A 60,948-nucleotide genomic window follows, 5' to 3' on the forward strand; every position below is an offset into this window, starting at 1 on the left:
CCTCCCTGCACTCGAAATAGATTTTCTAGAGCTACAGAACTCCAAATGGTGCTCTCTCAATTGCGTTGGAAAGTAGACATCCAGGGCTTTCCAGAAATATATAATAGTCCATACTTTGCCCGAGTTTAGATGACACAAACTGGCGTTCAACGCCAGCTCCCTGCTCTATTCTAGAGTCAAACGCCAGAAACAGGTTGCAAAGTGGAGTTAAACGCCAGAAACAGGTTACAAACTGGTGTTCAACTCCAAGGAAGACCTCTACACATGAAAGCTTCAATGCTCAGCCCAAGCACACACCAAGTGGGCCCCGGAAGTGGATTTCTGCACTATTTACTAATTTCTGTAAACCTAGTAACTAGTCTGATATAAATATAACCTTATACTATTGTATTAGACATCTTATGATCTTATGATCTTTAGTTCATTTTCGGATCCTTTGATCACGTTTAGGAGGGCTGGCCTCTCGGCCATGCCTAGACCTTGTTCTTATGTATTTTCAACGGTAGAGTTTCTACACACCATAGATTAAGGTGTGGAGCTCTGCTGTTCCTCATGAATTAATACAAAGTACTATTGTTTTTCTATTCAATTCAAGCTTATTCCTATTCTAAGATATTCATTCGCACCTCAATATGAATGTGATGATCGTGACACTCATCATCATTCCCTATGAACACGTGCTTAACAACCACTTCCGTTCTACCTTAGATTGAATGAGTATCTATAAGATTCCTTAATCAGAGTCTTCGTGGTATAAGTTAGAACCCATGGACGGCCATTCGTGAGATCCGGAAAGTCTAAACCTTGTCTGTGGTATTCCGAGTAGGATCTGGGAAGGAATGGCTGTGACGAGCTTCAAACTCGCGAGGGCTGGGCGTAGTGACAGACGCAAAAGGATAGTAAATCCTATTCCAGTATGACCGAGAACCGACAGATGATTAGCCATGCAGTGACAGCGCATTGGACCATTTTCACTGAGAGGACAGGATGTAGCCATTGACAACGGTGATGCCTAACATACAGCTTGCCATAGAAATGAGTATGAATGATTGGATGAAGACAACAGGAAAGCAGAGGTTCAGGAGGAACGAAAGCATCTCTATATGCTTATCTGAAATTCTCACCAATGAATTACATAAGTACCTCTATCTTTATTTTACGTTTTATTTATCTTTTAATTATAAAATCTCCATAACCATTTGAATCCGCCTGACTGAGATTTGCAAGGTGACCATAGCTTGCTTCAAGCCGACAATCTCCGTGGGATCGACCCTTACTCACGTAAGGTTTATTACTTGGACGACCCAGTGCACTTGCTGGTTAGTTATGCAAAGTTGTGATAAAGAGTTGAGATTACAATTGTGTGTACCAAGTTGTTGGAGCCATTGATGATCACGATTTCGTGCACCAAGTTTTTGGCGCCGTTGCCGGGGATTGTTCGAGTTTGGACAACTAATGGTTCATCTTGTTGCTCAGATTAGGTAAGTCTATTTTAATTTTAAGTTTTTGTTTTCATTATTTTTTTTATTTTCGAAAAAAAACCAAATTTTTTTTTTATAAAATCATAAAATCAAGAATATTTTTGTGTTTCTTGTTTGAGTCTTGAGTCAAATTTTAAGTTTGGTGTCAATTGCATGTTCATCTCTTTCTTTTATTTTCGAAAATTCATGCATTGAATTCTTCATGATCTTCAAGTTGTTCTTGATGAATTTCTTTGTTTGATCTTTGCATTTTTATGTTTTGTGTCTTTTCTTGTTTCTCATATGCATTCTTGCATTCATAGTGTTTAAAAATTAAAAATTTCTAAGTTTGGTGTCTTGCATGTTTTCTTTTCTTGAAAATTTTTCAAAAATAAGTTCTTGATGTTCATCATGACATTCAAAGTGTTCTTGGTGTTCATCTTGACATTCATAGTGTTCTTGCATGCATCATCTGTTTTGATCCAAAATTCTCATGCATTGAGTCTTTTTGATGTTTTTCTCTCTCATCATTAAAAATTCAAAAATAAAAAAATATCTTTCTCTTATTTCACTCATAAATTTTGAAAACTTGAGTTGACTTTTTCAAAACTTTTCAAAATTTAGTTGTTTCTTATGAGTCAAGTCAAATTTTCAATTTAAAAATCCTATCTTTTTCAAATCTTTTTCAAAAATCAAACTTTTTTTTTCATTTGTCTTTCATATTTTCGAAAATTTCAATTTAATTTTCAAAATCTTTTTTTTATTTTTATTTCATATTTTCGAATTCAATGCTAACAATCAATGTGATTGATTCAAAAATATTAAGTTTGTTACTTGCCTAATAAGAAAGGTTCAATCTTTAAATTTTAAAATCATATCTTTTGTTTCTTGTTAGTCAAGTAATCAACTTTAAATTTCAAAATCAAATCTTTTTAAATTCTTTTTCAAAATAAATTTCAATCACATCTTTTTCAAAATTTGATTTCAAAATCTTTTTCTAATTTCTTATCTTTTCAAATTTAATTTTCAAATATTCTTAATATCTTTTTAATCATATCTTTTCAATCATATCTTTACAATCATATCTTTTTTCAAAAATCAAATCTTTTCAAATTATTTACTAATCATATCTTTTTAATTCATATTTTTTTCAAATCACATCTTTTTAAAATTCTAATTTCAAAATCACTTTCTAACTTCTTACCTTTTAAAATTTATTTCTTATCTTTTTCAAAACCACCTAACCACTTTTTCACTCTTAATTTTCGAAAATTACCTTCCCCTTTTTCAAAATATTTTTAATTAACTAATTGTTTTAAATTTTCAATTTAATTTTATTTTTCTTCTTAGTTTTCGAATTTTAACTAATAAATAAAATAAAAACAAAAATATTTTTCTTTTCTTTTTAATTATTTTTGAATTTTTCTTCTCCTTCGTCTATTCTTCTCTTCTTTTACTCACATAAGGAATCTCTATACTGTGACATAGAGGATTCTATATTTTCTTTTGTATTCTCTTCTTTTTCATATGAGCAGGAACAAGGATAAGAACATTCTTGTTGAAGCCGATCCTGAACTTGAAAGGACTCTGAAGAGGAAGCTAAGGGAAGCTAAAGCTCAACTCTCTGGAGAAAATCTGACAGAAATTTTCGAAAAGGAAGGAGACATGGCCGAAAATAATAACAATGCAAGGAAGATACTTGGTGACTTTACTGCACCAAATTCCAATTTACATGGAAGAAGCATCTCCATCCCTACCATTGGAGCAAATAATTTTGAGCTTAAACCTCAACTAGTTTCTCTGATGCAACAAAACTGCAAGTTTCATGGACTTCCATCTGAAGATCCTTTTCAGTTCTTAACTGAATTCTTGCAGATCTGTGATACTGTTAAGACCAATGGGGTTGATCCCGAGGTCTACAGGCTCATGCTTTTCCCGTTTGCTGTAAGAGACAGAGCTAGAATTTGGTTGAACTCTCAACCTAAAGATAGTCTGAACTCTTGGGATAAGCTGGTCACGGCTTTCTTAGCCAAGTTCTTTCCTCCTCAAAAGCTTAGTAAGCTTAGAGTGGATGTTCAAACCTTCAGACAGAAAGAAGGTGAATCCCTCTATGAAGCTTGGGAGAGATATAAGCAACTAACCAAAAAGTGTCAATCTGACATGCTTTTAGAATGGACCATCCTAGATATATTCTATGATGGTCTGTCTGAGCTATCAAAGATGTCATTGGACCATTCTGCAGGTGGATCCATTCACCTAAAGAAAACGCCTGCAGAAGCTCAAGAACTCATTGACATGGTTGCTAACAACCAGTTTATGTACACTTCTGAAAGGAATCCTGTTGATGACAAGTCATCTTAGCCTAGTTTCACTAGCCTTTTTCTTTTATTTCAATTGATTTTATGCACTTTCTTGAGCCATAAGTAAGCCAATTGGGTAGAATTTCATGTTTCCTTTGATTCAATCAACCATGGATAAATTAATGCATTTTCATGAGATTTTGTGCTATAATTGTCATATATTATGAAAGAGACACAATCTCATGATTTGGAGCATAGCTTTGATGTTTTTGATTGATTGATGATAGGTGAAAAGAGCTTTGAAGAAGGTTGAAGAAAGAAGGAATGGCAAGGAGCAAGAGAGAACAAAAAGCTTGAGCCAAAGCTTGCCTCAAACTTTAGCTCAAACTTGAGGAAGAGCTTAACTTCACCCTGGAGGCATCAAAAGCTTGCGCCAACGTTTGCCTCAAACTTTGAGTCAAACGTTGGCGCCACAACAAGCACACCCAGGGAGCAAAAAGCTTGCGCCAACGTTTGCCTTAAGCTTTGAGTCAAACGTTGGCGCCACAACAAGCACACCCAGGGAGAAAAAGCTTGCGCCAACGTTTGCCTCAAACTTTGAGTCAAACGTTGGCGCCATTTGAGTATGAAGAGGAGTCCCTGATTGAAGGTTAAATGGAGCCACGTTTGCGCCAACGTTTGCCTCAAACGTTGGGCCAAACATTGGCCAAGAAGCATGCAAGGGAGGATCCACGTTTGGCTCAAAGTTTGACCTCAAACTTTGGCTCAAACGTGGATGACAGCAAAGGGAGGCTAGCTGATATGAAAAGTTTGAGTCAAAGTTTGCCTCAAACTTTGACTAAAGCTTTAATGGTTCATGGCCCGGTTCACAAGTGGGTTTCTCTCCAACTCCAAGAGCAATCAATAGAGGCTTTTGTCAACCCAATTCCATCAAGAGCAAAGGCCCAATTCAAGGCTTGAAGATCATTTGAAGAGAGTGTATAAATAGCTTAGAATTTAAGTTTTGAAAAAGGCTTTTCCTTTTAGTTTTGCTGAGTGGTTTTGGGAGAGCTTTTGGGTTAGGAGTTATTTGGAGATTTTGAGTCTTGGGGAAGGAGAATTGAATTCTCTTCCTCTTAGTTTTCTTGTTTTAAATTTCATTTACACTTGTCTTGAATCCTGAGTGCTGGAGAATTGAAGGAATTCTGTTTCAATCCCACCCTGAGATCTCTCTGTTTTATTTACTGCACTTTTTGAGAAATCAATATTTGAATTCCTTTCTTCTACTGCTTGATCTTTACTTTTCTTGCAATTGAATTCTAAATTTGGATCTAGGAAGGCATTGAGATCTAGACTTGGTTATCTAGTCTCTTGGGTCCTGAGATCTGGAGTTTTCATTTTAATTTCTCTGTTGAATGCATCTCTAAGTTCATTTACATTTCCAGTTGAGATCCGTTTCATTTTAATTCCTTTTCTACTTTTTTGTTTATTGCAATTTACTTTTCCTTGTTTAATTTCTGCAAATCCAATTCCCAATTCCCGTTATAATTCAAGCCATTTACATTTCTTGCACTTTAAGATTCTGCAATTTACATTTCTTGCATTCTAAGTTTCTACCATTTAAATTTCTTGTTCTTTAAGATTCAGCACTTCTATTTTCTGTTCTCTTTAATTTCATGCAAATTACCCATTCCCTTAAATTTTCATGCAATTTAGTTTCTGCAAATTACAAACCACTCAACTAATACTTGATTCGCTTGACTAAATCAACCACTAAACTAAAATTGCTCAATCCTTCAATCCCTGTGGGATCGACCTCACTCACGTGAGTTATTATTACTTGATGCGACCCGGTACACTTGCCGGTGAGTTTTGTGTTGGATCGTTTTCCACACATCAAGTTTTTGGCGCCGTTGCCGGGGATTGAAATAGATTGACAATGATTAAGTGAAGTGGAGATCTAGATCAAGCACTTTTTCTTTTCTGTTTCTTTAACTTTTAACTAACCCACTAACTGTTTGAATTTTTGCCTGAGCTAACTGAAACTTCTCTTTAGCAATAGAGTGAAGTTTTCTTGGTATTCTCTGGCTTTGTGTGATTCTCATGCTTGTGCTTATTGAATATACGAGAGAAGCAATTTTCGTCCATTTATCTTTCAAGTTTATCAACTGTTTGACACATTGTGTCAACTAATTCTCCAATCATATTCTGGCATGAATATACTCTATCTTCATCTGGACCGTTTGTGCTTGTGCAGATCATGGAGGGAAACTCAACGAATTCCAGTAAGCGGGGGAGTAATATCCCCACCTTAGATGATAATGCAACCCATACTTTGAAGCACCCACTAGTCACCATGAACGATGTTGCTCAATGATTTGAAGCTTTCCCACAAGGAAACATCATCGGATCGGAAGAATTAATGAGTGAACTCCTAGCCAAGTTGAAACCACCTCAGGGAATTGTTAAACCAGAGGCAGAAGTGCAACCATTCACACAAGAGAAGGAAATTGAAGGTGTCCGTGCAGTCATGAACCAAAACAAGCAGATGCATCAGCAGACTCTACAACACCTAGATATGGTGGTCATAAAAATCAATGAGCTGCAAACTGCTGTAGTACATGCATACAACCTAACTCAAAACTCACACATTTGGAATCAACCTGAACAAGGTTTTGGAGCAATTGACCATGAGCAACAAAGTTATGAGCGATTACACTATCCAAACAATACCGCAAGTATGTTCCAACACAAGTCTCAATGTGATGTGTACAACCCACCCTAGAGAACTCATTTCAACTGGAGAAGAAGTGAGCATCAAAATCAAGGACAAAGGGACTTCAACTACAACAACCCCAATTTTCCAAACCTGCAAAAACATCACCATACCAACAATAATCACTACATACCACCACACCACCCACCCTTTCAACCCCCAACACCCCACAACCAACGAATCTCACAAGACTCTCAGAGGATCACCAATTTGGAGATCTTAATAGAGAGAATGATGAAACACCAAGAGGTGACAATGAAGAACCAGGAAACATCAATCAGAAGAATTGAGAAGCAAATGCAACAACTGGCTAAAAACCTCGCAGAAATGGGTGAGAAGAGGGCAACTACTTTCCCCAAAGGTACTAAGGATGACCCAAAAGACAATGAAAAAGCTGCCGGATGGGAGAAATGGAAAGCAATTTTGAAGGAAAGCGAGAGGGCTAAAGGAAAAGAATCACTCATCCAGAATGAGCACCACAGAGCAAAGCCTAACTTAGGAGGACAATTGGACAAGGAGAAGGAAGTCCAGAATCTGAGCTGAGTAAGCATAGAGAATGTCAAGCTAATGACAATAAAATAGCGCTTGTTGGGAGGCAACTCAACCGGAGGTAACTATCTTTTCATATCTATTTAAATAAAAAGGTTAATTAGTTTTATCTATATTGCAAGAAGCTAAGTTTGATGTTACACACCAAAACAATCTAAGGGAGGATGAAGGATTCTAAGTTTGGTGTTCCACCAAAATTCCATCATACAATATATTCTCACCTTCTGCATAATGCTAGCTTCAAGCATTTAGACAAACTAATTAACTATTCTGCTGTTTTCAATTTTATTGCTTTTGAAAAAAAAAGAGGAAAAAAGAGTTTCACACATGGTTAATCTGATGCATGAGAACCATTGGCAAGGTACTAAGTTTGGTGTTCCCACACCAAAGTAAGTTCAAAGGCCCACAAAATAAATCATGCATGCTAACCATTTTTCAAGTGCTTAGGGAACAAGCAACTTTCAATATCACTGCAGAGTACCATACAAACTTTTGGGAAGATTTAGCATCATCAATCAAAGAGGTGAAAGAGGAATGTGAAGACTAGCAATGATGATGAAGAAGAGGACAACAAGTAAACTCCAAAAGGTTCTATTGTTCATTATCAGATATTGCTGTGATTGAAAGTGATATCATACCCCTATCTATCCTTCTGTCTAGTATAATTTTTCTGCAATTCAATAATCAAGATGCTTGATCATTTACAACACTATACTCTCCAAAACTTGTTTGCACTCAATATTTCAAAAATGCATCACATGAAAGTTCTTTGAAAAGAAGGATTGAGGAATTAAACAATTTTGAGGCAAGCAAAAGATTAGGAGAAGTGGTGGTTCTAGTTGTATGATTATGTATTGAGGTTGCATGCTTATGAAAACTTGCATGGGAGCTCATAGGCGGGACATAGAGTTCAAAGAAGTGTTGTGGAGATTCTCAAACATTTATTGATCCAAGAAGCAGCAAACAAAACAAAAGAAAATAAAGAAAATACAAAAACAAAAAGAACATGGCCCAAGGCTCTGAGCATCAATTACTAGGCAGAAAAGAAGAAAGAAACAAGAACTCAAAGAGTTGTTATCCTAGTAAATGCTTGTGGTCGAATTGTGTCAAAGAGAGAGGCTTGAGTAAGTAAATCCTTAGGGGTGCTTTAACACCTAATACCTTAAAACCAACTGGTTTAGGAGTATTGATTGAAAGCCTATCTAACGAGCCGCTTTGAGACATGACACTTAGAGTCAAGGCCAAAGCACAGCAACTCTAAGCTGCTTCAAGGTGATTACCTATAGAGAGATCTCCATGATATCATTTGGATGAAAGTCCCGGGACCTAAGACTTCCAATATGTAAGAACTAGTAAGCACTGAAGCCCTTGCATGAGTATATAATTTAGAGTTCACCCCACTGTCACTTAATCACTTCACTCACAGGACATTACAAGTTACTCTTCAATCCATCTTAATTGAAAGAACCTTTGAGCATAATTCTTTTCTTGCTTGGGGACAAGCAAGCTTTAAGTTTGGTGTTGTGATGACAAGTCATCCTAGCCTAGTTTCACTAGCCTTTTTCTTTTGTTTTCAATTGATTTTATGCACTTTCTTGAGCCATAAGTAAGCCAATTGGGTAGAATTTCATGTTTCCTTTGATTCAATCAACCATGGATAAATTAATGCATTTTCATGAGATTTTGTGCTATAATTGTCATATATTATGAAAGAGACACAATCTCATGATTTGGAGCATAGCTTTAATGTTTTTGATTGATTGATGATAGGTGAAAAGAGCTTTGAAGAAGGTTGAAGAAAGAAGGAATGGCAAGGAGCAAGAGAGAACAAAAAGCTTGAGCCAAAGCTTGCCTCAAACTTTAGCTCAAACTTGAGGAAGAGCTTAACTTCACCCTGGAGGCATCAAAAGCTTGCGCCAACGTTTGCCTCAAACTTTGAGTCAAACGTTGGCGCCACAACAAGCACACCCAGGGAGCAAAAAGCTTGCGCCAACGTTTGCCTCAAGCTTTGAGTCAAACGTTGGCGCCACAACAAGCACACCCAGGGAGAAAAAGCTTGCGCCAACGTTTGCCTCAAACTTTGAGTCAAACGTTGGCGCCATTTGAGTATGAAGAGGAGTCCCTGATTGAAGGTTAAATGGAGCCACGTTTGCGCCAACGTTTGCCTCAAACGTTGGGCCAAACGTTGGCCAAGAAGCATGCAAGGGAGGATCCACGTTTGGCTCAAAGTTTGACCTCAAACTTTGGCTCAAACGTGGATGACAGCAAAGGGAGGCTAGCTGATATGAAAAGCTTGAGTCAAAGTTTGCCTCAAACTTTGACTCAAGCTTTAAGGGTTCATGGCCCGGTTCACAAGTGGGTTTCTCTCCAACTCCAAGAGCAATCAACAGAGGCTTTTGTCAACCCAATTCCATCAAGAGCAAAGGCCCAATTCAAGGCTTGAAGATAATTTGAAGAGAGTGTATAAATAGCTTAGAATTTAAGTTTTGAAAAAGGCTTTTCCTTTTAGTTTTGCTGAGTGGTTTTGGGAGAGCTTTTGGGTTAGGAGTTATTTGGAGATTCTGAGTCTTGGGGAAGGAGAATTGAATTCTCTTCCTCTTAGTTTTCTTGTTTTAAATTTCATTTACACTTGTCTTGAATCCTGGGTGCTGGAGAATTGAAGGAATTCTGTTTCAATCCCACCCTGAGATCTCTCTGTTTTATTTACTGCACTTTTTGAGAAATCAATATTTGAATTCCTTTCTTCTACTGCTTGATCTTTACTTTTCTTGCAATTGAATTCTAAATTTGGATCTAGGAAGGCATTGAGATCTAGACTTGGTTATCTAGTCTCTTGGGTCCTGAGATCTGGAGTTTTCATTTTAATTTCTCTGTTGAATGCGTCTCCAAGTTCATTTACATTTCCAGTTGAGATCCGTTTCATTTTAATTCCTTTTCTACTTTTCTGTTTATTGCAATTTACTTTTCCTTGTTTAATTTCTGCAAATCCAATTCCCAATTCCCGTTATAATTCAAGCCATTTACATTTCTTGCACTTTAAAATTCTGCAATTTACATTTCTTGTGTTCTAAGTTTCTGCCATTTAAATTTCTTGTTCTTTAAGATTCATCACTTCTATTTTCTGTTCTCTTTAATTTCATGCAAATTACCCATTCCCTTAAATTTTCATGCAATTTAGTTTCTGCAAATTACAAACCACTCAACCAATACTTGATTCGCTTGACTAAATCAACCACTTAAATTTTCATGCAATTTAGTTTCTGAGCAGAATCCATCTAGCTTAGCAAATATAGTCTCTAATCTATCTAAGGCCACTTTAAGTTTCATGAATGAAACAAGGTCCTCCATTAGAAATTTGGAGGCACAAGTAGGCCAACTGAGTAAAAGGGTCACTGAAACTCCTCCTAATACTCTCCCAAACAATACAAAAGAGAATTCAAAGAGAGAGTGCAAGGCCATTGATATAACCAAAATGGCCGAACCCACAAAAGAGGAGGAGGACGTGAATCCTAGTCAGGAAGACCTCCTAGGACGTTCAGTGAACAATAAGGAGTTTTCCTTAGAGGAACTAAAGGAATCTGAGGCTCATCTAGAGACCATAGAGATTCCAATGAACCTCCTTCTGCCCTTCATGAGCTCTGATGAGTATTCTTCTTCTGAAGAGAATGAAGATGTTACTGAAGAGCAAGTTGCCAAGTACCTTGGTGCAATCATGAAGTTGAATGCCAAACTATTTGGTAATGAGACTTGGGAAGATGAACCCCCCTTGCTCACCAATGAACTGAATGTATTGGATAGGCAGAAATTTCCTCAAAAGAAACAGGACCCTGGTAAATTCCTAATTCCCTGTAACATAGGCACCATGACCTTTGAGAAGGCTCTGTGTGACCTGGGGTCAGGAATAAACTTAATGCCACTCTCTGTAATGGAGAAACTAGGAATCCTTGAGGTACAGGCTACCAATTTCTCATTAGAGATGGCAGACAAATCTATGAAAATGGCTTATGGACAAGTAGATGACGTGTTAGTGAAGGTTGAAGGCCTTTACATCCCTGCTGATTTCATAATCCTGGACACTGGGAAAGATGAGATTGAATCCATCATCCTTGGAAGACCCTTCCTAGCCACAGCAAATGCTGTGATTGATATGGACAGAGGAGAGTTGGTCCTTCAACTGAATGAAGACTACCTTGTGTTCAAGACTCAAGGTTCTCCTTCTGTAACCATGGAGAGGAAGCATAAAAAGCTTCTCTCACTGCAGAGTCAACCAAAGCCCCCACAGTCAAACTCTAAGTTTGGTGTTGGGAAGTCTCAACAATGCTCTGAACATCTGTGAGGCTCCATGAGAGCTCACTGTCAAGCTATTGACATTAAAGAAGCGCTTGTTGGGAGGCAACCCAATATATTTAATTATATCTATATTATTTTTATTTTCATGTTTATTTCGTGTTTTATTAGGTTGATGATCATGTGGGGTCACAAAAACTACAAAAAAATAAAAAACAAAATGAAAAAACAGAATGAAAAACTGCACACCCTGGAGGAAAAGCTTACTGGCGTTTAAACGCCAGTAAGGGTAGCAGAATGGGCGTTAAACGCCCAGTCTGGCACCATTCTGGGCGTTTAACACCAGAAACAAGCACCAAACTGGCGTTTAATGCCAGAACAGAGCATGAAACTGGCATTAAACGCCATAAACAATCAGCAGTCTGGCGTTTAAACGCCAGGATTGCACCCAGAGGAAGGCTGGCGTTAAACGCCAGAAACAAGCTACATTTGGGCGTTTAACGCCAGAACCAAGCATGGAAGTGGCGTTAAACGCCAGAATTGCATGCATAGGGCATTTTACACGCTTAAAAGGTGCAGGGATGTTAAATCCTTGATACTTCAGGATCTGTGGACCCCACAGGATCCCCACCTACCTCAACTCACCTTCTCCCTCTTCTTCACACAATCCAATAACCCTCTTCCCCAAACACCCTTTCACCAATCACCTCCACCACACTTTTCCATAAACCCCACTACCTCCAAATTCAAAATCACTTCCCCACCCAAACCCACCCTAAATGACCGAACCCTAACCCCTCTCCCTCCACTATATAAACCCCTCATTCCCTCTTCATTTTCACACAACACTACCCTCTCCTCCATCTTTTCTTTTTCTTCTCCTTCTTTCTCTCTTCTTTTGCTCGAGGACGAGCAACATTCTAAGTTTGGTGTGGTAAAAAGCATAGCTTTTTATTTTTTTCCATAACCATCAATGGCACCTAAGGCCAGAGAATCCTCAAGAAAGAGGAAAGGGAAGTCAATTGCTTCCAGCTCTGAGTCATGGGAGATGGAGAGATTCATCTCAAAATTCCATCAAGACCACTTCTATGAAGTTGTAGCCAAGAAGAAAGTGATCCCCGAGGTTCCTTTCAAACTCAAGAAGAATGAGTATCCGGAGATCCGACTTGAAATCCAAAGAAGAGGTTGGGAAGTCCTTGATAAACCCATATTTCATGAGTTCTTTTGTGCTTAATTTGAGTGATTTATACAATCCTTCACCTGCTTATTCACATTAATTGCATAGTTTTACTTTCCCTTCCTTATTATGTCATATTGTGAAAAACATGTTTCCTAAGCTTTAAAAAATTAATTATTTTAATTACCTTTATTTCCATTCGATGCCGTGATTAGTGTGTTGAGTAGTTTCAGATTTTCTAAGGCAGAATGACTTAAAGGATGGAAAAGGAAACATACAAAATAGGAAGGAGAAAGCAAAACGGAGCTTTAAGGAAACTGGTATCCACGCGATCGCATGGATGACGCGATCGCGTCCCAAGCACGAATCAGCAGCGACGCGGCCGCATGACTGACGCGACCGCGCGCCTTAAGCAGAACGCACATGACGCGGTCGCATGACTGACGCGACCGCGTGGCAAGGAAAAGCTCCGAATGACGCGAACGCGTGACAGAGGCCACGTATCAGAATTTACAGAATGCGCCCCCAGCGATTTCTGAAGCCCTTTTTGGCCCAGATCCAAGTACAGACAGCATAGACCAGAGGTTATAAAGTGTGGGAATGCACCCATTTAAAGAGGGCTCGCATATTTTTACTTTTTAATGATTTAGATTTAGTTGAGAGGGAGATCTTCTCTCTCTCTCTCTCTCTCTCTCTCTCTCTCTTAGGATTTAGGATTTCTTCTTATTTTAAGAGTGACTCTCAATCCAGGTTTTATATTTCTTTGTTTTAAACTTCCCTTTCACTTTATTTATTTATTTCAATATCTGAGTTGGCTATTTACCTTTATAATTGGATCTATGAATTCTTCTATGTTACAGACTATTATTTGAATTAATGATAATTGAGGTATTTTCAGTTTATGATTATTCTCTTTGATTTAAGTTACCATTGCTTCCCATCTAAGGATATTTTTATTATTCTATCAATTTTACTTTTTCCCCTTTTTGGTTCTGGTTAAGAATTCAGTAACTCAACAGTTATTAAACTCAACATAATTGATAATCGTTATCTTGCTAATTGAGCTGAACTTAAGTAATCCCAACCTTTTCTTAGGAAATAAATAGGATTCAAAGGTCAATTTAATTAGTCCCTTGACTCTCCTTTGCTTCAGTAAAGGTTGACCAAGTGGAGTTTAGATTCAACTTTCATTATAGTTGGGAGAGATAACTACGTTGGACCTCCAACTTCTCTTACCTTGCCAAAAGTCTGCTTTACAGTATTTATTTATTTTAATTGCTATTTACTTTACTTATCATTTAAATTACTTGCTTCTCATCTTCTAAACCCCGATTACAATCTTTATAGCCAATAATAAGAACATACTCTCTCGCAGTTCCTTGAGAAGACGACCCGAGGTTTGAATACTCGGTTAACAATTTTTAAAGGGGTTTGTTACTTGTGACAACCAAAACGTTTGTACGAAGGGATTTTTGTTAGTTTAGAGACTATATCTACAACACGACTATTTTTATGACATTCTTTACTGGCAAAAATCCTAACGTCAAAAAGGCGCCGTTGCCGGGGAACTGCTAACGTGTGCCTTATTATTGGTTATTGTAAATATTTTTCTTTTGCTTGTTTATTTATTTTTTGTTTTTTTCCTTTTTAACTTTATTTGCTACTATGAACTCTCACCCCTCCCGCTTTGAGTTTGGTTCTAATATTGTTAAAGGAAATAGAAGTTACAACAGGAATGTGCATCAAGGTCAGACCAATCAAGGATGGATGGAACCAAGAGGATCTAATCAACCCTTTTGGCAGCAACACCCTCCGAGATATCTTGGACAAAGACCATTCTACAGTGCATACCTAGCTGAAAGACATGGTGGACAACCTTGTAACTACCAACAAGCCCCACCCCGTGCATATAAGCCATCCTTTCAACATAATCTCGAACCACCATACTCACAAGCTTCTCTTCACCATTCGCCACCATATGATCCTTCCTTACCCCAATACCAATCCAATCGCCCCCAATCACCACCACTTTCCTTTGTATCATGTCCAAGTCCAGCAACCCAAGAAGCAGAGGATCGCCTAAGGGAAATAGTAATTAAATTTCAAACAACTATTCAACAACTGGGGCAAGCGATGATTCAATGGGCTTCTAGGCGCTCAAATACACAAGGATCAGCCACAGCTCCATGTGGACAGCCCAATGAAGAGCAGAGCATTAAGGAATTGCCAGAAACTTCAGTGGACAAGACAGAGCATGAATTTGTACTAGAACAATTAGAAGAAGCTGTCTTTGTTCAAGAAGAAGAGTTGGTTGAAGATCTAGGAGATGCTGAACCTCCATGGGAATCCAGAATTGAGGAAAACGCCATCGAGGAGACTACAGTTGATGCTAAGGAGGATATTTCTCCAAGGCAAATCGTTTATGAAGAATCAGACGGAATAATCCAAGAAACAAATTACCTTGATGATGATAGTCACAAGTCTAGCTCTCTTAGTGATGAACTTGCATCCGCAAGTGAATTCTCTGAGATCGAAGAATCTTCCCCAAGTGAATATGAAGATGATGCAGAGGTAGATTTCTCTCAACCTTCAATCTATGACTCAAGTGATGAGGAAGACATAGAAGACTTTGACAGGACACAGATACAATTGAAGATCTTTGCAAGGAAGTGGAGGAATTCACAGAAGAGCATAAGGAAACGGAACTTGCAGAACCACCAAAAACACCTATCCCAAGGCCATTACCACCTAATACAAGCTTCAAGTGGGTACAATCCTTAACTTATAATTTTACTTATTCACTTGAATATGGTTTGCTTGAAATAGATGGCTAGCTTAGAGCTCTCTGCGGCTTTAAGTGTAAGAGGGAAATGGCTCGTACTCAGAGCTGGTGCACAAGGCTCAATAAGGTTCCACGCTTCACTTCGAAGTACACGGATTGGTATCATGCTCAATTACATGGATCACGGAAAACATTTGGTCACCAAGGTGAGATTCTACTTTTTAACCCGCCCGAATGGAAACATGCAGATCAAGACGGAGGCGGATTTAAAAGCAAGGCTTGGAATCCTGGACTCTATCCTGACATTCGTAGTTTCGGGAGCCTGAAAATCTGTTTGGAGCTGCTCAGAAGCTTTGCATGCTTAGTTTGGGACCCTGGAGGCCATTGGCATTCCAAGCACTGGTGGAGATTTTTGGACAAATTTAAACATAAACCACCATAACAGGATACTCCTCCAATGTCCAACTTAAGGACTTTAACTAAAAGTGCTAGGTGGGAGACAACCCACCATGGTATGGTCGCTTATTTTTCAATTTATTTCTTGTTAAATGCTTTCATTTTTCCTTTTTCATTTTAATCTATTAAACCTGGAATCATGCATAGCATTCATGTTAATCATTGCATTCTGCATTTTTCATGCATATATACATATATATATATATATATATATATATATACACGACGCGACCGCATGCCCCATGCGATCGCGTCATATTGCGAAAAACACCACCCGCGCGATCGCGTGACCCACGCGGCCGCGTGATATATATATCGGCGTAAGGATCCAATGAACAGAAAGTTAGGCTGGAATCGTGCGGCCCTTGTGCGTTTCGCACAAATTGGCCCACGCGATCGCATGCCCCATGCGATCGCGTCACTTGCACAATACCAATCCCACGCGACCGCGTGAGCGACGCGATCGCGTCGCATGGATTGCACATCACCCCAAAAGGAGACAGAGAGTTGCGCTAAAACGGCGCTGGAGTCGTGCGTTTAGCACGAATTCCGGCGACGCGATCGCGCGACCCACGCGATCGCGTCACCCTTCTTTCCCCCTCTCATGCGATCGCGCGCCCCACGCGATCACGTCACTCCCATTTTCACCCCAACCACGCGACCGCGTGTCCCATGCGGCCGCGTGGATTCGAAAATATAACCCCCCCAGCCACGCGAACCCTATCAGTCGCGAAGCTCCCCCACCCCCAACCCTCTTCTCCCTCTCTGCTTCCTCTCCCTCCAACCACCACCCAACACCACCCAGCCGCCACTGCGCCACCACCCAAACGCCGTCGCCACGTCGGACGCCGCCGTCGCCACGTCGGACGCCGCCGTCGCAACCCCCTCCCCTCCCTTCTTCCTCTCTCCTCCCCTCTCCACCACTGCCTCCGCGACCACTGCCCCCCACCGCCGGCCACCCAGCCGCGCTTCCCCCCTCTCTCCGCCACCCACCCGCAAACCCCCTTCTTCTATCACTAACCCTAAACCCTCTATCCGCCACTGCCCCCCCATCAGCCGCCACTGCGACACCGTGCCCCGCCACCGCGCTGGACGCCGCCGCAGCCGCCTTCTTCCCCGTTCCACCCCTCCCGCCTACCAGGTTCCGCAAAACGCAATCCCCTTTTATCCGTTCGTCATTTTTCTATAATTTTTTCCGTTTCTGTTCATCATTAGGATAGATAGATATGCATGCTGTAGTGGATTTTTAGGTTGTTAGGTAGCTTCGGCTCTGGTTAGTGGATCTAGGTCTGTTTACTTGCACTGTTCCTGTTTATGTTTTATCCTAACTACAATTCTGCTGTTCCTGTGACCTCATTCATATGTTATGATTTCTTGCAATTGCTGCTTGTTACTCCAAATTTTCCTATTTCTATTCATTACTGGTAACTGTAGCAAGTTTTTAATTCATATGAACTGCTATGATTGCTGTTTATTTTCCGGAACAATCCAATTTTAGCCGGAATGCTGCCCAAATTTTTTGTAAATTGTTTTCATTCTTGTTTTGGTTTGGCATTTCTGAACTCTGTTTTACTCTGCTTTACCCAAACCATTTCATGAATGCTATGGCAGACATTCTTATCCTCTTTGATTTCCTGGTTCATAAACTGCATTTGTGATTCACTGATTCCAATTTTTGCTTTCTCTATTTCTATTCGAATCAGCATCACCCTGTTTTCCTTGTTCGATTATGAGTACTTCTATTCTTACCTGTGAATCCTTGTTATATGGAATTTTTCTATGCCACTTACTTTAACCCGCACTTTACTAACTCACTAATTTTAATTTACTAATTTCTTTTTCAAATTCTAACCATACTAACCCTTTTGATCTCTTTTCTGTTTATTTTCACTTTCCCCTAACTTTCTGACCATGGCATATTGTTTATTTTTCCATTTAACATAAATTCAATCACATTTCATTTACTCATTTTCCTTATTCTATTTCTCCCTTGCTGCTTTGAGTTTCCTTTGTTTAATTGCCTAATTGCTTTCCTATTTTTATCCATATCCTGATTTTCTGTTTTTCAAGATGTCTACCTCACAAAGGAAAGGAAAAGGCAAGGCTACTGGCAAGCGCAAGAGAGGAGATTCCTCCCAGTCCATCATTGCTCTAATGCACGATTCTTCATGGCAGGAGAAGAACTTCACACAGCAGGAAAAAGCTGACCAGCTGCTCCCTGCGAATGACCCTATAAAATTTGCAAACCGGTACTGTAAGCTGAAGTACCCGGCTTTTGCAAACTCCAGAAATCTATACCTGGAGCGAACTCTGAAGATTCCAGAAGCACTCCAGCAGTACACCACTGAGCAATTCAAGCAAAGGGGCTGGTTCTTTTTGGAAAGAACACTGACAGAGGTCAATTCATCTTGGGTCCGGGAATTCTACTGCAACTACTATCTCACTACCCTAGATGCAGTGAACCTGAGAGGAAAACAAATTCTGGTCACTGAAGAGGCCTTAGAGGACATTCTCCGGCTCCCAGCCAAGTCCGATCAGCCTGATGGTTATTCATAGGCTGAGGAGGACATGCGTCAGATGCAGTTTGATTGGGATGCCGTGAAGGCACGGATAGCTCTCGACCCGACTGTTCCTTGGGAGATGGGTCAGGACACTACCATGCCTAGAGGGATCAAGAGAGCATACTTAAACGATGAGGCTCGGTTATGGCATCAGATCTTGAGTAATTATGTGATGCCGAGTACTCACGAGACGGAGATCCCGGCTGCTATGATCACCCTCCTTTGGTGTGTGCTGGAAGGTAAGGACCTTTATCTGCCACGTTTCATTCGGCACTATATGGCCAGGGTCCACGTCCGAGGCACCCTCCCCTTTCCATATCTAGTTACACAGCTTGGCCGTCGAGCTGACGTGCCATGGGAGGCTGCCGATGAGAGACCACCAGCGGCGGGTTGCAGGAAGATCATTCCGCACAGCCGGAACTTCTTATCCTTGGGCCACAGACCACCACCATTCACTGCTACTGATGAATCAGCCCCACCGTCAGCTGGACCCTCTTCCTCCACTGCTGCACCACCTACCCCTGCTACCACCACTGCACCTCCACCTGCCACAAAGCCCGTCTATCATCTGGTGCACCGCTTGTTTCGACGACTTGACCAGATAGAGCATCGCAACAAGCGACGCTATGAGCACCTAAAGCTGATGATACGCTCCGGTGACATCCCCTCCGAGCCCGACACACCATCCGAGGCATCTGAGGAGGAGGCGGATGCACCCGAGGCAGAGACCCATCCCCAGGAGACAGCACCAGCCGCACCACAGGCAGCTGTCCCACATCAGATTGAGGCTACGGATCTTGAGATCCCAATCCAGTCAGCACCTCCTCCACAGCAGCCAGACCCTCAGCCCACCACCACCACCGAGACTCCAGCTACCATCCCTCCCAGTGATGACACTCCTTCACACCCGGCTTGATTGAGCATTGAGGATGATGCTTCCTTTTTAAGTGTGGGGAGGTCGCCATCTTTGGCGTTTATTTTAGTGAACCACTACATACTTTTTCTTTTATTTTGGATATTTTTCTGTATTTTTTTTACTGTTATTTTCTGAGTACTTATACATTGCTTTTATGTATTTTTACTCTATTTTCTGTATTTTGCATCTTTAGTTCACATTTTAGCCATTTAGTTTATTTTAGTTATTTAGTTTAGTTTGCAATTCTGATTTATTAGTGGATTAATTAGTATAGCTTACCCTTTTTAGCATAAGATAGTATAGTTTAAATAGAAAAATATAAGAAGGAAGTAAGCTAGGAAATTGAACATAACAGATTTAAATCCACAAACCTTATATATAGCATTACATGATGTAGTTAAGCTGACAACATTTCATCAAGGAGGAACATTAAAACTTTAACAGCTACCCTAAATAATTTTTTTATGAGAATAATGGGAACTTTTAACTAAACCTGCATACAATATATAAATGATATATGATGCTTGAGTTAGAGAACACACAGCCTGTGAGTCTTGAGCTTAAATTATATGGTTGCATTCAAACCATAATTTTATTTCTGTGTGTTTCATTTCTTTTTATTCTGATGTTCTTTACTTTGCTTTAATCTATATGTCCAATTATAGAATAGATACATGCCAAGAGAATGATTGAGGCCATCATTTGATTTTAGCTCACTCACCCCAAATTAGCCTACCTTTTACATCACCCTTGTTAGCCCCCTTGAGCCTTTTAAAACCCCTTTATTCTATTTAGCCAAATTACTAGCCTTAAGCAGAAAAACAAAAGAAAATCCCAAGTGAATCCTTGGTTAGCTTAAGATAGAAAATCATGAATAGAGTTAAATGTGGAAAACCTTTTGGAAACATGGATGATAGAAACAAAAAAGTAGAGAAGTTAAAAGAAATAAAATAAATTTGGAAAGCATGCTCATGAGAAAATCTAAGTAATTTAATTACCATGTGCATTAAAAAAAAAAGAGAAAGTTATTTTTCAGCATCTAAATAAAGGGGGATACAAAAGAAATTCCCCAATGCAAAATAAAAACAATGCACATGGGATAAAAATAAAAAGTGAAACATGAGCATGTAACAATAAGTGGGATAATATGGGAAAATAGGTAAAAAGGTTTTATTTTACTAAATATGTATGTTAGGTGAGATCTTAGTCTAATTAAGGATTCACTTATTAGCTCACTTGACCCTATACATAAATCCTTACCTTTACCTTGACCCCATTACAACCTCAATTAAAGACCTCATGACTTTTTGGTATGATTATATTCTATAATTGTTGATTGGTTAGATGAAAAACAAAGCTATAGAAATTAAGAATAAAAAGAAAAATAGAGTGAATAAACCCAATAAACACTGAGTGACTAGAGAGTAAACACAAAATCCAGTGAGGGTTCAATAACTCATCAACATATATCAATGCTTAAATTTACTAATTGTTTTGCAAGTTTGTACAAATGTTTTCTTTCCCATCTCATTTGCTAAAATGCTTTATTATTTAAGGGTTGGCTATATATATACATGACTCCTTGAGAATGTGAATTAACTTGACTACATGTAAGCTTTATATATGAGTGAATAAATTAGAGTTGCATGATGCATCATTCATTTAGGTAGTTGCATTTAAATTAGGTTGCATTGCATGACATTCCATCACTTTAACCTTAATTATTTACCTTGGATTTAGCATGAGGACATGCTAGTGTTTAAGTGTGGGGAGGTTGATAAACCCATATTTCATGAGTTCTTTTGTGCTTAATTTGAGTGATTTATACAATCCTTCACCTGCTTATTCACATTAATTGCATGGTTTTACTTTCCCTTCCTTATTATGTCATATTGTGAAAAACATGTTTCCTAAGCTTTAAAAAATTAATTATTTTAATTACCTTTATTTCCATTCGATGCCGTGATTAGTGTGTTGAGTAGTTTCAGATTTTCTAAGGCAGAATGACTTAAAGGATGGAAAAGGAAGCATACAAAATAGGAAGGAGAAAGCAAAACGGAGCTTTAAGGAAACTGGTATCCACGTGATCGCATGGATGACGCGATCGCGTCCGAAGGACGAATCAGCAGCGACGCGGCCGCATGACTGACACGACCGCGTGGCAAGGAAAAGCTCCGAATGACGCGACCGCGTGACCCACGCGGACGTGTGACAGAGGCCACGTATCAGAATTTACAGAATGCGCCCCCAGCGATTTCTGAAGCCCTTTTTGGCCCAGATCCAAGTACAGACAGCATATACCAGAGGTTATAAAGTGTGGGAATGCACCCATTCAAAGAGGGCTCACATATTTTTACTTTTCAATGATTTAGATTTAGTTGAGAGGGAGATCTTCTCTCTCTCTCTCTCTTAGGATTTAGGATTTCTTCTTATTTTAAGAGTGACTCTCAATCCAGGTTTTATATTTCTTTGTTTTAAACTTCCCTTTCACTTTATTTATTTATTTCAATATCTGAGTTGGCTATTTACCTTTATAATTGGATCTATGAATTCTTCCATGTTACAGACTGTTATTTGAATTAATGATAATTGAGGTATTTTCAGTTTATGATTGTTCTCTTTGATTTAAGTTACCATTGCTTCCCATCTAAGGATATTTTTATTATTCTATCAATTTTACTTTTTCCCCTTTTTGGTTCTGGTTAAGAATTCAGTAACTCAACAGTTATTAAACTCAACATAATTGATAATCGTTATCTTGCTAATTGAGCTGAACTTAAGTAATCCCAACCTTTTCTTAGGAAATAAATAGGATTCAAAGGTCAATTTAATTAGTCCCTTGACTCTCCTTTGCTTCAGTAAAGGTTGACCAAGTGGAGTTTAGATTCAACTTTCATTATAGTTGGGAGAGATAACTACGTTGGACCTCCAATTTCTCTTACCTTGCCAAAAGTCTGCTTTACAGTATTTATTTATTTTAATTGCCATTTACTTTACTTGTCATTTAAATTACTTGCTTCTCATCTTCTAAACCCCGATTACAATCTTTATAGCCAATAATAAGAACATACTCCCTCGCAGTTCCTTGAGAAGACGACCCGAGGTTTGAATACTCGGTTAACAATTTTTAAAGGGTTTTGTTACTTGTGACAACCAAAACGTTTGTACGAAGGGATTTTTGTTGGTTTAGAGACTATATCTACAACGCGACTGTTTTTACGACATTCTTTACTGGCAAAAATCCTAACGTCAATCCTCACTAAACCCATTCAACAAGTCGGGATCCTAATGATTCAAGAGTTCTATGCAAACGCATGGATCACTAGGAACCATGATCAAAATGTGAACCCGAATCCAAAGCATTGGCTTACAATGGTTCGGAGGAAATACTTAGATTTCAGTCCGGAAAATGTAAGGCTGGCGTTCAACTTGCCAATGATGGAAGAAAACGCACGCCCCTACACAAGAAGGGTCAAATTTGATCAAAGGTTGGACCAAGTCTTCATGGACATATGTGTGGAAGGAGCTCAATGGAAGATTGACTCAAAAGGCAAACCAGTCCAACTGAGAAGTCTGGACCTTAAGCCTGTAGCTAGAGGATGGTTGGAGTTCATTCAATGCTCAATCATTCCCCCTAGCAACCGGTCTGAAGTTACTGTAGACCGGGCCATCATGATCCATAGTATCATGATTGGGGAGGAAGTGGAGGTTTATGAGATTATACTACAAGGTGGCTGACAATTCCTCCACTTTGGCAAGATTAGCCTTTCCTCACCTCATCTGCCTTCTATGCAATTCGGCTGGGATTGACATAGAGGGAGATATCCTCATTGATGAGGACAAGCCCATCACTAAGAAAAGGATGGAGCAAATAAGAGATCATGGACCTCAACAAGAGCATGAGGAAATTCCTCACCATGAAATTCCTGAGATACCTCAGATGCACTTTCCTCCAAAGAATTTTTGGGAGCAAATTAACACCTCCCTAGGAGAATTAAGTTCCAACATGGGACAACTAAGGATGGAGCATCAAGAGCACTCCATCATCCTCCATGAAATTAGAGAAGATCAAAGAGCTATGAGGGAGGAGCAACAAAGACAAGGAAGAGACATAGAGGAGCTCAAAAGCACCATTGGTTCTTCAAGAAGAGGAAGACGCCACCCTCACTAAGGTGGAGCCATTCCTTATTCTCCTTGCTCTTATTTACCTGTTTTTCGGTTTTTGAGCCTTATGTTTTATTTATGTTTGTGTCTTTATTACATGATCATTAGTGTTTAAGTATCTATGCCTTAAAGTTGTGAATGTCCTATGAATCCATCACCTCTCTTAAATGAAAACTGTTTTAATTACAAAAGAACAAGAAGTACATGGTTTCGAATTCATCCTTGAAACTAGTTTAATTATTTTGATGTGGCGACAATACTTTTTGTTTTCTGAATGAATGCTTGAACAGTGCATATGTCTTTTGAATTTGATGTTTAAGAATGTTAAATATGTTGGCTCTTGAAGAATAAAGAAAAAGGAGAAATGTTATTTGATGATCTGAAAAATCATAAAAATGATTCTTGAAACAAGAAAAAGCAGTGAATACAAAAGCTTGCAGAAAAAAAAAGAAAAAAAAAAGAGAAAGAAAGAAAAAGAAAAGCAAGCAGAAAAAGCCAGTAGCCCTTAAAACCAAAAGGCAAGGGTAATAAAAAGGATCTAAGGTTTTGAGCATCAGTGGATAGGAGGGCCTAAAGGAATAAGATCTTGGCCTAAGCGGCTAAACCAAGCTGTCCCTAACCATGTGCTTGTGGTGTGTAGGTGTCAAGTGAAAACTTGAGACTGAGCGGTTAAAGTCGAGGTCCAAAGCAAAAATAAGAGTGTGCTTAAGAAGCCTGGACACCTCTAATTGGGGACTTTAGCAAAGTTGAGTCACAATCTGAAAAGGTTCACCCAGTTATGTGTCTGTGGCATTTATGTATCCGGTGGTAATACTGGAAAACAAAGTGCTTAGGGCCACGGCCAAGACTCATAAAGTAGCTGTGTTCAAGAATCAACATACTGAACTAGGAGAATCAATAACACTATCTGAACTCTGAGTTCCTATAGATGTCAATCATTCTGAACTTCAATGGATAAAGTGAGATGCCAAAACTATTCAAGAGGCAAAAATCTACTAGTCCCGCTCATCTGATTGGAGCTAAGTTTCATTGATATTTTGGAATTTATAGTATATTCTCTTCTTTTTATCCTATTTGATTTTCAGTTGCTTGGGGACAAGCAACAATTTAAGTTTGGTGTTGTGATTAGCGGATAATTGATACGCTTTTTGGCATTGTTTTTAGTATGTTTTTAGTATGATTTAGTTAGTTTTTATTATATTTTTATTAGTTTTTAATTAAAAATCACATTTCTAGACTTTACTATGAGTTTGTGTATTTTTCTGTGATTTCAGGTATTTTCTGGCTGAAATTGAGAGACCTGAGCAAAAATCAGATTCAGAGGCTAACAAAGGACTGCAGATGCTGTTGGATTCTGACCTCCCTGCACTCGAAATGGATTTTCTGGAGCTACAGAACTTCAAATGGCGCGCTCTCAATTGAGTTGGAAAGTAGACATCCAGGGCTTTCCAGAAATATATAATAGTCCATCTTTGCCCGAGTTTAGATGACGCAAACTGGCGTTCAACGCCAGCTCCCTGCCCTATTCTGGAGTCAAACGCCAGAAACAGGTTGCAAAGTGGAGTTAAATACCAGAAACAGGTTACAAACTGGCGTTCAACTCCAAGGAAGACCTCTACACATGAAAGCTTCAATGCTCAACCCAAGCACACACCAAGTGGGCCCTGGAAGTGGATTTCTGCACCATTTACTATTTTCTGTAAACCTAGTAACTAGTCTGATATAAATAGGACCTTATACTATTGTATTAGACATCTTATGATCTTATGATCTTTAGTTCATTTTCGGATCCTTTGATCACGTTTAGGAGGGCTGGCCTCTCGGCCATGCTTAGACCTTGTTCTTATGTATTTTCAACGGTAGAGTTTCTACACACCATAGATTAAGGTATGGAGCTCTGCTGTTCCTCATGAATTAATACAAAGTACTATTGTTTTTCTATTCAATTCAAGCTTATTCTTATTCTAAGATATTCATTCGCACCTCAATATGAATGTGATGATCGTGACACTCATCATCATTCCCTATGAACGCGTGCCTAACAACCACTTCCGTTCTACCTTAGATTGAATGAGTATCTCTGAGATTCCTTAATCAGAGTCTTCGTGGTATAAGTTAGAACCCATGGACGGCTATTCATGAGATCCGGAAAGTCTAAACCTTGTCTGTGGTATTCCGAGTAGGATCTAGGAAGGAATGGCTGTGACGAGCTTCAAACTCGCGAGTGCTGGGCGTAGTGACAGACGCAAAAGGATAGTAAATCCTATTCCAGTATGATTGAGAACCGACAGATGATTAGCCATGCAGTGACAGTGCATTGGACCATTTTCACTGAGAGGACAGGATGTAGCCATTGACAACGGTGATGCCTAACATACAGCTTGCCATAGAAAGGAGTATGAATGATTGGATGAAGACAGCAGGAAAGCAGAGGTTCAGGAGGAACAAAAGCATCTCTATACGCTTATCTGAAATTCTCACCAATGAATTACATAAGTACCTCTATCTTTATTTTATGTTTTATTTATCTTTTAATTATAAAATCTCCATAACCATTTGAATCCGCCTGACTGAGATTTGCAAGGTGACCATAGCTTGCTTCAAGCCGACAATCTCCGTGGGATCGACCCTTACTCACGTAAGGTTTATTACTTGGACGACCCAGTGCACTTGCTGGTTAGTTGTGCGAAGTTGTGATAAAGAGTTGAGATTACAATTGTGCATACCAAGTTGTTGGCGCCATTGATGATCACAATTTCGTGCACCAGTAATCTGAAGCAGGAGAGAGTGTAAATCGGAATGGCCTCCCCAATTGCCTTTAATAAAACTAATCTTCCCCCAGCAGACAATAGGTTACGCTTCCAACCTTGAATTCTTTTCTGTACCTTCTCGTTAACCATGTTAAAAGTGGCTCTCTTTGATCTATTAACAACAGATGGTAGCTCAAGATATTTATCTTGAGCTCCTATTTATGAAATGTTTAAGGAGGCAGTTAGACGAGCGCGAGAGTCAGAAGAGTGTTATGACTGAAAAAAACTGCAGACTTACCAAGATTAACTTTCTAACTGTTGAAGCACTCGTACGTAATTAATAAATCAAGGATAATTCCACAAAGAGTTGAATTAGCCTTACAAAAAAGAATAGAGTCGTCTGCAAATAAAAGATGATTGACCTTAGGACAACGCCTATTAATCTGAATGCCCTCAATGAGACTGTTTTGTTCTACTTTATGTAGCAAGAAAGAGAGACATTCTGCATAAAATAAGAAAAGATAGGGAGAAAGAGGATCTCCTTGGCAGAGACCTCTTTGTGTTTGAAAAAACTATAGGGATGTCCTTCCACAATCACAGAATAAGAAATAGTCGTCACTAGTTCACGAATCCAAATAATCCAAAGGGGATCAAATCCTATTTTCTCCAACATAAACCACAAAAGTTCCACTCTACTCTGTCATAGGCCTTACTCATATCCAATTTGAGGGCCATATCATGTTCCAAACCTTGTTTTTTGTTCTTGAGGTAATGCATACATTCATGGGCAATTAAGATATTATCAGAGATCATTCGGCCTTTAATAAAAGCACTCTGAGAAGGGCTAATAAGTTTATGCATCATTCCTTAAAGTCTGTGAACTATGACTTTAGAAATAATTTTATAAACTATAGAAGAAAGGCTAATTGGTCTCACCCGGGACATATCTTTAGCATCTGGGACTTTTGGGATCAGACAAATTTGTGTGTGGTTGAAACTTTTCAATATGCGACCTCTCGTAAAGAACCCGTTAACTGCCCGAAACACATCACCACTGACGATGTCCCAGTAATGTTGAAAGAATTTAGCTGTTATCCCATAATCTCTTGGGGCACTTTGAGGTTGAACCCTGAAAGTAGCCCTTTTGACTTCCTCTATAGTAACCGGACGTCTAAGCCTTCAGTTCATGGAAGCTGTAACCTTAGGCTCGAAGTCAATGAATAGTGGGCTTGGATCATTGTGATAAGAGGAGGAAAAAATATGTCTAAAATAAGATTCAGCCACTGCCGCTATATCAGCATTTGAAGAAAGTAATTTGCCATGGTTTCCGGTCAAGTGCCGTATTTTATTCTGAGGAGTGCGGTTACGAAATTTCTGGTGAAAGTAACTAGTATTTTGATCTCCTGCCTAAAGCCATTTGACCCTAGACTTCTCCTTCCAATATAATTCTTCATTATGGAGAGCCTCTTCTAGTTTGCTTTCTAAATCTGAGATGATATTACCTCCATGGACCCCTGCTGCCTGAAGCTCCTCTAATTGAGATTGAAGAGAATCAATTTTCTCTTTAGAGTTTGTTCTATTAGATTGATGCCATAAGACAAGACTGTGTCGACACTTCTTCAATTTTTGAAATAAAATAAACATGGGGCTGCCTTCTATTCTCTCCCTCCATGTCTCATTCACAATCTGTCTTACCTCATGATTAGAACACCACCGTTCTTGAAATTTAAATTGCCATTTAGTTCTCTCTGTTTTCGGACTTAAATCAGTGAGAAGAGGAGCATGATCAGAACTTGATTCAGAAAGCCGAAGAACAATAATATTAGGAAATAGTTGCTGCCACTAAGAACCAACCAGCACACGGTCAAGCCGTTACTGAATTAAATCTAGACTAGACCTCCGATTTGACCATGTAAATGGTCTGCCTACCATTCCAATATCCATTAGAGAGCTGTCATCAATAAACGAATTAAAGGCTTCGATAGAAGCTGCTGACTTCACTCCCCTGCCCACCTTTTCTTTCTGGTTAGAAATAGCATTAAAATCACCCATGATTATCACTCGTCCTTGAAATGCTTCAATAATAGGTTGAAGAGCCTCACACTGTATCCGCCTACATTGATCATGAGAGGTCAAATGAACTCCAATAATATCCCAAGAAACATTAGTGCCTACTCACTACAAGAATTTGACAAATTAGCGACGAATTTTTGCGAGAAATATTTTTTGTCACTAATCCGTCACTAACTTGCGAGGAATTAGTGACGCACTAACGACAAAATTAATGAGCGGTCACAAAATACCCGAACTTGAGAAAAGCGACTGATTAGCAAGAGATTTACGAGTAAGTTTGTTTCTCGTAGATTGACTTTTGTGGCTAAAAAAAGAGCGGGAAAAATTTCCTCGCTAATTTGTCACAAATTAATTAGCGAGTGACAATGTTCTAGGAAATCAGTCACTTAGGGGTTCAATTGAATAAAAATAAAATAGCGAGGGATATTATTGTCACTATTCCGTCGCAAGTGTTTTGAGACACAATTAGCGAGAAACAGTTCACACGCTAGTTTGTCGCTAAATAAACTTTGTGGGAAAAAGGCTAATTAGTGAGGAACAATGTTACTAGCTAATCCGTCACAAAGACTTGAAATACATTCTACGATGGACAAATTTCTAGCTAATTTGTCACTAAGAATTTTATTTTTAGCGAGCAACTAGTTTCTCGCTAATTTGTCGCATAATATTGTAAAAATTTAAAATTAGGATAGCGACAAAAAATAGTCGTCGCTAACTCGTCGCAACGGATAAATTATTCAGCTAGGAAATTGTTCCTTGCTAATTAGTCCCCAAAGTGAAAATACGGATATTGAGTGCCTAGGACCTAAGTAGTGAGAGATTTGTGACCGTTTAACAACTGACACACTTCATTCGCTGATTTCAAGTCGCTGATTAGCGGGCGAAATATATTTGTCGCTAAGTTGTCGCAAGTTTAATTTAGTGAGTGACTTGGCAACGGCAATATTGTTGCAAAGCAAAAGCAATATCCTACCTAATTTGTAGCAAACTACTCACTAATCTCGTTGGAAATCCGTCGCAGAGTCGTAACAAATCCAAAGCTAACCAAGAAAATGTTAGAAGTAATTGATCGCAATTGAGTCACTAATCAATAGCTTATTTAGTGAGGAATTAGCAACCACTTATCAACTGATAAACTTTTCTCACTTATTTTATGTTGCTACTAATTTGTGAGGAAACACGTTAGTCCTTATTCCCTTACTATTTTAACTAGCGGCTCACATGTCTGTTCAGCCGCTTTTCTATTGAGTTTAAGAAATTAATTTTATATTTTTATTTAAAAATTATAAATTTAGTTTTAATAATTAAAAATAAATTATAAAAAAATACCATCAGTTATTAACATGTAAATTGTATAAAATAAATAAATTTAAATGAAAAACAAGATTAAAAAATATTTTGTTGTTATTATGTGTAATAAAATGAATATAAACACTTACTAATATTATATAAAGATTAGTTATTTATAAATATTATTAAATTTATTTATTTTCTCAATCTTGTTTAATTAGAAGCAAATTAATAAATTTACATCGAAATCATTCTTTATTTCCATCCATAATTCTAATAGATAAAAAATCTTATCGAAATCATTTTTTTAATTTTATTATTTTTAAAAATTATTAATTTTTATTTTTATTATATCATCTCATCATATTAAACACTATCATTTTCTCTTATCATTGTTTATACATGTATAACTATTATTGTCTCTGATTAATATAACTAGCATCTTAAAAATTGGTCAAAAATATAATTATCAGTTAATTTTTCTTCTTTGTTCTTACAGTTACCTTTTTTATTTTATACATAACTTCTATTCTTGTTGTCTTTTTCTTTATTCTACTGAGTACATGTAGTACTCTTTTCTATCTTTTTTATACTTAATGAAAAAAATAATGATATATATGTGTATGGAGAATGGTAAAAAAATAATAAAAATAAAAATTAAAAAATTTAAAAAAATAATAAAACTAAAGATGATTTAAGATATTAAATATAAAACTAAAAGAAAAAAATTTTAGCAATTAAAATTATACGAGAAAAAAATTCTTTGAATTTAATTTTTTATATCCGCTTCAAATTAAATAAGATTAAAAAAATAAACAAATTTAAAAATATTTATAATTTTTTTATCTTAATTGTTATAATAATATCGTAATAATTTTAGTATTATACTTAAATTAATTCAAATTTTATTATCCTATACATTAAAAAAATTAAATAACTCATAAAATTTTTATTTTTATTTTTATTCTTTATTTATTAATAATTTATTATTTACAAAATTATTATTCTTTATCTCAAATTTAAGATTTAAAAAACATAAAAATTAATTTTTAATCGTTCCTACCCCATCCCGATCTGAAAGAACCTCAACGTCTCTCTTCCCCTGGGTCTTACTCTTGCCACTCTCTTCGTCAAGCTCTCTTACCTCGCTCACACCACTCTCTCCCTCAAGTTCAGTCGTCGCCGCCAGTTGGTCAGCTTTCTTCACTCTCACCGTCTCACACCCAGCCGCGGAAGAAGCAGCAGGTCCCGAGACTCTCTATCTCGTCATCTTCTTGTACTCAGAAGCACGCCTTCCCTGCGCAAGTCATCGCCGACAGCAGAGGTAGCAGGTCTCGGTGGGCGGGTCTTCATTCGTCGTCTTACTTTGAGCCTCGCCGTCAGCTTCCTACGCGCAACCCGATTTGGTCAGTTCCAATTAATTTTTCCTTTCTTTTTGTTTTAGTTGTGTTGCTGTAATTCATCAATGTACTTTGATGATGTCGTTGAAAGTTAAATTTGTTGCTGATATTTGTTTCTGAAACCTTTGAATTTGTTGCTGTTCTGAAATGATCACTTAAATATGTTCATTGCTGAAGTAATTTGTTACTGATTGAACTTGAATGCACTTTGATTTTGTTGTTGAAAGTCGAATATGTTGTTGAAATTTGTTACTAGAACTTTGAATTGGTTGCTATTCCAAAATGATTACTTAAATTTGTTCATTGCTGAAAGAATTTGTTACGGATTGAACTTGAATGCAATTTGATTTTGTTGTTGAAGGTTGAATTTTCGTTGAAAGTTGAATGTGTTGCTAAAATTTGTTACTGGAACCTTGAATTTGTTGGTGTTCTGAAATGAAATGATCACTTAAATTTACTTTCTCTCTAACTGAATTCTTTACTGATTGAACTTAAGTTTTTTGTTGTCTTGCTTCATATTGTCATGAATTTTAAGTTTCTCTTTTCTTACTGTTATGGTAGTTCTGTTAATCTGTTAGGTTCTTATTGTATTAAAAGATATAATTGATATTTAGTTTATTAAACCCGATATATCTCCATATTTTTTAACCTCATGATTTGAAGTTCTTGACATGAGATTAATGATACCCAATTGTTTTTGGTGTTTCTAATGCTTCAAATTGTTTATTACAATTTCCTTCAAGCTTTGTATATTATCTTTTATGATTTATATCTTTATTTTCAAATTGAAAGGGTTATTTATATTATCTTTGCATGAGATTAAGTTTGTTACTTTATGACTTGTAGAAGGGGTTATTTAATGTGAATGTGAATAAAAATATATTAATTAAATTTAAGGAAAAAATACACAAGACTATGTCATTTATATACACGTTAAACATTGGTATTACAACTAAAATGAAATCTTAGTCCAGATAATCATGGCGCCTTATAGGAGTTGGATGTCACGAAGGCAAGATTGCCCTGGTCATCTAAGCGAGGAATTTAAGAAAGGTGTTGTGGAATTCGTAGATTTTGTAGAAAGAAACCTGACATTCATTGATAGTTTAGGTCGCATTCTTTGTCCATCCACAAAATGTAAGAACAGGATTAGGGATGAAATATTTTGGGTCAAAAAGCATTTGTGTGATCGTGGGTTTATGGAGAGGTACACAAACTGGACTGCTCATGGTGAGGAAAGATGTGTTGAACAGGATGCAACAAATGTTACCCAAGAACATGAAGAAGAGAATACAAATCCATATGTAGACATGGTTATTGATGCTGCAGGTGATAACTTAAATGTAATGGAAGGTTTAGAAGAGGATCCAAATCCATCAGCGTCGAAGTTTTATAAGTTGCTGAGGAGTGCTGACGAACCTTTCTGGGATGGCTGCACCAAGCATACAATATTGTCAGCTGTAACCCAGCTAGTGAACTTGAAATCAGAATTCAACATGAGTGAGAGCTGTTATAATTGAATGGTTGCCATAATCAAGAGCATGCTCCCAGAATCAGAGAAGTTGCCAGAAGATTTCTACCGGTCAAAGACAATGATTCAAGAATTGGGATTAGGATATGAGAAAATTGATGCTTGTTCTAATCACTACATGCTATATTATAAAGAAACAAGTGATAAGACTAGTTATGTAGCCTGCACAATGTGTGGACACCCACGATTTAAGCCAAAGGCAGGGGATACAGTTAATACCAGTAGGGATGTGCCATACTCAATATTGAGATATTTTCCTATTACTCCAAGGCTTCAACGTTTGTTTAGTCTAAAACTACTGCGCAATATATAAAGTGGCATGTGGATGGAGTACACCACGATGAATCGGTTATCACACATCCGGCTGATGCTGATGCTTGGAAACAATTTGATGCCACCCATGAACTATTTGCCCAAGAATCTAGAAATGTTAGGCTTGGACTTTGCACTGATGGTTTTAATCCATTTTCTGGCTCGAAGACTCCATACTCATGTTTGCCTGTATTTGTCACACCTTACAATCTTCCTCAAAGTATGTGCATGAGAAGAGAATACATATTCCTCAGTCTTTTGATCCCTAGACCGATGTCTCCCGAAAAAAGATTAGATGTTTATCTTAGACCATTGATTAACGAGTTAAAAGTTTTGTGGGACAATGGTGTTACTACTTACGATGCATGGCAAAAGAAAAATTTTAACATGAAGGCAGCATTATTGTGGACTATAAACGATTTTCCAGCTTATGGAATGTTGCCTGGTTGGAGCACTCACGGTCGACTTTCTTGTCCAATTTTTATGAAGAACATTAAATCTTTTCTACTACAACACAGCGCTAAACCCTGCTGGTTTGATTGTTATCAACAGCACTTGCCTGTTGGTCATGCATTTCGTCGTGATCGGTACTCTTTTAAAAAGTCAACCGTGGAAAACTCTTTTCCACCGAAACGAATGAGTGGAGTTGACATCTTAAACGAGTTGGACAAACTCGAGGAAGCTAACTTTAGGGCTAATTCGAGAGGAAAAAAAGGTGACTTTGGTACCATTCATAATTGGGTGAGAAAAAGTATATTTTCGGAGTTGCCTTATTGGTCAACTAATTTGATAAGACATAATTTAGACATAATGCATATTGAAAAATATTTTTGACAATATCTTTAACACTGTTATGAACGTAAAGGGCAAGACAAAAGACAACGCGAATGCAAGAGAAGATTTGAAGCTAATATGCAAACGCCCTAACTTGGAGTTGGTATTTGAGAATGGAAATTATGAAAAACCAAAAGCCACATATGTCTTAGATTCTCAACAAAGGAAGATAGTATGTAAGTGGATAAAGCAATTAAAATTTCCTGATGGTTATGCATCAAATATTTCATGATGTGTTAATCTAGCGGATGGGAAGATATATGGATGAAGAGTTACGACAGTCATGTTTTCATTGAAAGACTAAGGTTTCTGCTCATACATCGGTTCGAGCTATAAAGGGCCGGGTTGGCCGACCTCTTAGAAGGTTGGCCCATGACCGACCTCTTAGAAGGTTGGCCCATTACGACCTCTTTTCAAAGAGATCGGCCAAATCACCATAGGAGCCCAAAGCAGGCCCAAACGAAGGAACACAACCCAATCTAAAGGCAGCCAAAGCCCAGAAAGATAAAGGCGGTTCCCCTTAAAGATAAGATGACTTCGCTCAAAGATAAGATAAGATAACTATCTTATCTCCAGAAAGGTCACTCCACACTACTATAAATACACTGGAGCACCCAAGTATAACTCATACTCTGATTCTACTAAAAACCTGTTTAATACCCTTGCTAACTTAAGCATCGGAGTCCCTTGCAGGTACCACCACCCTCCGGTGACAAAGGATCAGCAGCATTGCCAGTTCAACAAGTCGAACACGACAGCTCCGGCCATCACCCACAAGTCGGACACGTCATCTCCAACCAACATAGAAGATCTCGTCCGAGATCGACCTACAGTTTCAGATAACCCTCGGAACAGTTTCCATTATTGAAACGGTTTGTAAGCTAGAAAAAAAATTTTTCGCCAGCTTTCATTAATGTGATGGAGCATTTAGTTATCCACATCCCCTATGAAGCTAAGGTTGGAGGACCTATGCAGTATCGATGGATGTATCCATTTGAAAGGTGTATGCTAATACTTTAGTGATGGATTTATGACTATCTATTCGGTAGCTAAAAATTTTTCCGATGAATTAGCGACTACTGTGTTTGCCTCACTGATCTGCGACTTGTAATTAGCGAGGAAAGCATTAGTTGCTAGGTGGTAGCTAATCCATCACAAATTATATTTTGCGTCAGATTAGCAATGATTTTACGACTCTTATTGTGGTAGCTAATCGGCCATATTCTTGTAGTGACTTCCACCATCGAGGGCACAATGTAAAAGCTGTCATAACTAATAATCTGAACATTGCATCTCTCCTTCCATGCCAAAGCAAGGCCACCAGCAACTCCTGATGGAACCATAATGAACCAATCTTTGAAACCGCAAGATTTAAGCTTTGCTTCCACTTGTCGAGGTTGGTTTTTGGTTTCGCAGAGAAAAACAACCTCGGGAGAATGGGATTTACAAATCCCTTTTAAATTGTGGATTGTCAAGAGTTTCCCCAAACCCCGACAATTCCAAACGAGTAGCTTCATGGCTCCATGGGTGCCATTTGAAGGCTGGCACCCTCCACCATCATAGCATCATTAGAGTACTCCTCAAGACATATTTTCTTCATATTTTCAACATTCTCCTTACCTCCACTCCTCCGCTTACTTCTTGCGAAAGACTCACGTGCCAAAATTTTTAATTTATGGCTCCTTCCTCCTTGTTTTACTTTTGTATTGGTGGCAGCAACTTGATTTGAAATGTTCATTGGAGAGGATATAGCAATTAATGTCTTAGGGAGAGATATATCAGCCGTGGCACTCTCTATTTCATCCGAATCCCCCATTGTTTCCTTCCTCAAGCTTAAATCTCGTTTTTCCTTCAATTTTTTCTGGTTACCCTGCATGCTTAGACTAGAGAAGCTATCGAGTAGCCATGACGGAGGAGGCTTCTTCCTCGGCTATGATTGTGTCTTATCTGCACTGGATTTATTTGCATTACCAGCTTCTCCTTTCCTTCCAATCGTCTGCCTACCTAGTCTGCCCTTACCCATTCTCCAATTCTATCTTCCTTGAGTCTGTTCTGGGCTGTATCCTCAATAAAAATTTGGCAGGTTTTTGAATCTTGTCCCAAATGAGCACAGTAGGTATAGAAAACACCGATTCTTTCATATCTGATTCCTATCTCCGTTAGTTTTTGCTCAGGATCAACTAGTTTCAGGCAGTCCTTAATCTTTTTTCTCCATTGATTTCCACTCTAGCCTTCAGAATACGCGCCTCTCTACCTTTAATTTCAAAAAGATCAACTTCACTGATTGCACCTATACTCCCTCCAAGTTTTCGGCCTACCTCCAACATTTTAAATTGCTCATGCAGACCCCAAAATTGAGACCATACAGAGAAGGTAGAGATCACATTGCATTTAGGTTCACCAAATTGGTTCCATCTACGGACATGCAGAATGTAGTTTTTAAATAGCCAAGGAGCGCCTTGTTCTATCCGAATAACATCAGTTTCTAGATCAAAGAAGAGTTGAAACTGGTTAGTGGCGTTTTCAACAACTCTAAAACCTTTAGGTTTGTTCCATATGGCATAGAGGGCATTCTCTATAGTACCAATGGAGAAAGGGCGGTCAGCAAATATTCTACCCGAGAGACTTTTGTGGCATGCGTGAATACCTTTAGAAATATCCTCATTAGCCAAAACGATCAAGTCATCGTCATCACTTTCACTATCATGTCGATGAGGGTGTTGGGTCTTTCTTTGGGTACTCATTGTAAAAACACGAAGACTTTGGATGAAATTAGAATATAGATAAGATAATAGATTTAGATGAGAATGAATGGGGTGGAAGAAAGGAAGAAAAGTTATATATGTTGGGTGAAATTGATTAAAAAAAGAAGGAAGAACTCTAATAGAGCGCTATAGAAACCCTAGCAGAGCACATTAGGAACCCTATTAGGAGAGCATTGGATATAAAGATCATTGTGTATGTAATTTATGCAAATATTAATCGATCCAAAAGAAAATTTATATTTGACCAAGTCATATGTACACATTAATAATATTTGAATAATAAAAAATTAAGAGTATGTACAATTTTTTTGTTAATAAAGCAATATACTCTGAACTTACCGATGGTGTTAATATTGTTTTATTACCATAAAAGAATTCAATTTTTTTGAATAATTAATGCAACACGCATATCCCAAATTAAAAAAAAAGGGGCTCAAGTCTACATGGTAAAAGAGCTTGGCTTCATGAGTTTGGATAATTTAATGTCGCTATATTTGCATTGAACACGTATTGTTCTGTTTTTGTCCTTTTTTAAGGTTTGGAATTCATGATAAACATGAATCACTTCTGGTTTGTACTGTACGTGATTAATGATAAGAAAATTTCCATTTTGTATATATCATTGTCTATGACATGAATATTTATTCTAGATAAAAATACATGATATATGGTATGAATATTAATTTATGATTAATTTTTAAGAATTATTGTGACTTTTTTGCTGTTTGAATTTTTTTTGTTGTGGATTTAATTTTTGTGTTAAACAAAGAAATTAATAATTAATAAATAGATTTATAAGATTATGAAATTATTATATATTGTGTCTTATTGTTTTATTTTATTTTTTTGTGCTATATAAGCATTTTGGATTTGTTGCATAAGAAAATTAGTAACAATTTTTGAATCATATTATACTCATATATTTTATAAGGTTTAGTTTTGAAATAAGTTGATTGAACATTATGCTATTAAAGTAGCCTTTTCTGTGAAAACAGATTTATTTTGGAACATTAAAAATATGGTGATATATAATTCATGTGAATATTGGTCGGCCAATATGGTGAATATTGTTACATATGTATATCAATGATATTTATATATTTAGGTAGTTAGTTAAGAATAAATTGATGTTTATTATTTATGCAAACAATAATCGGCCCAAAGAAAGTTTGTTGTTTGGCCAAATAATAAAATTGAACCTTATGTTTATTTTCTATTTAATTATGCAACCACTAATCGACCCAAAAGAAAGTTGGTGTTTGGCCAATTAATAGAAAATATATGCGATAATAAATAAGTATAATTCTCAAGTTTTATATGAACAATGAGTCAATGTAAAGATAGGCTTATTGTTTGACAGAATTTTGTTGAGACTATTTGGTAAACCGCACTAAATAAATTTATGTGTGCATAATTTAAGCGAGTACAGATCGGCCCAAAGAAAGTTCTGTACTTGGCCAAATTACATATGCATTTGTGGTAATAAATATATGATACTTATTTGGTTCCATGTGAACAATAAGTTTATCCAAAGACAGACTTATTGTTTGACAATTTATTATCAATGTTTGATTACCGTATTAGAAATATCACTTACAAATTAATATCTCTATCCAAAAACTAAATATTAATGTTGTACTGGATATTTGTGATAGACCCACCATTATATGAATTTTATTTATATAATATGTAGCTTATGTAAATATATTATTTTGTTTTAAAATTATATCTGCCAATGTTAGTCTATTTTTTTAAATAATTTTTTTTTTCAATTAGAAAAAGAAAGATTTTATGTCATTGGTAACCTATATTTCGTCAAATTAATTATTATCTCATATGACATTTTGAGATAAATGTAATTGATGACTTATATCAGTTCAGTGGGAATAAATATATTTTTTATTATTCTTGTATTTCAGCGGTATGCAAAATTGTAAATAATGTTATATACTCAACTCTAAAGGAGACAAATATTGTCTCATTAGGTGTCTCAAAAAGTTATAAAACTCAAAAGTGCATAAATTTTATTATGTTTCAACAGTAATCTAATAGATAACAAATTTGTACACTTACAATTATTTGTGTACTTTATTAGTATCTTTGGCATAGTAGACAAATAAGTCTTGTTAGAGCAAAATATTATATGTTCACACATATGAAGTTAGAAACTAAAGTTAAAGATAATTTGGTATTTAGATTCTGATTTTGTTGGATGTCAAGGCAATTTTGATCCATTGCATGTATATTCATATATTTATTGAAAGCGTTCTTTGAAAAGGTATTAAAAAGACACTTATTACTCTTTCTATTAAAGTAATTCAATATAAAACACCTTTTGAAGGCATCTATTTTGGTGATTATGAATACTTGTCACAAATTATAAAAAATAAATTTGAAAGACCACATGAGTTATTTTGTGATAATGTATTAGTAGTCTAATATTTTAAATTTTTGTTAAACAAGAGAGTTTAGAGTATTTAAGTGTCTTGTGAACAACTTAGCACAAACTCCACAAATGCATGTATATTTGGTTAGTAAAAAATAAACACTTAAGGTCTTTTATGTGAATACTATTCATATGAATGTCATATCATTTTATGATATATTATTTCAGTAGGAGTATGCATTTAGATGTTCATATTATTTAGACAAATTTACGAATAGAGATATTTCTGCAGAAATAAAGTATTTAGTTTTGTTTTCACTCTGGCTCATAATTTCATAAAGTTATTAAAGTTGGACCAGTTGAAAATAAGCATGCATGAGATCATTTTCGTGTGTGATTTCTGAATTTTCTTATCCAAATTTGATCTATGTCGTTGAGTATATTAATTAGTATGGTGATCATCGTGGTTTCATCGTGACACTAATGTGATAAAAGCTGCGATAATTCCATAACTAATATATGAGACAGACCAGATTGTTAAAGTAATAAGGAAAATAGCATTCAGAGGCACACATAAAATTTATAAGATGTGATTATCTTAAAAAAGAACATATGTATAGCCTAAGTAAGAGATTTTTGGAAAATTATTTAATTTTCTAATGAGTTTCTAGGCAATACATATATTAATTATAATCACAAATTATGTTATTTTAAATTAAATGAATTATATAACATTGATCTTATTTATTGTTATATATGATAAATTGAATAAGTCAAATTGATTTGAAATTAAATGAGAATAAAATTAGATATTTTTTATTTGGGCTTTAAGGTTTAATGAGTGACATGCTCAAATATAATAACAGGCCTGCTACACATACAAGCCTTTTTGAGTTACAAGTTTTACAAGTTGGCCCAAACCTAACAAAAATGACGCACACCACACTCACCACACTCGAACGTAAAAACCACGTGCCTTACTCAAACGTTTCGTTTTTCCAAAGCGCGCTCATAATGAAAAACTCTTCCTCTTCTTCCTCAATCAATACCCTCGAGATTCAAGCCAAGTTCGAAACAAAACAAAGCTCTGAAGAAATCGTCCAACTTCTGGCGAAAAGTAGAAGAAATCAAGAAGGAATCATTCAAATCTCTATAAAAAATACAAAAAAAAAAAAAACGAACAAACATTATACAAGGTACTGTTTTACTGTTCTTCTAGGTTTTTCACATTTCTATTTTTTATTTCGAAATCGAAGCACTATATCGTCAGTATTTCTCTCTCTGTTTGACTGTTCTTGGTTTAGATCTCATATTACTGTTCTGATGAAACTGTTCTTAGTTTACATTATTTTACGTACTTCTAGTGAATGCTTTAATGTGTGTTTTGATCTATTTTGGTACATATTTTTTGTGCATATTTACATGTTTTTAAGTAGGTTTGTGCATGTTTATATGAAAGACTCTTCCTCTTCTAAATGATTTTTGGGTGTATATGGCAGATTGTTGGGTGTATATGGCAGATTTTTGGGTGTATATGTCGGACTTGGAATGCGACTGTTGCTTCTAGTGGCATTTTGAACTTAAATATCTTTCTGAACTCATATAATGTCATGTAATCCAAGAAAATGTAGAGGTGTATAGGACTGATATATATATATATATATATATATATATATATATTAACATTATTGAAGTCTCACTGGTACTGTTCTAATTGTGCTTGACCTTATAATGTCATTTTATATATGTTTGGTTGAGTTGGATATTATTTTGAACTCATTTAATTTCGTTTAATTGAAAGAATAAAATATTTATAGGACTGGATTTGGGTGTATGTGGCTGATATTTGGGTGTATCTGACTGATATTTGGGTGTATTTTTTCATCTATTGACAGTATCTCTTTTTCATTGCAGTAAAAATGGCAACCAAGAACCAAGGTGAAAAAAATACAATGTAAGCACAAATATATGCCTTAGAACAAATCAATCCTAATACAAATATATGTTATTTAAATGACTCTAATTTTGGTTTTTTTTTTTACAGCAAACCAAAGACTTGAAGTATGCCACCAGATTACTGAGTGAAAAATTTGAAAATATGAGCGAGGCAAAGAAAGCAATTGTTCGGGAATTAGGTTTTGGTGGACTGATGCACATCCCGCCATTGAGGGTGCATCACAAACTATTAAAGGAGTTGGGTAACTCCTTTAAATTAGGGAAAAACACACTCGAAACAAGCTATGGGAATTAGGTTTTGGTGGACTGATGCACATCCCGCCATTGAGGGTGCATCACAAACTATTAAAGGAGTTGGCTAACTCCTTTAAATTAGGAAAAAACACACTCGAAACAAGCTACGGTTCCTTTAAAGTTAAACCCAGCACAATAGGGGCTGCGCTTGGCCTCAATGCATCAGGTAACTGATTACAGAAAACCTCTATACTTCCATTCTTCATAATATCTTATTCTGCTATCATGTAATCAAGAAATAAATATAGGTGTATATGAGTGATATTTGGGTGTATATGAGTGATCTTTGGGTGTATTTCAAGTGATTTGCAGTGTAAATTGTTTTTGTATGAGATCTATTTCCTAAGAAAGTCAGTTATAAGAAACTTTCTGAAGAGAACAAACAAATTTTTAGAAGATTCCAGGGAAAGACTCTAAAGAATCTAACCGATGAGATGATGAGTATTGGTGTTGAAAATGAACAAGATCGCCTGATGTTCAAGAGGATTTTCATCCTCTATATACAGATGGCGTTCTTATTGCCAACAACAATAAACAAAATCTCTCTTGTGTACCTAGCTCCAATTTTTAAGATGGACAAAATAAAGGAGGGCAACTGGGGGGCCCATGTGCTGAATTTCATCATCAAGGGCATAACTAATTACAATCTGAAAAAGAAAAAATAATCGACAGTTACCTCTTTGCTTGGTGATAGTCTATTTCCATCTGTCAAAAAACAAAGATAAGAAAGGAGAATAAAGACCTGGACGACCCTAGGTTACCAACTGAAATAGAGAGCAGTTGGTTGAAAGGATGAGAGTAGAAATAGATGGATATATGGTAAGTGAACAGAGTACCTTGGGTGTATTTTATTTACGTAGATGCTGTAAACTAACATTTCTACTGTTTCAGGGAATCGTAAAGATGGTAGAAACAAAAAAGAAATTGAAACAAATGAAGGAAAAAGAAAAGAAAGAAAAAAAAGAAAAAAAACAAAAAAAAGAAGGCAAGTTCATCATCATCTGAGAATGATACATCTGAAACTGAAGTTGATTCTTCCTCTGAGTCTAAGTCTGAAGAAGACTCAAAGGAACTAAAAGGGAAACAACCCACCAGAATGAAGCTAAATAAATTCGTTGTAAGTTGTTTCTGTGTTTTGTATTTTAATATTTGGGTGTATTTTTATTCAATATAAGGTGTAGTTTGTGCTCCTTTGGGTGTATTCTTTATTAAATTTATTCTTATATTTTGCTTTGTTTTTTTGTTTTTAGGGATATGTAATTTCGAGAATGAGGGTATATGCTGGGGGCACCACTCAGGAAAAGGATAATGCAATTGAACCACCATACATTAATATCTAAGGCTAAAAGATAAGGTATAAATCTTTCACTCTGAAAATTAATCTTTCCTATATTAATTTGCTAATTTATTTTTTGTTTTTCAGCTATGATTGCGCTATTTATGTAATGAAATGGCTTGAAATAATTCAGCCTGAAAACATTAAAAGGGGAAAGTATGAGTGGGACAATTGGACTCAGGTAATTGTGTTTAAAACTATATAACTCTCTATTACTTTACTAAATTAACATAGTTGATTAAAAAGAATATTCTTTTAAACTATAGGAGGAGGTGGACCACTTTAGAGTAGAATTTGCTTCCTGAATTCTATTCCATGAAATGAATCAAGACAGAGCTGAAGCCATTAGGGGAAGTGATACAGTAAATATTGTCCAAGCCATCCTTACTGTTGTTGAGTCCATATTGTCAGATAGATTCTTATGATATTGACAGTGATTAATCTAAGTGTTATGTATTGTTGGAATAGTTTGAACACTTGTTGCAAAATTTTGCAAATATAATCCAGTTTTATTATAAATTTTTTTTCCATAATTAAATTGTCTCTGCTGTATTCAAAAGCTCTATATTACAGGTTCTAAAAAATGAAGGAAAACAACCCCAAACCTTCTATACACCCAAAAAGTTGAATTTTACACCAAAATAATTTCAATATACACCCAAAATCCTATCCCCTGATGCTGGATCCCTAAAACTCTAAACCCTAAAACCCTAAACCATAAAACCCTACACCCTAAAACCCTAAAACCATAAACCCTAAACCCTAAAACCCTAAACCCTAAAACCCTAAACGCTAAGCCCTAAACCTTAAAACCCTAAACCATAAACCCTAAACCCTAAAAACTAAACAAAACACTAATTTCTAACATAAACAGCAGCATCTCAAAAAATATAAAAAAAATTGATTTCTACACCCAAAAATTTGAATTTTACACCGAAATAATTTCACTGTACACCCAAAATTCTATCCCCTGATGCTGGATCCCCAAACCCTAAAACTCTAAACCCTAAATCCTAAAACTCTAAACCCTAAACCCTAAAACCCTAAACCCTAAACCCCTAAACCCTAAACCCTAAATCCTAAACCCTAATCATAAACCCTAAACCATAAACCCTAACCCTTAAACCATAAAAACTTAAACAAAACAATAATTTCTAACATTAAACAGTAGAATCTGAAAAATATAAAAGTAAAATGTCAAACACAAGAAAATTCAAAAATAAACCCAAAAAACTGAGCGTTACACCCCTGTCCTGTTACTATACACCCAAAAAACTATCCCCTGCTGTTGGTTCCTTGAACTGATAATTCATAGCATGTCCGTGATATTGGCTGGAATTTGGTTGCACCACTGATGTAGAATCAAAAAGGTTTAACTGAAAATAATAAACTCACATATTAGCAAAAATATTAACAAGAAAATTAAACTCAATCACCACCTATTTAAAGAACATCACTTTTACCTCGTTTAGAGCTTTCGATTTCTTCTTCTTTGAGGCATTTACAATCTATTTGTCCAACTTTGAACCTAACCTATTTTTTGGACGTCCTCTTGGTCTAACCCTTGAGGGCTTTGAAGCTCGTTAACGGATTCCAATTTGGCATCTTCGTGAGATAACGAACATGTCCCCTTCCTTTTGGCTTTCAGTTCTTCCATTTCAACCATGACGTTATCGTAGGCACGGTGCAGAATGGCAATCAGCTCCTCAGATTCTGATGTAAATTTGTATATATTTTGTGAATGAAACACCAATTCGTCAAATCTCTTGCTTCTTGGCTCCAACAGTGGCTTGTCGTGGCTGCTCTTGATGTGTGTGTGTGTCACCTCTTTACCTTCTTGCTTTATCGTTCCAATATATATCTCGGTGACACTTGGGTTGCTCGTTCAATGCTTAACACGCTTAGAGCGTGACGACACAATATCCCTCGTGACTCGAATAATAAGCACTGGCATTTCACTTGGGCTGCTACTGAGTCATAAGTAACCGCAAACTTGTTGAATATTGAGCTGGAAACTTGTTCTCCAACTTCGTATACTGAATAGCCTAGAGTGGAGTTCGTTAATCTTGTGATGCAAGTCGCCTTCCCTCTGAATTGTGCTTGGACTTCCCTAAACTTTTGGTGAGTGTACACATGTTGAAACTGAGCTTCTATGGAGGATTTTGTTGCACATGGTATGACAGTGTAAAAATCTGCAGCATCGGATTCTCTCTCTCTTTGCTCCCTACTTCCGAGGCAATTATCGTATTGTTTGACAAATTGGATAAGTGAACTGTTCCGGATATTGAACTTGTTAAAAAATGAATGCATACTCTCGCTCCTTTGTGTGCTTCTCATCTCGGCCCAGAAGTGGTGATCCTGATAAATTGGAACCCATATATGACGGTCTTCGTAAAGATCTACATAATACACCCAAATCAAACTATATTACACCCAAAAACATGCAATTTACACTTCTGCTGCAGATTTTAAACATTATTACATGAAAGCCACTTGTTGTCCACAAGACCATACTTCAGCAGAAAATCATTCCAATTCCTATCAAATGAGTCTTTGCTATAAGAATTCCAAACAACTTGGCTCATTTCTTGTTCCATTTCTGCGTGTCCCTTGTAGCCGTTTAATTTGCTTGGAATCTTCTTCGTGATGTGCCAAATACACCAACGGTGAATTATTGTAGGTATACAAGCCTCTATAGCCCTTTTCATTGACGCGCATTGATCGGTAAGTATCCCTTTCGGAGCATTTCCTCCCATGCAACGAAGCCAACATTGAAATAACCATTTGAATGATTTAATATCTTCGTTTTTTATCAAAGCGCATCCAAGAAGTGTTGACTGACCGTGGTGATTCACCCGACAAAATAATCACAAACCAGATTATACCTAAAATAGATTACGACAAAACAGAAATAAAATCAACAAAATACACCCAAATAATGATCCTATACACCCAAAAACCTCCAATATACACCTCTACAACAGATTCATAAAACAACATTAATTCAGCATCATAAACCAGAACAACATGTTACCTGTTTGTATTGTAGGTGGTGTCAAATGAAATAACATCTCTGAAATACTCAAAGACAGCTCTGCTCCTTGCATCGGCCCAAAAAGCAAGCTTAATCGACTGATCGTCCTCGAGTTCGAGCTTAAAAAAGAAATTCTGATTCTTCTCTTTCATTATTAATAAGTATTTCCTGAATTCTTTTGCATCTTCTTGTTCCGAAACATTCCGCACTTCTCTTGTGATGTAATTCCTCACGTCTTTTTCGATAAAATTTTACTCGCGATGACCCCCGGTTGCCGCAACGAATGATTGGTAAGTTTTGCTTGGTCTGATACCGGCTTCCTCGTTATTCTCTATTGTACGACGAATGGACATGCTTAGTTCCCTGTGCTGTTTGAGCACCTCTGCTTGAGTTGGACAGCAAGGATGTGAATGATGCAACACGACCTTCGAAATGATCCAAGCACCAACATCCTTCAATGTGTGTATATAAATTCTTGCAGGACAATTTAAACCAGCTGTGGGATTTGTCTTCTCGGTCAGAGATATTTTAGATTTTCATTTTTCATCTCTGCTACATGTAATCAATTGATTCTTAATCTCGTTTCCCTTCTTATTTGTGCTCCGAACTCTTGTAGAAAAACCTACAGCCTTCGCATAGTCGTTGTAAAATTTTGTAGCATCTTCAAGGGTGTTAAAAGTCATTCCAACCTTGGGAATAAACTGATCATCAACATCACAGAAGGGCTGCAAAATGCACCATGTTAAAAACAAGGATATACTATACAGTTTCTGCACGTCATAAAAAAATAACAATTCCACTAAAATACACCCAAATATTCCTGATCTACACCCGAGCGACAACAATTCAACTAAAATAATAAGAAAAGCCATAAACTGGAAATACATCCAAACTTCCCTAAAATACACCCAAATAGTTCTGATCTACACCCGAACGTCTGATATAAAATGTACAAAATTAATCAAAACTAGTACATTAGATTCAATTCACAGTCAATGTTCACGCATTAATTTCACAGTCAATGTTCACGCATTATTCAGCTAGACAATCATAAACGACTAACTGCATCAAATTCATATTCAATAATTAATTGAAACTAAATCACATCTCAGGAACTTCATTCGATTCGAATTCAAAATCCACTTCTCCCTGGTTCAGATGACAATCTGAAGTTGAATCATCCATTATCTTCAAAACGATTTCAAAGCTTGATTTCAGAAACCATGAAAATCGAGAAAAATGAAGCAAGAAAACAGAGAGAGAAACGCACATAAATGACGAAGGAGAAACCAGTGAGAAACGGACGTAAACAACGAATGAAAAGGCAAAGAGAAACGCACGAACGAGATCGAACAAAGAAGGCAGGAAATTCGAAAAAGGAAACAAAATTCTTTGAAAAAAGAAAGTTATATATTCGCACGTTAATTGATTTAAAAGTCTGTTAAGGAGGCGCGTGAAATACACATGCTACAAGACGCGCGTTTGAGGGTAAAGGACTTGTAAGACTTATAAGCGTTAATCGCTTGTACGCAGAGATTATTCTATATAAATAATGACTTTAGGGTTTTGGTTCCCCAACATATTAAAGTTGCCTCCGTAATTTTTTTTTCTATTACAAGAATTATGATTTATCCTTATTAAAAATATAAAAGGCTTTAATTCAAAAAGATTAAAGAACTAAATTTTTCTAATTATTTTTATGAGTATAAATATATTTTTATAATATAATATATATTTTTAATAATTTAATATAAATGATCTAAATTAATAAAAATTATTTATTCTAACAGATGTGTTAATGAGGATGCTGGATTCCATTATAAGTGGAATATAAAGTTTTACCCCGGTTAAAGAAATAAAAGTTTATCTTATAAAGATGTAGACACCTTAAATAATATAATATTAGTTTGCAAGCAAGTATAATACTTTTTCGATTAATTCTATCTAAAAATGCAATATTGAGGTCATAATTTTTATATTGTTTTTATTGTATGAAATGCATTCAGATTTTTTTTTCTACTAGTATAATTTTTAGGATTTAAAAAATAAATTAATTAATCAGGTTAGACAATTTAACGGACTAATTCGATTCTTTTTGGATTAAATTAGGTAAGACCTATTTAGTCTTTTATTTTTATATTTATTTCAGGCGGATTAGGAATGGCAACGGATTTTCATCAGAGCGGGAACATGCCCCGTTCCCTGCTCCCGTTTTCATTATCTGTACCTATTTCCGCGACGAGTAACGGGGACTCCATATCCGCTGGGGATCTAGGTATCTGCGGATATCTGTGGATTTTTTAAAAACGAAAAAATTTTAGAAAAATTGATAATATAATCAAAACACGCAGAACAAAGACAGTAATAACAACAAATCCATATAGGCACTGATAATAGCAAACCATAGAAATTATTTTGACAACAGAATCAAAATACACAGAACAGAGGATAACAGCAAATACACAGAAGATAAAATTAACAAATGCTTCAACGTAAATGAAAATTACAAAAGCTGACTTAACGGAAGGAGGAGGAGCCAATAGTGGAGGCTAACGATGGCAATGAAGAACGACAAAGATGATGACCTTCACTGCTGCGACGAAGATGGCGACAGCGACCCTCCCTACTGCGACGAAGACAGTGTTGAAAGAACTCTCTCTGCTGCGACGAAGACGACGTTGAGAGAACCCTCCCTGCTGCAGTGGTACGATGAAGATGGCGTTGAGAGAACCCTCACTTCTATGACAAAGACAGCGACGGCGTGACGCTCCTGTCGCGGGAAGACGACAATTGCATGATGCTCCTGACGCGTGAAGATGGCGACGATGTTCCATCTGCGACGGTGAGTGGGTTTAGGGGTAGTGCAACAGTGAGGGGGTTTCTTCGGGGGCGGCGGCCAGCAGTGAAAAATTGAAGAGAGGTGGGTGTGGTGGTCTTGGAGTCTGAAAAGAAAAGGGGCTAGGCTAGGATTTCATGTTTGAAGAAAGTGTGATGTGAGACATCGAAGCTTAGGGTTACGTTGAGTGAAACTAATATATATATAATATGACATTTTGATAATTTTCAATATCGGAGATATACGGGTCTCTACGGGGCGGGGATCTCTATCTCTATTCCCGCCCCGTTTATTACGGGTCTTCGTCTCCGTCTTCTGCGAAAAATTATTTTTTCTAAATTTATTCTCCGGCGAGTAATTTTTTGCAGATACCTGGCCCCACCAAAAAAGATTGCCATGCCTAAACGGATTGACGAACCAATTTAGCTATTTTAACAACTCTCTGCATAATCTAAATTCATATAGTTGAAGTATATAGTAGTGATTTCATTTTCCCTTTCAATTGTTTGACTCTTATGTAATGTACCAAATAATACTATACTACTATACTTTTGCTTAGTAATAATGACCGTTGTTTCTTCGTATTACAAAAAATGCACAATAATCCCAAAAAGAAAAAAAAAAAATTGGCACGGATGGAAAGACTCATTTGATTTAAATCTCTATCATGGATGCACATGTGCATCCCCTAACTAACATTGTCAAACCAAATATGCTTTCTTTTTGGCAGGCATATATATTAATTTTCATGCAACTAACTCAAAAAACGTTCAAAAGAGCCCAAAATTCAGCTAAGTAATCCGCATTTTAGATTGTGTCTTAGAGATAAACGTGTACATCACAATATAGATTGTAAATGCCAATTTGTATAATTAAAAAAAGGTGAATTTTATGATGTAGAATGTACTTTTTTTCTATACATATAGAAATTAGGTGAAAGTTTTTAAAAATGGACATCAGTTGTACTGTTCTCTATGTCTAATCAAGTCTTAGTCTCTTAGTTTATCAATAGGATAGTTTGCAGTAATTTATCTCTTTATATTAAATATTAATTGAGATTAATTTTTGAATAAAAATGTTAATTAGGTGGGTTAGATTTTTTTGTAACAGGCCAATTAAAAATTGGACCATACTTTAATTTAGGCCAAAATAATTATTTTAGATCCCTTAATATACTGTATAATTGTTCACCAACAAAAAAAATACGGTATAACTCTTTTAGGTTTTTTAACATAAATAAATTAATAAAGACAAAAATATAAATAAATAAATAAATTAACAGAGCATTATTTTCAGAAAACAATGAAAATCAAATTAAATACCAACATACAATCTCGTTTTTTCTTATTGATTTATGAAAAACATAAGTTTGGCCACACCAATTTTGGTACAAATTTGAGAAAATTATTTAAATTTAAATGAATAGTATGACCATACTTTTACTTCATTATATTTTAACCCTTACAATTATTATGTTTACACACTAAACATGTATGTATAGTTGTTTTATATGAAAATCAAATGTTAAAATATTTTATTTTAGTTTCTAAATGAATATTTTTTATCGTACGATTTTATGTTTTTTAAAAAATCTAAAATAATATTTAAAAATTTAAATAATTATAACATATATAATGTTTATAATATAAGAAAAAAAGTACAACAAGAGAAGTTTTATCCAGAAATAAAGTCACATCGTGATTTATTTTTTAAAATCAGATTTTTATTGTTCTTAATATTTTATTTTATTTTGTCTTTGATTAAAATAATCAAAGGTGACTATTGATATTTTTTTCTTTCTTTGGTCACGGACAATTAATAAAGTTATAAATAACAACCTATAATAATTAATCAATAGCAATGAAAAGCAGAGACTTATTTAAGTCCAAATTTAAGTATGGTCCAAATTTTTAATTGGCTTGTTACAAAAGAATTTAATCTGCCTAATTAACACTTCCATTCAAAAATTAATTTCAGTTAATACTTAATATAAAGAGACAAATCACTATAAAGTACAAATTATTCTATTGATAAGTTAAGAGACTACAAGACGTGATTAAATATAAAGTACAGTATAACAGGTGTCTATTTTTAAAAATTTTCACCTAAATTCTATATGTGTGTAGAAAAAAGTTACATTTTACACTATAGAATTCACCTAAAAAAAATATGATTTACGATTTTATAAATTATAATTTTTTTTAAATTAAAAAATTGAAATCATGACTCATGATTTTTGATTTAAAATTATAATTCACGATTTCGAATGATTTTTTTAAATTTTTATCTTATTTAAAATCGCTATTCACGGTTTTATTTTATCTCATATTATTATTTTTTACATCAAAATATTATAATAATAACGAAAATCACCCATAATATTTCAATATAAAAAAAGATTAGTCATAAAATTTGGACTAACTTAAAACTTTGTCTCTAGTTGAAAATTATAGAAAAGAAATGAGTGACAAGAAAATATTAATTGAAAGTTAGGATAATAATAATAATAATAATAATAATAATAATAATAATAATAATAATATGTGGTGAATAAAGAAGGGTTTAGAAATAAATTGGATATGGCAACATTGATGATGGATTTGGTGGTTGATAGGCAATACAAAGTGAATAGAGGCAGCTGTCCAAGGAAAGGGACCTGACTTGTGAAACTAACCATATATATATATATATATATATATATATATAGAGAGAGAGAGAGAGAGAGAGAGAGAGAGAGAGAGAGAGAGAGAGAGAGAGAGAGAGAGAGAGAGAAGCACATGGCCTTAAGAGCTTAACACAATATATAGCAGTAATTACATTCTACTTTATTGCAACAAATTAAATATATGGATATTATGTATCCTCTCTCTCTCTCTCTGCCTTGTTTAAAGCATGCACATGCATGTATATGCCATTGTACCTGCTATATTTATATGTATTTTCTCTCCCAATTAATTAAATTTGTGGACTGCACTATTTGCACAATTTTGATCTCTAGCACATTTAATTAATATAAGTTTTATAAATATTCATTTTTTTATTTTTTAAAACTTTATATAAATATTATTACTGAAATATATATTAAATATGTTCTAACAATAGTTTGAATAAATTTTTATTTTACTTATAAGTTCATGTTTAGGGTTTGAATAAATATTGTCATTATTATTATTAGTTATTTATTTTATTTAATTATAATAGTGTTTTCATTATTTGGTCAGCGAATTGAACCAGAAATATCCTTACTCTTTTATTAGCAAAGTATAATGATGTCTTGATTTTAGTTTGTTTATGCTAGGAGAAAGAACATAGTCGGATGAAACATTTGCCAAATTAAAAGAGTAGGGTTAATAACTTAATATACAAATAATTAATTGCACAAAACATGATGTGGGAATTTTAGCTGGCAGCAGGATCCATGAGTATTAGGTCTCTATCTACGTCTTGGAGTTAAGGTATTAGTTAATTAATAAATTCGTTGAGATCAGAAAGAGTCAAAAAACAACAATAAAAGTTAACCACAAATTGATGTACGTAGAAATTGTTTTATTTAAACTACCAGATAAAAATATATGAATAAATATATCTAACAAAACTATCTCTCTAAAATATATCTAAGTTAGTTAGTGACAACTAGAGTTAGTTGGTCAATTAGGGATTCAGTTTTGGCTTAACCCTTTCAAGATTTTAGGTAACTGAAAAAAAAATATATATTTTTTTTTTGGTGACTAAAATATATATATATATATATATATATATATATATATATAAAAGGTCTATTATATGTGAATATAGTCGGTATAAAATATACATGAATATCAATTTACTTCATCTTCAAAAAATTATATTTCACAAATTCTATTTTCGGCTTTCTCTTTCTCACACTCTCACATAGTCTTTAGATACTGAAATATGTATACATAAAGGTCTATTGTGCGTGAAATAATCGATATCAAATATAATGAATATCAATTTATTTCATTTTCAAAAGATTACATTTTACAAACTCTATTTTTAACGCGCGCGCGCTCTCTTAGTCACACGCCTCAATCTCTTTCTCTCTCTCACTCTCACACACGCACAAAATTTATCACAAACTAATTTTTTTTTTTTTTGGTAGTGATAGGTCTTTTAATTTTTTATTTATTTGTCTTATATCGTTATTTTTTTTATCGAAAAAGCTCTGCAGGACTTGTATGCTTTACAAGTTCATTAAACAATAAAACTAAAATACGCGCTGCTCCACATACGTTGATTACACGCGCTATATAAGATCCCGCGTATATCTAACTACCAAATTTAAAATATTTGTTTCCTTCTTCGTTTTCGTTATTTTGAGATTTGGTTGTTCTTCTTCTCGCGCGTCTTCCCTCCTTCATCTCCATCGTTCTTTTTCTCTCATTTTCTCACTGGTATGTTCTTCGTTTACGTTATCTTTTTCTCTCTCTGCAACTCGAGCTTCGTTTTCTATTTTGATTTGTTATTTTCTGAAATCAAAGTTTGAACTCGTTTTGAAGATAATGGATCATTCAACCTCAGATTGTCAGCTGAATACAGGCGAAGTGGATTATGATTTTGAATCTAACGAAGTTCCTGAGGTTTGATTTACATAGGATTAGTATGAATTTTCTTTCAGTAATTTGTATAGCATTGTGTAGTTGAAAAATTGCTGAACATTAACTGTGAAACTAACACGTTAACATGAATCTGTCGATTCAATGTATTAGTTGTGATTAATTATCTGGAATTTGTAGCAGACGCTCGGGTGTAGATCAATTCCATTTTGGGTGTATTTTTGCTAGAAGTGTGGGTGTATTTACACTTTACTGGTTTTTTGTTATTTTAATTGAGTTGTTGTTGTTCAGGTGTATTATATCAGACATGATTGAGTGTGTTTTTAGTTGTTGACATGGTGTATTCTGCAGCCTGTGTATTTACAGTTTATGGCTTTAAAGGTCATTCTGTAGTTGAGTTGTTGCGGTTCGGGTGTATCATATTAGGCATGATTGGGTGTATTTGAATCATATCTATGGGTGTATATTCACAGTTCTGACACGGTGTATTGTGCAGCCTCTCTCGGTTGTTGATGACGAGCTTGTTCCGAAGGTTGCAATGACCTTTACCACCCTTGAAGATGCTGGAAAATTTTACAGGAACTACGCCAAGGTTGCAGGTTTCTCTACAAGAGTTCGATGCACAAATAGGAAGGGAAACGAGATTAAGAATCAACTTATTACATGTAGCAGAGAGGGAAAATGGAAATCTAAAATATCTCCGACCAAGAAGACCAATCCGACAGCAGGTTTAAACTGTCCAGCAAGAATTTATATACACACATTGAAGGATGTCGGTGCTTGGATCATTTCAAAGGTTGTGCTGGATCATTCACACCCCTGCTGTCCAAGTAAAGCAGAGATGCTCAAACAGCACAGGGAACTAAGCATGTCCATTCGTCGTACGATAGAGAATAACGAGGAGGCCGGTATCAGACCAAGCAAAACCTACCAATCATTTGTTGCGGCTGCCGGGAGTCACCGCGAGTTAAATTTTATCGAAAAGGACGTGAGGAATTACATTACCAGGGAAGTGCGGAATGTTTCCGAACAAGAAGATGCAAAGGAATTCGGGAAATATTTGTTGAGAATGAAAGAGAAGAATCCGAATTTCTTTTTTGAGCTCGAACTCGAGGAGGATCAATTGATTAAGCTGGCTTTTTGGGCCGATGCAAGAAGCAGAGCTGCCTTTGAGTATTTCGGAGACGTCATTTCATTCGACACCACCTACAATACAAACAGGTAACTAACTGCCCCTCTTTATGATGCTAAATTAATTTATTTTTACGAATCCGCAGCAGAGGTGTATATTGGCTGTTTCATTGGGTGTATACGAAGCATTTGTTGGGGTGTACCTAATGATTTTGCATTCTGGACTATGGTAATTTGTTTCAGGTATAATTTGGTCTGTGGTTCTTTTGTCGGGGTGAATCACCACGGTCAGTCAACACTTCTCGGATGCTCTTTGATGAAGAACGAAGAAATTGAATCATTCAAATGGTTATTTCAATGCTGGCTTCGTTGCATGGGAGGAAACGCTCCGAAAAGGTTTCTAACCGATCAGTGTGCATCAATGAAAAGGGCTTTAGAGGCTTGTATGCCAACAACAGTTCACCGTTGGTGTATTTGGCACATCATGAAGAAGATTCCAAGCAAATTAAACGGGTACAAGGGACATGCCGATATTGAACAAGAAATGAGCCAAGTTGTTTGGAACTCTCACAGCAAAGACTCATTCGATAGGAATTGGAATGATTTTCTGCTGAATTTTGGTCTTGCGGACAACAAGTGGCTTTCAGGTAATGTCTTTTTAAAATCTGCAGCAGAGGTGTAAATTGCATGTTCCCTCGGGTGTATTTACAGTCTGTGTTTGGGTGTATTATGCAGATCTGTACGAACACCGTCACATATGGGTTCCTATCTATCTGGATCACCACTTCTGGGCAGGGATGAGAAGCACACAAAGGAGCGAGAGCATGCATTCATTTTTTAACAAGTATATCACCCGGAACAGCTCGCTTATTCAGTTCGTCAAACAATACGATAATTGCCTCGGAAGCAGGGAGCAAGCAGAGAGAGAATCAGATGCTGCAGATTTTCATACGGTCATACCGTGTGCAACCAAATCCTCCATTGAAGCTCAGTTTCAAGATGCGTACACTCATGCAAAGTTTAGGGAAGTCCAAGCGCAATTCAGAGGAAAGGCGAATTGCATCACCAGATTAAAGAATTCCGCTCTAGGCTATTCAGTATACGAAGTCGGAGAACAAGTTTCCAGCTCAATATTCAACAAGTTCGTGGTTACTTACGACTCAGTTGCAGCCGAGGTAAAATGCCAATGCTTATTATTCGAGTCGAGAGGGATACTGTGCCGTCACGCACTAAGCGTGTTAAGCTTCGAACAAGTAAGCCAAGTGTCCCCTAGATATATACTGGAACGATGGAGCAAGAAGGTAAAGAGGCGACACACACACATCAAGAGCAGCCACGACGAGCCACTGATGGAGCCAAGAAGCAAGAGGTTCGACCAATTGGTTTTTCGTTCGCAAAATATTTGCGAATTTGCATCCGAATCGGAGGAGCTGACTGTAATTCTGCACCGTGCGTACGATAACGTCATGGTCGAGATGGAATCATTAAAAGCCAAAAGGAAGGGGACGTCTTCTTTATCCCATGAAGACGCCAACTTGGAATCCGTTAACGAGCTTCAAAGCCCGCCAAGGATTCGAACAAGAGGACGTCCAAAAAATAGGCTAGGTTCAAAGCTGGACAAACAGATTGCAAATGCCACAAAGAAGAAGAAGACGAAAGTTTTAAGCGAGGTAAAAGTAATGTTCTTTAAATTTGTGGCGATTGAGTTTATTTTTCTCGTTAATAGTTTAGCTAATGTGTGAGTGTTATATTTAGATAAACCTGTTTGATGCTGCATCAGTGGTGCATTCAAATTCCAGCCAATATCAAGGACACGTTATGAATTATCAGTTCAGGGTACCAGCAGCAGGGGATAACTCTTTGGGTGTATAGTTTTAGAGAATATGGATGTAAAAGCACTGTTCTTTTGGGTGTATTTGTGTTCATTGACAATTTACATATAGATACATATATAGATACATATAGAACAAAAGCTGTAAAAATTCGCAGGTTATGGGTGTATATTTGATTTGATATTTTTCTTCATATTTTAGTACTTGTAATTCAACATTTTGAATACAACACAGACAGTTTGGGTGTATATTTTATGCAATCTTGGGTGTATTATTAGACCTGCGTTGGGTGTAACAGTTTATAATTTCGTTTATATATGCCTTGATTTTTTCCTTCATATTTTACCACCTGTAATACAGCTTTTGAATACAGCACAGACAGTTTAACAGCACAGATAGTTTAACTATGGAAAAAAATATACATGGAATAGAAGTTGTTGATAAATGGCAAATATTTACATCATTTGTTCAATTTACAAACTACCCACAGTTGGATTATGCAGTTTCTATATCAGCAGAATTTATCTGACAAAACGGACTCAATAATACAGAGGATGGCTTCGACAGCCTTATAGCACTACTCTCTCTAATTGCCCGATCTCTCTTTTTATTCATCTCACTGAATAGTATCCGGGAAGCATACTCCACTCTATAGTGGTCCACCTCCTCCTACAATTAAAAAGTATATTCTGTTTAAACAGCAACATTAATTTAGTAAAGTAATACAGAGTTATATAGTTCTAAAGATAGTTACCTGTTTCCAATTATCCCATTTATACTTCCCATTTTTAATGTTTTCTGGCTCAATTAACTCAAGCCACTTCATAACGTAGATAGCGCAGTCATAGCTGAAAACGAAGAAAATAGATTACAAATCTCATTTAGGAAAGTTTAATGTTCAGAGTCACAAATTTATACCTTGTTTTTTGGCCTGATATTTTAACATATGATGCTTTAATTTCCTTCTCCTTCTCGTCTTTCTGCAGAGGTTCCCCGCCGGCATATGCTCTCAATCTTGAAAATACATATCCCTTAAATACCAAAACAAATCAGTAATACACCCGAATGAATGCACAAGATACACCCAACTGAATGGACAACATACACCCAACACAACTAACGAAATAGACTTATCTATTAAAGTAAAGAAGACAGAGGCAACTTACAGTGAATTTATTAATCTGCTTTCTCTCTTCTCTTGGAGCTTTTTTGTGTAGCGGGTCAAGTATATGACATTTCCGCTTCGTTGTATTTATCAACCATAACCACCAATGCCCCGAGTGGCAAACAGGTGCAAAAATCTGAAGGATTGCCACATTTCAACAGTGCGTTATTTTATTTGGCATATAAGTAAATAAGCGTACTAACAAATTTAGCAAACGAAAACTTACATATGGATGCGAAGTTAATTTTTTTCTATCTATGAAGGGAATAAAACTCGGGTAGTCTTCCACCCTGAATTCCTTATTCATTTTCGGTGATATGAATTCCCCCTCTGGGTGATCCGAAAGTGCCATGCTCTGCAAGAATTGCGAAACAAGAAATGAAATACTGAAAATACACAACTTACACCCAATCAAACGTAAAAAATACACCCAATTCAATACAGAAAATACACCCAAAGTTCGTAGAAGTAACACTTACCACATTATCGGGGGGGAGACAGTATATTTGTTCTTGAAACCTCTCTTCATTTTTCTGGTTGAGGATGAGGCAGATGACAGATACAATCTAGAAATATATGCCAAAATCAATTTTACATTAATAAATATTGCAGTTGACTTTGGTGTAAAAACATTAATGTTATTCTAATATTACCTGAGATTCTATATCACTTTTTGCCTGGAGGGATGCAAGGTGCATTCTCATCAAAATGTATTCATCTTGGGCAATGAGAGTGCACATCTCCTCATACTCGTTAGTATTGCCATCTGCGTCTTCCTTCAGTCTCGTCCCCCAGATGTAGCACCTTTATTTCATATCATCTGTAATCTGATTTATTGCCCCAGGAGTTTCAAACTTCGCAGAACTTTCTTCCCTAGTCTCCCTCTGAATTTGTGGACTTTTGTTTTTTCCCTTCGCCGCACTGCTTGCTATTTTTTGGACCAAATCATCCAATTGTTCAAGCAAATTTGCAGCTTCAGGAGATTTTTCCCTTTCTGTCTCCTGCGTTGATGCCCCCTCCTGGCTTGAATCAGTCAATCCAAGGCTGAATGATGGCACCCCTGGATCTGTTTTAGGAACATAGGATGCTGTCCGTGCCATCATCAACAGGGCAGCAGCGTCTTCTGCGGCTGGATGACTGCGTCATCATGTATAAGAATAAGAATAAGAATAAGAATATACGGATGATAAGCAAAGATTGATTTTAGTCTGATGAACTTACATTTTAGTTGGAGCTGGGGGAAGCGTGGGTGTGGTCTCTTGAAGTTGTTTGGGGGTTTCAGGAGTGCTGCACAGTTCCAAAAATTAATCATGGCGTAAATAAAACTAATCAGGAACAATATACACTCAAACTGTTAGCAAATATACACCCAAACTCTAAACAAATATACACCCATTACTATTTCTTACGTTTCTGTAGTCCCTTCAATCTGTAGCATAGGGGTTGGTTCAAAATCTGTCTCAGTGGTTGTTTGGGATGCCGGCACAAAAACCTGAATTGGGACTCTAAACAAGAATAAAAATGAAAGGTTAATAACGCCTTTGAAAATAATAAGGTTATAAGGTTGAAATATTCTTGGAAAACTCACATTGCAAGCGCATCCGACGGTGTCTGTTCCCTCACAACCATCATATTCAAATCAGCGGGACTCAACCTAAAATACACCCAAAGAAAGTAAAAAAATACACCCGAACAATTCAAAAAGAGGACAGGCTTTGTTTTTTGAGAACTTACATACTTGCAGTTTTTGCTTTTTTTTTCCTGCCTTTTTTTTCTTGAATAAAATAATAAAGGGCTTTTTTTCTAAAAAAATATATATAGAATTAGAAGTAGAAGTTAATAGAAGAACAAAAGTAACGGTTATTTGAAAGAGAAATTACATGCTCTCTGATGGTTGGTTTACACTACTCTGTTCTGTGCGTCCTTGAGAGGAAGGATCATCACTTCCCAAGTTCACAGCCCGTATTCTAAAACAGATTTCATGTTATTCAGACAAAATAAGATATAGGTATAAAATACACTCAAATGAATGCACAAGATACAACCAACCAAATGGACAATATACACCCAACACAACAAACGAAATATCCCAACTTAATAAACAACATACACCCAACTTGATCAACACAATACACCCAAATGGTTCACAAAATACACCCAAATCATGATAACAAGATTTTATTAAATAAAGCTTCTTACGTTTCAGAGGACACATAGCGACCTTCTGTCGATCGCAGGTCAGCTTGGTTCTCCCTGCGAAACAAGAAACAATTATTAGCAAACAAAACACACCAAAATCTGAAATAGACAGCCCAGCAAGACATACCCCTCTGCAGCAGATTTATCAACGTTTTCCCTTAGCCATTCTTCCAGTTCGTCACTTGATATTTCATATCTCTCACTACATTCATAAAAGATGTTAACAAAAATAATTACGATGATAGACGGTAATATAGCTTACGAGGTACTGTACCCATCAAAGTATTGATCTTCTTCAGGAGGTGAATCCTCCACAACAACTTTTTTCTTTTTTGGTTGTGTTCTGGGTGGAAAAAAAAGAGTACCAATCAGAAATAAAAAATTAATTTTATCACAGAATATTATCCAAAGAATTGCTTACTTTTTTGGTGATGTTTTTGTCTTTTTCTTTTTCTTTTCCTTCTCCACCGGTGATGATTCTTCGCTCCTATAAGTTAATAATAGACACTTCAGTTAATACACGAAATCTTTATAATGAAGCCAAAAGAAAGGAGTAATAATTTCAGGACATTACTCATCACTTGATTCAGATTCAGATTCTGAATCAGAATCTGACTTCTCTTGCCTCTTCTTTCTTTTTCTGGAGTCCATTCTGGAAGGCAAACAATCATCATTTAGAACATACTAAAAAATACACCCAAATGAATGCACAAGATACACCCAACTGAATATACAATATACACCCAACGCAGCAAACGAAACACACCCAGCTTAGTAAACTACATACACCCAACGTGATCAACAAAATACACCCAACTCGAAAAAGAAATTACACCAAATTATGGTACTTACTTTTTCCCCTTTTTTCTGCGGTGTTTTCTTCCTGAATCCTCTGAGTCTTCTTGAGTCTCAGACTCAGAGGTAGAAGTGTCACTGTCAGTAGTTTCTGTCTCCGAAGACGATGTTGGACTCGCCTTCCTTTTTTTGTTTTTTTTATTTCTTGTTTTTTTTCTTTTTTTTCTTTTTTTTTTTCTTTTTTTCTCTTGTCTCCGCCATCTTCACAATCCCCTGAAACATGAGATATTTTAGTTAGCAGCATTCAATTAAATAAAATACATCCAATATATTATGTTTACTTACCAAAATTTCCTCTCTTTCTGCAGTCATTCTTTCCATCAACTGCTCCTTAGTCTAGTTGGCAATCCAGGGCTTTGGTGGTCTTTCAGCCCTCTTCTTGCCTTTGTTTTTTGAAAGATGAAAGTAAATTATCATCAGGGCAAAGAGGCAGCCATCAATTGCCTTCTTCTTTTTCTCCTTGTAGTCTGTGATGCCCTTGACCATGAAGGTCAAAACATGCCCCCCCCCCCAGTTTCTCTCCGATATGCCGTCCATTTTAAAAATTGGGGCCAAGTGCACAGGAGATATTTTGTTTATCATCGTTGGCAAAAGGAACGCCATCTGTATATAGAGGATGAATATCCTCTTAAACATCAGGCGTTCCTCTTCGTTGCCAACGCCGATTTCCATCATTTCATCGGTAAGACTTTTGAGGGTCTTACCCTGGAATCTTCTAAAAATTATTTTGTCATCATCAGAAAGTTTCTTATACTCAACTTTCTCAGGAAATAGATCTCCTACAAAAAGGAAAACAACAAAGTATCCAAGTCGGTTCAAATACACCCAAGCATCAACTTAAATACACCCAAGCAACAACTTAATATACACCTATAATTTTAAGCTAGTTACCTGTTGCATTGATGCCAAGCGCATGACCTATTGTTTTTGGTGTTATTTGGAAAGAACCATATCCTGTTTTCAGTCTGTTCTCCCCAAGTTTGAAGTT

At 36.3% G+C, this 60,948-nt stretch overlaps 2 protein-coding genes and 1 long non-coding RNA gene across 3 annotated transcripts; 1 reads left to right on the forward strand and 2 right to left on the reverse strand.

The window, feature by feature from the left end:
• Positions 1-32,440: 32,440 nt before the first annotated feature.
• On the forward strand, positions 32,441-33,829 carry LOC112769763 (uncharacterized). Its single transcript, XM_025814232.1, has 3 exons — positions 32,441-32,662; positions 32,767-33,504; positions 33,629-33,829. The coding sequence occupies exons 1-3, from the start codon at positions 32,441-32,443 to the stop codon at positions 33,827-33,829; spliced, it is 1,161 nt and encodes a 386-aa protein (XP_025670017.1).
• Positions 33,830-35,783: 1,954 nt separating this feature from the next.
• On the reverse strand, positions 35,784-36,341 carry LOC140181304 (uncharacterized). The gene has a single exon (XM_072224840.1). The coding sequence runs from the start codon at positions 36,339-36,341 to the stop codon at positions 35,784-35,786; it is 558 nt and encodes a 185-aa protein (XP_072080941.1).
• A 19,979-nt stretch (positions 36,342-56,320) lies between these two features.
• Positions 56,321-57,256, reverse strand: LOC112772909 (uncharacterized). The gene is made up of 4 exons (XR_011876632.1): positions 57,133-57,256; positions 56,908-57,042; positions 56,496-56,772; positions 56,321-56,410 (listed from the first exon to the last, which is right to left on the reverse strand). It is a non-coding gene; the product is annotated as an uncharacterized lncRNA (long non-coding RNA).
• Positions 57,257-60,948: the final 3,692 nt, after the last annotated feature.

The sequence above is a fragment of the Arachis hypogaea genome, chromosome 18 (assembly GCF_003086295.3).
Source record: "Arachis hypogaea cultivar Tifrunner chromosome 18, arahy.Tifrunner.gnm2.J5K5, whole genome shotgun sequence".
In the NCBI taxonomy this organism is placed as follows: domain Eukaryota; kingdom Viridiplantae; phylum Streptophyta; class Magnoliopsida; order Fabales; family Fabaceae; genus Arachis; species Arachis hypogaea.

What these genes read in the sequence shown, in the direction of transcription:
- LOC112769763 (XM_025814232.1), top strand. Translation starts at nt 32,441, where the DNA reads ATGGTTGCCATAATCAAGAGCATGCTCCCAGAATCAGAGAAGTTGCCA. An exon ending in AGCCAAAGGCAGGGGATACA is followed by an intron (nt 32,663 to 32,766) that starts GTTAATACCAGT and finishes CAATATATAAAG; the next exon opens with TGGCATGTGGATGGAGTACA. An exon ending in TTGGTACCATTCATAATTGG is followed by an intron (nt 33,505 to 33,628) that starts GTGAGAAAAAGT and finishes ATGAACGTAAAG; the next exon opens with GGCAAGACAAAAGACAACGC.
- LOC140181304 (XM_072224840.1), bottom strand. Translation starts at nt 36,341, where the DNA reads ATGAGTACCCAAAGAAAGACCCAACACCCTCATCGACATGATAGTGAA.